Raw genomic sequence first — 72,089 nt, forward strand, 5'->3', positions numbered from 1 at the left:
CGACAGATGTGTTAAGTTTCACTTAACCGGCGAGCATTTAATGTGGTTGTTGGAAGAAAAGACATTATAAATCATTGATTTTCCCTCTTTTTCAATTCACCGAGCATTCAAACTTTCAGAGAGTGTGAAATACGAGTGAAGGCATCCAAGGTGAAGAAGTGAAGTGATTTATTTCAAGCACTCAACCATTATTAGGTAGCTTAAGGTATTTTTCAATGGCTTCCTCCTCTGCATTGTGAAACGCCTTAGGCCCATTTTTAAGATTATCCCTGAAATAGATAAGCAAGATGATTCAATAGGTGCTTTTTCAAAAATTCCTAAAGGTGTTGCTTATGCTGAAGACCCTAGAATTTATATTCACTTCAATGTTGAGGAATTAGGTTCTGAGGAAGTGTTGAAGATGTTTTAAACTACTATCAGTGATGAAAATGGAAATGTCAAACCCGAACACAAGGTAATTGAAACTTTAGGTTTTATGGAAATCTTGGACATCCCTGAATTTCCTGAGGTAGTGAGAATTGCCCTTAGCAGGGTTCATGGAGAATTTCTTTGGCTAGATTCAGTTTGCAAAATCATTAAGGAAGCAATTAGGGTAGTGAAAGGTTTACCCTCCACCGGTAGCAGGAAAGATAACACTAATAAGGTACCTAACAACACAGTCATGACCTTAACAAGAGCAACATATGATAGCAGATCCCTGAGAGTAAATGACATCAAGGATTTCAATGTTAGATTCATAAGTATGATCTTAGGCTACAAGACCACACATGCAAACTGACTTAATTCAGTTTCTAGTCTTTGCATTAAAAGTGCTTATGATATGGTGAATAATGATGCAAAAATAGATGTATGTGAGTGGCTAAAGGATGAATTAATAGACAACCTTAAAAAGATAAAAGGAGGTAAGAAAGGAACATTTCATTTTGGCAATCTTTTGGTATGTCTTATGTTATATTTCACAAAACAAGTTCTCGGTATTGGAAAGAAAGATTTTGGATATGATATACCGGTAGGCAAACAATTGCTAGAAATCTTCACCGACATGGGCACTGATAAAGAAAACAAAATAATTGAGTATTTTAAAACCATCCAAGCAAAAATGAAAAGAAAGGAGAGACTACCATAGAGTGTAGTAGACAAGTACAACAAAGAAATATGTTTTGTGATTAAAAAGGATGAAATATGGATGGAAGTAGTTTTTCCTAGAACTGTATGGGTAACTGAAATGGGGTATGAGGCAGATATAAACATTATTAAAACCTATGCTAAATCCATATTAGAAGCACCTAGAGAACCCACAAAAAAGGTTTTTGGTAATGTAGAAACAATTGAAAGTGGTGTATAGACATTGAAACAAAGAAAGAAAAGAGAAAAGTACATAAGGAGTGCAACAAAGCAAGTAAAGGAAATAAAAGAAAACATCATGAACATAACTGGAATAAAGGAAAGTGACCTAGAAGGATTACAACCAGAGGCACACATCTCATCAGTTGGTACATCATATGACAGTGAGATACCTATTGAGTTTAAGAGAGTTGATAGGAAGAGAAAACCCTCACCAGTACCCTCTCCTTCACCAAAGAAAACAAGGCAGAAGCAATAGGCAGTAAGACCACCAGCAAACAAGTTGACACCAAAGAAGAAACAAAAACAAGTTATACCACCTCTGGATAACTTATTGAGTGAAATTACTGATGACGACAATTTATCAAATGTGATCAAACTATATAATAGATTCACTGATGCAGAAAAGGAAAGTATTGAGAACAACATTATTCTAGATCTTGACATTTAAAAGAAAGTGTTAATAGAAGCTGTAGATGATTTGCCTAATGAATTGTATAGAAGGTTAGATGCTAAGAGGATTGCAGTTATGGAGCTAGATAAGAAACTCAAGATTGAAAAACTTCTAGCTACACATCCGGTTAACTCTGTAGAGGAGATTGATGAATAATTAATAAAGCTAACAAATCAATTTTTGCAAGTGGTCACCGGCATGTGAGCCTAATGGCTGGTAGAGTCAATGAAATTGCAGAGGAAACATCAGACAAGTGGGATATCTTTTTTGTAGAAAAGGAAAAACAGGAAGAGTTGAACAAACCTAAGAAAACTTTCAAGGTTTACCAAAAGGATAGAGACAAAGGAAAAGGTAAAGTTGGTGGATTACCAAACATAAAAGTAACTGACAATCTACCACCACCTTTGGTTACTCCACCGGTACAGATTGATGACTTACTAGCTACTGAAAATGTTGACTCAACACATGAGGACAGTAACCCTGAGTCAGAAATTTTATTCACCATGAACATTGATACTCAGGAAGTGAACATTATAGTGGACAAGGATAGCACTGAGGTGAAAAATAATATTGCTAACATTGAAAACATTGCAGAGCAACCGGTAGAAAATATTGAGGTTGGAATACAAGCAGAGCAAATAGTGCATATAGAGAAACCTTTGGATAGTGAAATAAATACTGGTAGTGTAGATGCTGGCATGGAGAAATCGACAGAGACAAAGATACTAGTAGTAGATAATACAAAGAAACTGGCAGATACACAGGTACACATTGAGATAGTACAAATGGTAATCACTGAGAAGCCCAAACCATTGTTAGTTGAAATGCAAACTCAGACTAATCCACTGGAGGTTGATTCAAGAAAATTGGCTGCTAGTACTGCAAGTACTGAGATAGTAAAGGTAGTTGGTCAGACATCTAGTACTTCACTGAGCGAATTCAGACCTACAAATATGATAGAGGTACTTCTGGACTAAATAAAGAAGATAACGGATTGTAATGCATTTGTCTATAAGGCAATTGATGACACTATTCCTATTCTTAAGATGATTGCACCAAAATGCACTTTAGATCAAGTAAAGGATTCTTTAAGTCAGTTAGACACATTGTCTAGATTCATTGTTGGAAATATTTTATGTCGTGTCCAAACTTTTGGGCAAAAACAGAATAATTTTTTTTTAAAACACACTAATAAACCTGATTAAGCTAAAATAAAAATGCAATAATTAAGTCTTGTCTTATCTATGTTGAATACCCTCCAACTAAAGTTAATCTAAACAACTAAATCAAGTATGCGAAATATAAATTTAAATTAAATGCAGAATATTGACTCTCCAAGAGATTTATTATTACTTCATCAATCTTAATAAATAAATTAATTTAAACAAAATCTCTAATTTAACTAACAAGAGTCATTATTAATCTCCAATAATCTTTTAATTGCTCTAGGAATTAAATAAATTAGTCCTAGCACTTAGATTATTAAAACCTATTATTCGATTTAACAATAATTATAATGTGTCTAAAATTTCAACTATAGCGCCAAATAAATCCTTAATGTAAATTGCCCTATAAAATTTAATCTCGAAAAGCCCAAATTTAGGTGGGCTAGAAATTATCCCCTATGGCCAAATAACTTACCAAAATTGTTATAAATTCCCAAAAGATAAAACTCCAAAAGAATTTAAAAATTTAGACAATCATATTCAAATATTTATATACCTATATGTTTATATAAAACATATATAAAATATAAATATATAAATAAAATAATTAATCTAAAACTAGATTTATGCATTCATATATATATATATATATAAATATATATATATATATATATAAATATATATATATATATATATATATATATATATATATATATATATATATAAAACATATATATATAAGTATATATATATATAAAGATTTAGGATAAAAAAAAAAAGTAACATTTAAAACCTAAGTAAAATAATGGGGAATACCCTATTCAAAACTTAAATGGTTTCCCCCCCTTTTAAATTTCCTAAACAATAAAATAGCAAATGAAACCCTAAACTAAAAGTTATAAAACTAAAAATAACATACTAACATTTTTTTTAACTTCTTATCTTGCCCTAACCCGAAATTCGGGTTAGGGCTCATGTGTTATGCAGGGGCCAAAAAAACATGGCGGAGGTGGATTATTGGTGCAATGGCGGTGAGCTAAACACAGGGGTCATGGGGGTTAAGTGGCAGTGGTGGAGGACCACGCAGGGGCCTCCCCACAGGGACAGCCATAGTCATGCCTGTGGGTCACGGCCCACAGAGGCGGCCTTGGCTGCCGCTGTGGTTCGCAGCCCGCAACATGGCTGCCACCGCCACTGTGGGGCGCCGCTCACAGAGGGAGGGCCGAAGTTGCCCTGACTATGGGTTGCGGCCCACAGTGCGACTGCGACCGCTGCTGGGGTTCGCCGCCCACAGCGCGGGCTGGCCACCTTGCGGGTTAGTTCGTAGGGGTCGAGGCTCATGGTTATTATATTATTTTTTGTTTCCTTTTTTTTGGTATATATTTAAAATGCGATATATATATATGTATGTATATATATATATGTATGTATATATATATACATATATAGATAGATATATGTATATATATGTATATATGTATATATATATATGTATGTATATATATATATACGTATATATACATATATAAATATATATGTATATATGTATATATGTATATATATATATACATTCTTGCAGTTATATGTTTTGAATAGATGCACAGGGTGATAATATTAGTGAAGAAAATTTTAGACTTATATATATATATTTATATATATATATATGTACATATAAACATGCACACACACACACACACACACACACACACACACACACAGATATATATCTATATATGAAATTTTTATATGTATAATTGTTCTATATATATATTTTTTATATATATATGTAGGGGTTAAATTGGCTGTCATAAATAGAAAAATAAACGAGCAACTCAAATAACTAATTTTTTTTTTTTTTAAATCTTTTAAATATTTATGCATACATATCTAGATTTAAAATACAAGGCATTTAAATCTAACCCTATTTTTTTTGTGAACATTAAAGCAGAATATTTAATCTAACAGATTTCAAATAAATGTATTTCTCCCTATAAGAATCATATAGTTAACTTTAGAGCTAGTTTAAATTTATCTAGATTTATTTTCTGTAATGTTTTTAAGGAATAAAATGGCAGATTTAAATAATTTACAGCAACATTTAAATAGACTAGGAATAACTTGGGAACATTTGGAATGCAACTATTTTCCTCCAAATTTCTATTAAACCATATCTACATTTGGACATAAATACATGGGACTAAGAGAATCATTTCTAGCTCACTAACTTTAATGCTTTTGTACTCCATTCATTTCTATTATTTTCAATAAGCATAAAATGATGAAATGCCTTTCTCTATTTTCAAAAATAAAAGCAATAGACTTTACTCATACGATAGAAACTTAACCCATAGATATATATTTTAATTTGCAATGACAACTTAACGAAAGAATACTTTTCTTTAAAGAACACTTAGAATACAATATTGTCAACATTACAAATGGGTGAGATACCCAACTAGTCTCTCATTCGTATTAAATGAGGACTTTAAATAAAGTGAATACATTTCTTTTTCAAAGTAAATACAACATGTAACTTTTCATTTACATTTCTGCAACTAAAATATAATATCTCATTCCCTAATCTTTTTTTGCAACTCAAGTAAAACTAGCAACCCCTAGCTTGTCTTTTCTTTTCTTTTCCAAGCAACCTGCATACAAATCATAAGGCTATGACCATGGAGAGCTCACCTCCCAGCCTAGGCTTACTAGAAGCCACCCCCGAGCTTGGAGAACCAAGCCCTAGATGGGTTACACTAAAAAAAACACAAACAAGCAAGGGAAACAACTCAACAAGCACTTTCCCAACCAAGGCTAAACTTCACCACAAAATGTGGTGCTTTCACAAGGGTGGAAGTGGACCAAATACCTTGAGGAGACTGCAAGAATGGTAGATCACAAACCATCTCATGGCAACCCAAAAATACAACATGATTCCATTAACCCCACATCCTTATGCCCCCCAAGGCATACATGCCATACTTTCTCCCCTTATGACCCCCAAATGCATAAACAAGGCTATGCAGCAAGGGTCTCATAAACAACCCTTGAGATCACTCTCATAATGAGAGCCTCTCACTCTAAGGCTGTCAAACTCCTTCCACCCCCAAGACCATTCTACTCTCCCAAGAGTAGAATGCCTTGCATACTCCCAACACAAGAAAAGAAAATGTATAAAAGGAATAAAAGGAAGATCACATAATCTTTCACAAAGGAAATACAAGAAAACAACATTTACATACAAGCAATCCTTTAAACATAAATATACAACATGAAAGGAAGAATATGAACCAACCTTCAATTTGCCCAAAGGTTTTCTAGAACTATTTTGAGGAAGAGCAGTCCAATTCCACAATTCTTCCTCCAACACTTAGCCAAAATTTCTATCCTAAAACTATTCTTTTCAAAATTGCAAGATCTCCAAAGATGGAAAGTGGGTGATTACTCACTAAGTCCCTAATCCTTGGCTAAGAAGGCTTCTCTCACTCTTCCCAACCCCTTGGATAGAGTGAGAGTTCCCATAGGTTGGTCTTCCCAACCTCTTACAGGTTGCTAAAATTGGAAAGAGAAAAGGTAAGAGAAGGTGGGGAAGAGAAACTGACACAAGAAAGGAAGGTTCTCTATCCCAAGAGGAACCTTCTAAGTTGAATTTTCGCTCATCTTGGGAAAACCACTTTTTGAGGTGACTAAACAGTCACATGGGAGTAGTCACATGTTTAAAAATACCCCTAACCCATAGGTATACCTTATGGACCTTTGAAAAAACCCTTAAAATAACCCTAGGAGTCCATTTGGCCTCTTAGAAACCCATTTGAAGTTAACCTACGGGTCAAACCTGAGTTGACCACTCCCAAGACTCTCTACCCAAGGCAAATTTGGGACCACACTCAAATGTTTGAAAAGGGCTTTGGTTGAAACAAACTCCCTCCAAGAAACAAGTCAAAATCAAGACACTAATCAACACATGTGTCAAGTGACACTATAAAATACATTACAAAATTACACATGGAAATTGTTTCTTGTTGGATTTAAACAAATTAATAAATACACTTTAACACACATGTAACATTTACTTTCATGAATAAAATACGATTCATACGGGGTGTTGTCTCTCCAAATAGACAACCCCTAGTTTTACGAATGTACATAGGTCTAGGTTTGGTTCTCCATAATATTTCCATGGTCACATGGATAATTTTTCTACGCATCTCAATTACACATTAGTAATTCCAAATAACCTCATATAATATTATACACATGAATAAGAATACACATCAAACACTCTGCATACAATTGACATTAACAAATCGATATCTCATATATCCCAATTAATCCACATAAGCAATTATCATAATCCTCATAATTTGATCCATTCATAAGATATGCATCCTATTTCTATCATCATAATAAAGTCCTGCAAATCCAATAATGACATTCATCATCTCAAAGTTATCCTATTCTAGAATCATATAAAGTTCTATATCCATAATGCATAGAAATGAAGCATCAATATACATCAATGTTATCCAAATCATGGAATCATATAAGTTCTAAATCCATAATGTATAAAAATAAAGCATCCATAATAGTCTGAACATGAAAATCACTGAAATGCTAGGATGAGTCGGGGTAGGGCCTCACATTTTAATAGTTGATCAAATAAATGAGGAAACATTCAAAGAGAAAATGGAAAAAGAAAAAGTAAAATTCTTTGAGGAAACAATAAAGAAGTGCATGGAAAACATTAACACACTTTTACTGGCACTGAATAAAACAACTTTGGAGTACAATGAACTATACAGGGACACATGCAAGCCACATCTGTTAACATAGGATATTGAAAAGAAAATAAGCACAATACAAAAAGAGATAGATGATATAGCTGATAATATCATTGGTTCATCTGAACCTATATCATTTATTGAGCAAGAGATAGCAGGATTTGAGGAAAAGATGGAGAAATTAGAGAAAGAGAAAGAAAGGATCAATGCAAATGCTAGAGAGCTTAAGCACAAACTCAGTCCTAAATTAGACAACCTTATCTCTCCGTCTTCTTAATTCATCATTAACCTAATAAAGTCTTCTAGAAACTCCCTAATTTCACTTACCTTATTCTTCTAATTTTTAATTCCCTCCACTCATTCTCTCTCCTAGTCAAATCCTCCTACAAATCCTAATCCCACCTAACATTTCCTATAATCCCCCTCCTAATGAGTTGCTAATGGCTAATCATCATGATTAGCCACGAAGTCAACTCCTTGTCCCTTCCATCCAACCACTAGTTTTTAATGCTTTTTTCCTAGGTGAATGTGAGATCTTAAAAATCTCACAATCCTCTAGGCATCTCCTCTCCCAAGAAATTTTTAATTCCTTCTTATTCCTCCAATCCCCACGATTATCCCTTTTTGGAGAATTTTAAATTCCTCCTCTCCATTCTTCAAGGAATGTCACATCCCGTGCTCCTCTCAAGGCACATTGAGAAGTCTTCCCAATGCACTTTTCTCTTCTCAAGGTACCTTGGGAAGTGTCCAATGTACCTTGAGGAGTGTGGAGACAAGAAATGCCTTTAAGGCATATCTCTTGGTCTCCACACCCTCTCTTGGGCCTTGTGTGAGCTCACAAGAAATCTTAGCCCTTCATCTTGAATCCATCCTAGCCATCCATTCTTCCTCTCCTCTTCCTATAAATTGAGGACTCCATCCCTCCATTCTTCATCTCCAAGTTCAGTAATCTTATGCTGCCCTTTTGAGCCTAGGGAAATCATTTTGGTATCCTTATCATGTTCAGATCATATCTCATCCACACTTGATCATCTCATCCTTATCATCTTCCAAATCCATTCCATTTGTGCACAACATTGGAGAGCCATCCACATCAAGCAAGCAAGAGGAGCACATCAAGTGGAGCATCATCCAATGGTGCCTTCACTTCATCAAGCTTCATTTGAAAGAGAAGGTAAAAAAATTGTGTGAGGTATATACATTTTCATTATTCATGTTTTCATGCATTTCAAATTATGTCTTTGATTTCATATGCTTCCATGTTTGATTTGCTTGCTTATTAACTAATCCACCTCACAGGTCTTTCCCCCCTCTTCACCAGGTAAGCTAAACTCCCTTGATTCTCACATAGGTAGAGATGGCTCTGCATGTCTATCAGGGGTGTGGATTGCCATTCTTTGTGGGTATCATGTGTATGCCAAAAATATGGTCTTCAACCTGCAAGAAGAAAAACACTTCAAACACACCAATGAAGCATTGCATTAGAGTTAGAAATCATAAACAAGTTAGTGGATTTAAAACTCCTAAAATTACCTCATTATCTTCTATCTCTAAAGATATTCAAGATTCAAGGTGACCCTCACTTGGAAGAGCACTTGATCTCTTAGATGACAACCTAGAGAATGATATTTTAGTGATGTACTAAGATCAAAATGGATGCAACTAAGATCTTAGCTAAGATGAGATGATGGATGAAGATAGTATGAAAGATACAGGACTAGCTGATTAAGATGTTAAATGTATTCCAAATTGAAGATTAGATGATGCTAGATGAGTTAATTAAACTAGATGAGTATAAAATACTATGAGATGATATGCAATTAACTAGATGCTATGCTAAAATGGTGCTAAAACGCTAATGCTAATACTAAATGGCTTGGATTCTTGAAGATGACTTGAATGCTTGAAGATGACAAGATGAGCTTCTTAACCTGTAAAATGACTACAATTTAGATGCACAAGATTGAGATATGAATTGAAGGAGAAATGGGCTCTATTTATAGAAGAATTGGATGGCCAAGATTGAATTGGCTTAAGTAGGGTCAAGATTGAAAGTTATCAATCCATGTGAGATTTTCAACCCAATCCCATATTGACAAGTGTCACCATGAGATTTCTTGAGAGGAGAGGGAGAAGGCATTAAATGATTTATAAGACTTAATCATTCATCCCATGTGGGCAAATTAATGGAATAAAACTTTTATTCAATGAATAAAGATATTGTCCAATGGACAAAATCTTGTGCAAATCTCAATGTGTTGAAAATGTGATGTTTTGTAAGAGCATTAAAATCTCTTTAGAGACCTTGGAGGTTATCTTGTTGGAAATTAGATAACCTTCAAGACTTTTGTGAGAGTCCTACAAATTTGGGGAACTCAACAAAGTTAGTTTGTTGAAAAGATAAAACTTTAAATGCATTTAGAAGACTTCTTTCCAAAATTAGAAGTGTCTTCCCCAAAATTTAGTGATGTGACCATGATAGAAGAATTAGACTAATTAAGTGGGTTTTGAAAGGTTCTAGAAGAATTCTTAGGAAGTTAATGGAAAATGTAGGAGAATGCAAGTGGGAGAAATAGGAATTTTAAATAAAAATAAAAATATTTATTTCAACTAAAATGAGTGCAACTTGCATTTGGATACATATTTAAATAAATATTAATTTATTTAAATGTGAATGTGAATTTTGGATTTTATTTAAATAAATCTTAATTTATTTAAATGAGAAAAAGGTGGATAAAGCATTAAATGCTTGACAACATTGAGGGAAACCATTACAGGCTTAAGAAGACTTTAAGGGAAACCATTAAAGGTTTGAGAAGACTCTAGAAGGAAGCCATTAAAGGTTTGAAAACTTTAAGGGGAGCCATTAAAGGTTTCTAGTGGGTGGGGATAAATAGAATTTCAAATAAATAATTAATTTATTTAAAATTGTGGTGCAACTTGCATTTGTAGGAAAATGCAAGTGGGTGGAGGAAAATAAGATTTTTTCGATAAAATAAAAGATTAATTTTAGCCAAAAGGAGATGCAACTTGCACGTGTTGTAAAATGCAAGTGGGCTAAGGGAAATAGGGTTTTTAAATTAAATATAAATTTAATTAAATGGGAAAGGAGATTTTGATTAAATGTTGAATTTGATTAAAATGACTAGAAGGGGATATTTAATTAAATGTTGATTTTAATTAATATGGCTAAAAGGGGATATTTAATTAAATGTTGAATTTAATTAAAAGGGATAAAAGGGGATATTTAATTAAATGTTGAATTTAATGAAAATGGCTAAAAGGGGATATTTAATTAAATGTTGAATTTAATTAAAATGGCTAGAAGGGGATATTTAATTAAATGCCGAATTTAATTAAAATGGATTGGATAGAAGAAAGGGGGAATTAATTAAATCTTTAATTTGATTAATGGTTGATTAGAAGAAAAGGGATATTGATTAAACCTTAGTTTATTCAATAGGTGGATGAGGAATATTAAACAAATATAAATTCATTTAATTAGTTGTGTAAGTTTTAGGTGTCTACATTTTGCCCCTCTTTGAAGTAACGTGTGACCACATGTTGATTCAAAGAAAAATGCTTGATTTGTCATCAAATTTTTTTTCGATATGACGTTGCTTGTCCAAAATATTGATATGATGCCCTAGATATGAAAAATTATGTTGATATGAAATTCGATGATAGAACCAATGTCGATATGAAACTGATATGATAATGCCCCCTCGAAAGGGGCACACTTAGGTTAAAGGGCCCAATTTATGATGTGGGGAGTCATGAAATATGACTCTAGATTTAATTAAATTAATTAATTAAATTCTTAAAGAGAAATAATAATGCAAGATGCAAACACACTAAGGCGGGTACTAACCTAAGTGTAAAATTGTTTCACCCTAACAAGGATGTACAATTTACGACACTACAGTTGTAAAATGCAATTGGGGTGAGGGAAATAGGAATTTTTAATTAAATGGGAAAGGGGATTTTAATTAAATGTTGAATTTCATTAAAATGGCTAGAAGGGGATATTTAATTAAATGTTGAATTTAATTAAAATGGCTAAAAGGGGATATTTAATTAAATGTTGAATTTAATTAAAATGGCTAGAAGGGGATATTTAATTAAATGTTGAATTTAATTAAAAGGGATTAGATAGAAGAAAGGGGGAATTAATTAAATCTTTAATTTGATTAATGGTTGATTAAAAGAAAAGGGATATTGATTAAACCTTAGTTTAGTCAATAGGTGGATTAGGGTAATTAAACAAATATAAATTCATTAATTAGTTGTGCAAGTTTTAGGTATCTACATTTTGCCCCTCTTTGAAGTAACGTGTGACCACATGTTGATTCAAAGAAAAATGCTTGATTTGTCATCAAATTTTTTCCGATATCATGTTGCTTGTCCAAAATGTCGATATGATGACCTAGAAATGAAAAATTGTGTCTATATGAAATTCGGTGACAGAACCAATGTCGATATAAAAACTGATATGATATAAATTAATGTATGCCAAAAATGTGGTCTTCAACCTGGAAGAAGAAAAATAGTTCAAACACACCAATGAAGCATTGCATTAGAGTTAGAAATCATAAAGAAGTTTGCAGATTTAAAACTCCTAAAATCGCCTCATTGTCCTCTATCTCTAAAGATCTTCAAGATTCAAGGTGGCCCTCACTTGGAAGAGCACTTGATCTCTTAGATGACAACCTAGAGAATGAGATTTTAGTGATGTGCTAAGATCAAAATGGATGCAACTAAGATCTTATCTAAGATGAGATGATGGATGAAGATAGTATTCAAGATGAAAGACTAGATGATTAAGATGTTAAATGTATTCCAAATGGAAGATTCGATGATGCTAGATGAGTTAATTAAAGTAGATGAGTATAAAATACTATGAGATGATATGTAATTAACTAGATGGTATGCTAAACTGAAGCTAAAACACTAATGCTAATGCTAAATGGATTAGATGCTTGAAGATGGCTTGAATGCTTGAAGATGACAAGATGAGCTCCTTAACCTAGAAAATGACTATAATTTAGATGCACAAGATTGAGATATGAATTGAAGGAGAAATAGGCTCTATTTATAGAAGAATTGGAGAATTGGATGGCCAAGATTGAATTGGCTTAAGGAGGGTCAAGATTGAAAGTTATCAATCCATGTGAGATTTTCAACCCAATCCCATGTTGACAAGTGTCATCATGAGATTTCTTGAGAGGAGAGGGAGGATGCATTAAACTATTTAGAATAATTAATGGTTAATCCCATGTGGGAAAATTCATGGAATATAACTTTTATCCAGTGAATAAAGATATCATCCAATGGATAAATTCTTGTGCAAAGATCAATGTGTTAAAAATGTGAAGTTTTGTAAGAGAATTAAAAGCTCTTTGGAGACCTTGGTGGTTATCTTGTTGGAAGTTAGATAACCTTCAAGACTTTTTTGAGAGTCCTACAAATTTAGAGAACTCAACAAAGTTAGCTTGTTGAAAAGATAAAACTTTAAATGCATTTAGAAGACTTTCTTCCAATTAGAAGTGACTTCCCCAAAATTTAGGGTTGTGACCATGATATAAGAATTAGACTAATTAAGTGGGTTTTGAGAGGTTCTAGAAGAATTCTTAGGAAGTTAATGGAAAATGTAGGAGAATGCAAGTGGGAGAAATAGGAATTTTAAATTAAAATAGAAAGATTTATTTCAACTAAAATGAAAGCAACTTGCATTTGGATAGATATTTAAATAAATATTAATTTATTTAAATGTGAATGTGAATTTTGGATTTTATTTAAATAAATCTTAATTTATTTAAATGATAAAAAGCGAGATAAAGCATTAACTGCTTGAAGACTTTGAGGGAAACCATTAAAGACTTAAGAAGACTTTAAGGGAAACCATTAAAGGTTTGAGAAGACTCTAGAAGGAAGTCATTAAAGGCTTGAAGACTTTAAGGGAAGCCATTGCAGGTTTGAAGTGGGTGGGGATAAATAGGATTCAAATAAATAATTTATTTATTTAAAATTGTGGTGTAACTTGCATATCTTATTGTGGGGGTGGGAAAAGCGAGTTTGGGTGACTGGGACCTAATCCCATTTTTGCCAACACATTGGGAAAATGAAAGAGCCTAGGGAGATAGCTCACTTTGGATACTTCTTGTGAGAAAGAGAGACCCAAGGATTGCCTATTATGGTTTCTATTCCTCTTTTTGCAAATGATGAGAAAAACTAGGGTTTGAATTATCAACTAGATTATGAGATAAAGAATGAAGCATAAATGAACTTCAAATTGCACAAACTTGCACATCTGAAACTGAGATACTAAAAGAATGAAAGGGGTAGTATTATGGATGTGTACCTGATTATCTAAATTGAACAAAAATGACTAGGACCAAGGTGCGACGCCACTGTCCCTGATGGACTGACAGAGAGCTATAACTGAGAAATTGCAAATCTGAGATCCTGAAGCTGCAACCTGTCAAATTTCATTGCAAAATGGAGGGACCAGGGTATCACGCCCCTTTCCTGGGCAAGAATAGGGCACCACACCTCTGTCCCAGGAAGATTAGGGCAGATTTGATGATTATGAGCGGTTCTGATGCCTTTTCCTGAGCTGAAAGTGCCTCCGGGTACCTGTTCCTGTACCTGCAACTGAAAAGGGAAGGTTTGGGTGGTTATATAGTATTTTTCCTTAGTAAAACCCTTGTTTTGGTGATTTCCACCTCCACAAATTGTTGAAAATATACTAAAAAATGTGTGTGCTAGAACCTTGTATGTATGCAAGATCCTAAAATGAAGGAAACTAGAGCTACCCTATGCATGAGAGTAAACCCTAAATGTAAACGTGAATGTAAATAATAATGCTTCAAACCAAATATGCTAAATGATCTAAAGCATGAATTTAAATATTCGAGTTGATGTAAATAAGCTCATACAAAGACATGAAAATAACATGAAATCATACCAATCCCTAAGGGAGAGATATTCCCACTAGATCTCCTATTACTCTTCAATGTCTTCAAGGCTCCTAATTGATGATGAATGCTTGATGAAATGTTGTTCAATATTGTTAAAGACTCCACATAGGCTTCTCTTTCACTACATAGAAGTCTCCTTATGCTTGCTTTGCTGAAAACCCCCTTCGATTAGAAAGACCTTAGTTCCCTTCAAATGAAGAAAGAGAGCTCTTATGTATGAAACCCTAGATCTTAATTTTTACTTAATTTAATCTTTAGGATGATCTAGGAATTGAATTTCCAACCAAAATTTTGGGCTTAAGAATTATAATATCATAGAATTGTGCTCCCAAAATTTCGGGGAAAAATCAAGGACCATGTGCATTCGTGCCACGGTTTGACCAAATTTTCAGGGCTGTTAGATATGATGATATTAAAGTGAATCCCTAAGTTATAGCTGATTTCGAGGTGTTTTTATATGCAAAATTGGGACTTAAAGGTCAAAATAGGACATAATTAGGGTTTCTGATTAAATGATTTATTGGAGGAATAAAATAAAAAAGGGGCACACTTAGAGTAAAGGGCCCAATTTTATGATGTGGGGAGTGATGAAATATGACTTTAAATTAATTAATTAAATGTTTAAAAGGAAATAATAATGCAAGATACAAACACACAAAGGCGAGTGCTAATCTAAGTGTGAAATTGCACCACACTAGCAAGGGTGTACAATTTACGACACTACATTTAGCCCCCACTTTAGCAGTCATATGACACTACATGCATATGCAAGATAAAGTAAAGAAAAGTAAACATTCATGAAAAAAGGATATATCCACAAGTTGTCAGATTAAGACCCCAGCAGTATCTGCAATACACAGTTAGGATCCGCACTATTGGTATTTTGGATATGTTGATATGGTTTTTTCATTGATGTCAACACCTGTCATCACTTGTCAACACTTGGAGATGTTTGGTTATGTTCACCGACAAGTCAGAGACTTATGCACAGTCACTGGCATTTGGTTCACCGACAGATTATATTGTTCACCGACACTTGGAATGACTTGGAGACTATTTGGTTATGTCGAAGACATTATCTAAGCACTTGGTTTTGGTGATTTGGTTATTGGTTTATTTAGGTTTGCATATTTTTTGTTACCGGCAAATAGGTCTAGGATATACACCGGCATGCATATCTATTCTAGATCAACATGACACATTATGGAGATGATTTATTATTATTGTAAATGCATTGAGCTGACATCATGCATCACATAATGATTTATTTGTAATTGACTTTATTGTAATATCTTTTAGTGAGCTGGCCTACTCAATTGGTCTTAGGTTATGGTATAAATGTAAGATCTCATTTGTGAGATTGATATGCGATTGAAAAAGAATTATAATAAGGTATATGCGAAAATAAGCAGAGCTATACACACAAACATCAATTGAAGGTTGAAGGAAGGTTTTTGTGAAGGCAATCAGAACTAAACTGGTATTGAATCCAACATATGAAGATGCTATTTTATGTAGTACATTATCATTGGATTTAACCATCCAATTGTAGTCAGTGTGACTCTCATTTTGTGATTGAGCAGTGAGTTCTAGGCAACTGGCCTTTCTGCATGTGCAGAATCCATATTGTACACACATACTATCTACAGTAGTATCATTTGATTGTGGGTAAGGCTTCCCGTTGTGGTTTTTCCCTTTATAGGGTTTCCACATACAAATATTTGTGTTATGTGTTGTGGATGTTATTGTCTTTCTGTTTCATGCATTAATCTTTACCAATACTGCAATTAACTGATAAAAATTTCTACCAACATAAAGTTTGGTTTACCCACATTAAGCATTAAGTTTTGGTTGAATTTATTGGATAACTAATTCACCCCCCTCTCAGTTGTCTCTGAGACCTAACAATTGGTATCAGAGCCTAGTCCTCTTTTTGCAGAAGTTTAACAGCTTGAAGAGATCCAATATCTTCTAACTATTTCAGGAAGGACAATCCAGAACTTGATGAAACTAACTATGGAATATGGAAGATTAGGATGGAGACACATTTGAATTGCATTGGAAAGGACGTATGGGATGTTACAAAGAATGGCTATACTGCTCCTACTCAAGGTCAACCTAATCCACCTAACTTAGCTAAAGATGATGAAAATGATTGCAAAGCAAGAGAATCACTTTTGAGTGCATTATCAGATTAGCAAGTCGTGGGATTGTCCGACAGATCTACTGCTAAAGCTATTTGGGACAAACTAGAAAAATTGAATGAAGGAGATTCCACAGTCAAAATTGTAAAACTTGAATGCTTTTGGGTCAGGTATGAAAGTCTAAAAATGGAAGAAGATGAAAGAATTTATGCTTTTATGGAAAGAGTAAATGAAATTGTTTTGGGTATACAATATTGTGGAGGAACCATAAGTGAAGATGAGATTGTTTCTAAAGTTTTAAGAGATTTTCCACCGACATACAAAATGAAAGTTACTTCTATAAATTAATTGAGAACAATGCCTAATGCATCAGTATCTAGAGACACCTTGGTTGGAAAACTTTCAGCTTTTGAACTTAAAGAATTTGGTCTTGTTACTACTATTAAGACAGATCTAGCTTTCAAGGCATCATCATCAACTACAACATCATCATAATCTGAGAAATCTGATTGGAAAGCTTTCTATGCAAGAGAACTTGAAGAAAGAAGGAGGGAAAATGAAGAACTTGAAGCACTATTTGCAAGGAAAATGCCTAAAGGTCCAATTGGAAGTAAGTATGAAGGTAATGCACCCTTTAAATGTTTTAACTATAATAATATTGGTCATTTGGCTTCTAGATGTCCTGATAGACATGCAATATTAAGAGAAGAAGCTAAAAGAACATATAAGCCTAACCCTGATTATCAAAAATACAAGTTTAAAAAGAATAGAGACAAATCTTGTTATTATGTGATGAAGATCTGACAGACAATGGATGGGCTTTTGTTGCTATAACAAAAGATCAACCGTCACCTACTATTCAATTTGTAGAGCATGCCCTGATAGCTAAAGTTGAAGATAAAGATGAATGGATTATTGATTTAGGATGTTCACATCACATGACTGGTGATAAGAGTAAATTCTTAACCTTATAGGAATACAATGGAGGTTTAGTAAGATTTGGAGACGATAAAGCTTGCTTGATAAAAGGAAAAGACACTATATCTTTTGATGATAAGTACAATACTAATAATGTTTACTATGTTGAAGGTTTGAAGCATAACCTTTTGAGTGTTGGTCAATTAGTTGAGAAAGGATTTCAGTTACAATTCAAGAATGGTAAATGCAAAATCTTAAACAAAACTGGTTTGGAAATTGCCACCGCTAATTAGACTAGAGGCAATATCTTTCATTTGAACAACAATGAGAAATCATGTTTGATTGCACATATTGATGAAAGTTGGTTATGGCATAAGAGAATTTGTCATGTAAATTTTGATTGCATTGTGAAAATTAGTACAACTAAGGCAGTAAGAGATTTACCTAAGATTGTTAAACCTCACAATCCAGTATGTAAGGAATGTCAATTTGGAAAGCAAGTCAGACCAACTTTCAAGAGTATTCTAGAGAAGTCTACCAATGTTCTTGATTTAATTCATACTAATTTATGTGGTCCAACAAGAACTAGAAGTATACAAGGAGATAGGTATTTTATGCTAATCATTGATGACTATTCTAGAATGTGTTGGGTTACTTTTCTTAGGGAAAAATCTAAAGCATTTGGGAAATTCAAACTATTCAAGGTGATGGTAGAAAATGAAATTGATAAGAAAATAAAATATTTGAGATCAGATCAAGGAGGTGAATTCACATCTAAGGAATTTAATACATTTTGTGAAGTGAATGGGATCAGAAGACAATTATCAGCACCCCAAACACCCCAACAGAATGGAGTTATGGAATGGAAAAACAAAACTATCTTGGATGCAACCAAAAGTATGATATCAAAAGAAAATATACCTCATATATACTTGAGAGAAGTGGTCAATACAACAGTTTATACATTCAACAGAGTTTACATCAGAGGTGAAACCGGTAAGACCCCTCATGAACTATGGTTTGGTAATACTCCTACTCTTAAATATTTCAGAATATTTGGAAGTAAATGCTATATTAGAAGAGATGAGTATATTGGAAAATTTGATCCTAGAAGTGATGAAGGAATATTTCTTGGTTATTCATCCAAGAGAAACACATATAGATGTTTTAACAAGAGATTGCAGAAAATTGTTGAGAGTGCAAATGTGAAGATTGATGAATAGTTTAGAGGAAATCCAAGGTATACAAACTCTGAACCAGCAATAGAGATAATCACAAATGAACCTACTGTGAATACACTGGTACAAAATGGTGATCCAATTACATTGGCATCATCTAGGATTCAACAGTCACTGAAGAACAACAATAAGTAAAAACACCCCGATATGTAAGATTGAATCATTCTGAAGATCAGATAATTGGAAACAAATTTCAAGGAGTTACGATTACAGGAAGATTGGAAAATGAAGAGGTATGTCTTATTTCTCAAATTGAACTTACATCAATTAATGAGGCATGTGAAGATAAATATTGGATTAAAGCTATGGAAGATGAATTGGAACAAATTGAAAGGAATAACACTTGGTCATTAGTTTCCCAACCTAAAGACAAAAATGTAATTGGAACTAAATGGGTTTTCAGAAATAAACTCAATGAAGATGGTAAGGTAATTAGAAACTAAGCAAGATTAGTGTCTAAGAGATATTCACAAAAAGAAGGAATTGATTACAATGAAACCTTTGCACCGGTAGCTAGAATTGAGGCAGTCAGACTTTCATTGGCTTTTGCAGCACACAAGAACTATAAAGTATATCAAATGGATGTTAAATGTGCATTTCTGAATGGAGATATTGAAGAAGAAGTTTATATTGAACAACCTAATGGATTTTCTTTGATAGATAACAAAGATATGGTTTGCAGGTTAAGGAAATCTTTATATGGTCTAAAACAAGCTTGGTATGCTAGATTGGACAAATATCTCTTAAAGCTTGGATACACTAAAGGTAATGCTTACAACAATGTATACTACAAAGTGATTAATTATGACATCTTGGTTATTGAAGTTTTTGTTGATGATATAATCTTTGGAGGAGAAGATGGATTGTGTGAAGACTTTTCTAACAAAATGCAGCAAGAATTTGAAATGTTTATGATTGGAGAGATAAAATTATTTTTAGGATTGCAGATTTCACAAACTAATAAAGGTATATTCCTAGGTCAATCTAAGTACTTGAAGGAATTACTAAATAAATCTGGCATGGAAAATTGTAAACCGGTAAGCACACCTACGACTACAACTGATAAATTATCTTTGAAGGGTGAATCAACACCTATTACTCCGACTAGATACAAGTCTATGATAGGAGGTTTACTGTATTTGACACAAACAAGACCTAATATTATGAGTGTAGCATGTATTGTTTCAAGATTTCAGAGTAATCCTAAAGAAAATCATGAATCAACAGTGAAAAGGATTTTCTGGTACCTACAAGGCACTACAAATCTTGGTTTATTGTATCCTAGAGATGAAAATTTTGACTTATGTGCATAAACAAATGCTAATTGGGTAGGAGATGTGGATGATAGAAAAAGCACCACTGGCGGAGCATTTTTTCTTGGTAGTAGACTAATTTCATGGTTGAGCAAGAAACAAAGTTGTACAAGTCTATCAACAACAGAATCAGAATATGTTGCAGCAACAACAAACTATACACGGGTATTATGGATCAAACAAATTTCGAAGGACATAAAGGTAAAATGCAAGGAACCTATAACTATTTACTGTGATAATATGGAAGCAATTGATATATCAAAGAACCTAATATTTCACTCTAAGATTAAACATGTTTCTATCAAATTCAATTTTCTAAAAGATAATGTTGAAGCAAAAGAAGTGAAATTGGTTTATGTGAATACTAAAGAGAAGATTGCAGATATTTTTACAAAACCTTTGCCTAAGGAGACTTTTGAATATATCAAAGAGCAACTTGGAGTCCTACCCCCACTGGTAGAGACTTAGACAATTGATGTTTGTCATCAACCGACAGAATTAATAGAGAAATCTTTTATTCTGACTTTGATGAGGAGAGATACTTCTCAGGGGGAGTAGTTGGTATAATAAGTTGGTAATTTGTATTTGAAACTGGTTTTTGTAATGCTTTTACATTTGATGTCAAAGGGAGAGAGATATATGGAAAAACATTTAAAAGACACTTTGGGAGAGATATCTTTTGGGAGAAATTATTCCCAAGGGAGATAAATTATGTGTATTTTTATTTCTGGCTAATGATCTCTTTGGGAGATTGTTGGTTTTTGGCTTTTGGCATTTCTGTTCTGACACCTTGATGGTTTTTCCATCTTGTGTTGACATCAATGCCAAAGGGGGAGATTGTTGGTATTTTGGATATGTTGATATGGTTTTTTCATTTATGTCAACACCTATCATCACTTGTCAACACTTGGAGATCTTTGGTTATGTTCACTAGCAAGTCAGAGACTTATGCACAATCATCAGTATTTGGTTCACCGGCAGATTATATTGTTCACCAACACTTGGAATTATTTGGAGACTACTTGGTTATGTCGAAGACATTATCTGATCACTTGGTTTTGGCGATTTGGCTATTGGTTTATTCGGGTTTGCATATTTTCTGTTACCAGAAAATAGGTCCAAGATATACACCGACAGGCATATCTATTCTAGATCAGCATGACACATTATGGAGATGATTTATTATTATTGTAAATTCATTGAGCCGACATCATGCATCACATAATGATTTATTTGTAATTGATTTTATTGTAATATCATTTAGTGAGCGGACCTACTCAATTGGTCTTAGGTTATGGTATAAATGTAAGATCTCATTTGTGAGATTGATATGCGATTGAAAAAGAATTGTAATAAGGTATATGAGAAAATAAGCAGAGCTATACACATAGGCATCATTTGAAGGTTGAAGGAAGGTTTTTGTGAAGGCAATCAGAACTAAACCGGTACTAAATCTAGAATATGAAGATGCTATTTTATGCAATGCATTATCATTGGATTTAACCATCCAATTGTAGTCAGTGTGCCTCTCATTTTGTGATTGAGCAGTGAGCTCTAGGCAGCTGACCTTTCTGCATGTGCAGAATCCATATTGTACACACAAACTATCTGCAGTAGTATCATTTGAGTGTGGGTAAGGCTTCCCACCATGGTTTTCCCCTTACAGGGTTTCCACATACAAATATTTGTGTTATGTGTTGTGGATGTTATTGTCTTTCTGTTTCATGCATTAATCTTTACCAATACTGCAATTAACTGATAAAACTGTCTACCAACATAAAGTTTGGTTTATCAATATTAAGCATTAAGTTTTGGTTAAGTTAATTTTGGTTGAATTTATTGGACAACTGATTCACCCCCCCCCTCTCAATTGTCTCTAGGACCTAACACACACCCTACAGAAACATATGTTAGATAAAATCACAAATTCACCTAAATGCTTAATAAGGAAGGTGATGAAAATTCAAGCGTAGCTATATGCCCCCCTGTTTTGGCTTGCTAATTTTAGTGAGTTAAAACAAGGTATCATGTTTACCACATCGAATTGTGAAAGAAGATTGATGACAAATGCTCACAAGAAGATTTGATAAAAGATCAAAAATTAATGGAGAATCATTTGGTAAGAAAGAGAACTAAGACTCAATCCCAACACAACAAAGAGTGTGAGGTTTTTAGAGATCTCTAACACAAGATGAAAGATTTAAATGGAAAAAATGCAAAGAGAAGGAAGAAGAGATATAAAAGCATGAATACACACTTTGGTGATCCATGAGAAGAGAAAATAAACCATGGACACCTTGCCCCTAAAATTAGGTGATCCATGGAGAGAAGGACATGGAAAACTAGCTCCCAGAGTCTGTTTGGGTGATCCATGTAAGGGAGGAGAGTGAGAACACCATTAGTTCCATTCAACCTCGTGTAAGTAGAACAAGAATACCTACCTTTGACACCAAGAAGATATCCATCATGCAACTGTAATGCCCATACCGTAGTTAGATTTGTAAAACCCATTTGACCATGATTGACTTCCTATGTGGCATTCTTGAAAGGTAGGTTAACCATGGTGAAATGTGTAGTTTAGATAATATAAATAACTGTGCATACTTATTATTGTGCTTTTGCATTGATTCTCGTGTAAATGTAATTGTTCCTAACCCTTGTGATAAATCTTGAGCTAACGCCTTCATTGAATATGTATATGTATATGCATGCTTGTATGAATTCATGGGTGTAGGAGATTGCAGGTACAACACCGCTTAGGGCAAGGTTCACCTCCTTTGGGATTTGCAAGGTTGAGTATGCCTCTTTCATCTTTAGAATTCGGATTTGGTGGTCATATAACTCTCGTCTTGCCTTAGCCATGGTTAGGTGAGCATCGGGTGTGGATTCGTGGGGCTTGCTTTTCATTGGGATGCATGTCAAGAGATTTGGAGGACTTCCTCGATTTGCGTGCCTTGCGCGAGGTAAGTGGAGCTTGTTGTTCTAAGTATTAAATTCAAACTTATGAGTAGACGTGCACATTAGTGATATAGAAATTTAAATAGGTAGTTCTTCCATACGATTAATCGTTAATTTAAAGAGATTGCTTTAATTATTATTGTAGCAAGCTTAAGGTATTTAACTTGGGTTAGTGTGCTCATTTACGCATTTGTAACATTTACGCATTTGTAGTTGAGAAATTAGAATAAATAAGACTCTTGCATTAGATTAGTCATTTACTTAAAAAATATCGCTTTATTATGTTATAGTGAGTTAATTTAATAGCTAATTTTAAAATAACGAATTTATTGAGTTATGCGTTTTAGAAAGGAAAATTTTTAAAGTCATTTGGGAGATAGAAATAAATTACTCATTTCCGCATTTTGGAAGAAAAAGGGGTAAATTATTATTATTTAAATGAAATTATTTCCTTTTACTTGTAAAGTCGATATAGTATAAAAGTTTGATTTTTAGAAAATTAAATTAATCAAATGCCTTACCCTGGTCAATAGTTTCGAAATAAGAAGTAGGCCTAAAATTTATATTGAGAAATTAAAATTTAAAAACGCAATAAGAAATAGAAGCATTTTACTTTTAATAAGGAAAGCAAATAAGATGTAATAGATAATGGTAATGAATGACTTCCATTTGGATTTTCATTTGTTTTATTTAAAAAAAAAATAAATGCCTAATTTCGAAATTGAAAATTAGGGCAAAAATAGGGTTTCTCATTTTAAAACTAGTTGGGAAATGTTTTTGGGGCTTTTGGGCTTTGGGTCATTTTTTTGGAAAAACATGGTTTTTGGAAGAGAGATTGGGGACCGTGGACAAAGGATGGAGTTTTAGAGCAGCAGATTTGGGGGCTCATCATCAAAACTCTTCCCGGAATGCATTTGGAGGTAGGATTCTACTCTTCCCTTTGATCTTTGCTAAATAAAATAAGAAAATATAGATGTAAAAAAAAGGGATTTGGTTCTTCATGATATGCTGTTTTCTTTTTGCTGTTATATCCATGATTACTCTCAGATGCAATTTGAGTTTTTGAGAATCTTGTCATTTTGGGGCAAGATTGTAAAAAAAAGAAGTAGATAAGGAGATTAAAACCATTTGGGTATTTGAGTTTTATGTTCTAGTTGTGAATATTGTCCATTCCTTTGCTTTGAACATTCTGGAAACAAAATATATAGATCTCTATATGTTGCTTTCTTTTATCATTTCTCATTTTAAGAATCATGGATTTGATTCTAAAGAAGAAACAAAAAAAAATAGAGAGAGAATAAATATTTGGGATTTTAGAGTGAATGGTTTCTTATCTGTTTTAATCCAAAAAAAAAAATTAATGTTGGTTTTTTTGGGGGGGGATTGTATTCTTTTTTATTTGTTATAACCCAGGAAGTGTTCCAGCCCAGAAAAATCTGTTTGTTGCCTGTTTTTTTTTTGTTATTAAAAAAAAAAAATTAAAAAAAAAAAAAATATTTTGTGACCCCCCCCATCGTTGGGAGGAATCATGGCTGCCACGGTAGCTACTGCTACCAGCTGGTAGCAGCGCTACCACTGGTAGAACTGCTACCAAATGGTAGCAGCGCTACCAAGGGTAGCAGCGCTACCAATGGTAGCGTGGCTACCAAGGGGGCCCACGTGGTGTTCCACGTGGGTAACCCCAATTTCACTGTGTTTTTTTTTTAAATTTTATTTATTTATTAGTTTTTATTTTTTATTTATTTTTATTGTTTTAAAAGAAAGAAAACAATAAAACAATAAATTAAGGATATGATAATAAATAATAATAAAAAAAAAAAAAAAGGGGAAGAAATTATAATGATTTTATATGGAGGTTTTTTTTAATTATTTAAATTTAGACTTTTCTTCCTTATTTATTTAATATTATTTAAGTTGAGTAATAAATAATATATGGAATTTAGAATATTGAAAATTCGATAACTCATATAGAGATATATGTTTTTGCCACACTCTGATTTATATAACTGGCATTAATAATTACTAATCATAAACTATGGTTAAATGTGGATATTTAATAAAGGATATTTTAGGAATTTCTTATATCAACATATAATATTAATTATATGTGGCTTCTTGGTCCCTTCGTAACGAATACAGTCCGTGAATTAACCCTTAGTGTTCAGATGATAATTTTAATCGGTTAGATATAAATTGAGATTCACATATACTTGTTTTATATATATGCAAGGGATTTATAAATCGTTGGGGGGGGGTACTAGTGTATAGTTCTAGACCAACATGTCAGTGATGTTTATCTAAGGATTAAGTAAAATACCCGAACGAGAAATGCTTACATTTATGTGAACTTAGTTGGAAAACTTGTAGAGATGTATTTACTGACCGAAGTGGTCATTTGTACTATGGTTGTGATCGCCTAAAAGGCAGGATTGTAAAAGACATGTAAATTTGTACTCTTAACTATATTAAATGCCAGAGGGGTCTTGCAGTTGAGCAGACCCAGAGATGTAGCCCCTTAGGGGTGAACTCCGAGATCATATTTGTGTTATGCAATGTTTTTAGCTTACTTTGTTTTATGCTTTAAATTATCATGGTTGGTTGTTATCTTGTATAAGTGTATGATGGAAAAGAAACAAATTTTAAATCAAATGCACAAAATCAGACATCTTGAGGAATGTAGTAACTCAGATTTATAATACATTGTAAATTATGATTATGGCAAAGTATTTAAAATACTGTAATTAAAGTTATGGAAAAAGTATTTTGAGAATATGAATTAAAAGTTGTAATAGTGGAAAAGAATCTTGCTAGATTACATCATTGGATTAACTTGTTATTAAGCATGTAAATTGAACAAATGAGTAGGGGAAACAACGATAGAATTAATGTTATAATTTCTAAGCTGGAATCTAAAAGAATAAACCATATATAAGTATTTACTTTATCTTCTTAAAAGAAAATCGCCATGTTAATTGTATTCCTCTATGTTGGACGAATATATTTAGTTATTTACGTTGTAATTATAACCAATAACCCTCACCAGATTAATTTGATAATTGTGTGGACTCAACTAGATATCCATGTTATAACCCTTATAAAAAAAATATATAAAAGGAATCCCTTATGATTGCTAAAATTGAACAAACATGGGAAATAATTGATTTGTTGTTTATACATTTAATCTTCGTAAAAGTATCTCTCATATTAACTTCATTTAACAAAAAAAAAGAGTGAGTGTTATGCAATAAGATAATTGTATTTTAATCCTAATAGAAGAATGTCACTATGATCTTATTATTCAAACCTTGAAACGATGAATAACATCTAGCTAACGATATCTTAAGTTAAAGGATGCTCTCGTGTGTCCTAATGCATATCCACCCTAATAGAATTAGTCCATTTATTTGCATTATCAAACCTTCAATAAATTCTATGGCTACTCACATCTTACCTTTCATTAAAGAACTACAACTCACTAGTTGGCTATGCATGAAATCAAATGAAGGGATCTCACTCTATTAATTGTAGTTAATCCTTAATGAATGAATCTTGTCTGATTAACCATGCTTTTAATATTAAAGGATGACATCGATTGTGAACGGATTCCCTCATCCCAATGAATGAACCTCATGATATTAAACGCTTGGAACCTATTTGGAGGCCTCTAAATGAAATTATGAATTTAAGAGCATTGAATAAATAACCTCTCAATGGCCTCCTAACCACCCAAAGTAAATGAACGCTTCCTAAGATTATAAGATGTCAAACCATTGAACACATATTTAATCAAGATCTATGCATTATCTCGTAATTTAAATATCCAGTAAATGGATCTAATGACACAAGTTGAGTTAGGTGTGAGGTTATGTAATCGCGTTGGGAAACTCCTTAGGATCATTTTAGCCTTCCGCTGTGATATCTAAGTTGTTAGATAACTCCAATGTATCTAATGTTGTGTCTAATTATGAACTGAGATAACTTCAAACTATCTTAATGTTGTAATTTTACATTAACGCTCTAAATTATTTTTAAAAAAAAATATTTACACTCTATTTGAGTGTTTTTAACTTAAACCCTTAGGGGTTTCCTAGCGGGGCATTACAGCAACAATGTCATAAATCCAAGCAAGAGATGGAATGCTATTCAAGCAAGGATAAGATAGTTGGAAAGAGATATCTTGCTATATAAGTGTACAAGAGATGAGGAGAAGAGATCTTTGTTCAAAAGACATCTACCTTCAAGAGGAGTTGTCTTAGACAAATATAACATCTTTTAGAATTAATGAATGCAAGATTTTTGAAAAGAGTAGAGAATTGAGATGACATTAAAGAGAGATTTTTTATAACAACACTCTTCTAAAAGAAGGCAAGAGATACTCATCAAGGATATGCACGTGCAAAAAATAGAAGGGTTTATTATAAAAGATACTATTCAATGAAGAAAATAAATTGATGAATGATCAAAGACTTCCAACATCAAAAAGGAGGTCCCAATTAAGGATATGTACTTAAGATCCCCATTAGGGATGCTTGTTCCAATATGAGAGGAGGAATTCAAATATGAATACGCCTCTAGAATCAATAATAAATCCTCATAGAAGACACTTCTGCCCCCTATATATATAGGGAGAAAAGATGTGATAGAAATAGGATATTATGTTGCTTCAAAAAAGTATGATTTCATGTGAAATTGTACCATCATGAATGACAATGAGCCCCTAGTAAGTGAGCTACCAATGTCACATAATGATGAGAAACATAATAGCCATTAATGTTATTTAAAGACATGATAGGTTGAATGAGGTATTTGAATATGACATATTAAATGCTCTACTATAAGTGAGATTAAAAACATGTATAGGATGATGAATGTTAAAAAGTCTTTAGAAAGAGAAAAGTTTATAGGAGAAGAATATGCCACTAAGTCATACTTTTCTTGCACACAAAAAATCTTAGGAGAGGGATAAGGAATAAAATAACTAAAGGAAATACATGTATTTGAAGAAGTAGAAGGATTCGAAGAAGAATGGGAAGTAGTTGAACAAGAAGATCCAGATTTTAATGGTTCTTGAGGTTTGGTAACAAACAAGGTGTATGTCATATTGTTATAAATAAATTTGACTTGCCTATGCAAAGTTGAGGGGACAACTTGCATGCTATGAATCCAAGGCCTCCCTAATAGAAGGTTATATGTAAAATTACCAGGCATAACATGAATAGGTGTAGGTAACACAACATGACCTACCCTAATAGGCAAGGTTATGACACCTAGACATTATTTAGCAACATTATAAAAGCCTCAAATAGTAAGAGAAGAAGGTTCGATGAGTGAATGATCCATATTAATCTTATCTAATAAGTGTTTGCAATTGACACTCAATTGGTTGGTTTCAATATATTGTCATTGATGGAAAAATGGCAACATGGCAACATGTTCTAACTTCATATTTTGGTTTAGTTGTGTACTGATAGACACTTCATCAACACCGACAGGTTGGAAGGAATTCTTTGGGTACCAGGAATGCAGACCAAGATGGTTTATATTCAGGTTATCAATATTGGAGGCCAAAATTATTTGGGAGATCCGACATTGGCAATTGACTTTGATATTCATGTGTTTATGTTATTGAGCTGACATGTATATTCATATTATAATTATCTTTGTAAGTCGACATAAGGCATGAATTGTAAAGGGGTACATAGGTCAGTTGATTAGATCATTTTTTAATATGGATGTATAGGAAAGGATATGGATGTGTAAGGTTATGGAATGCAATATAATGTGAAATATATGAGAGATCATGTATGTGAGGATATTTATGTAAGAGGGCATTCTGGTAAGGGTTTAGGGTTTTAGACTAGAACAAACACAGCTTAACTGGAACTGTATTCATGCATAGAAGATGCTATCATTGTAGTTCAATCATTTCTTCAGATTGTAGTCTAGATTTGTATGTAGTTAGTGAGGCTCCTTTTTTGATTGAGTAGTGTGCTCTAGGTTGTAAGCCTTCCTGCAAATGCAGGCCCCTATATTATGTAATATCTCTTCATATGGCCAGTGGATTGATATTGTGGGTACCAAATCCCACCGTGGTTTTTCCTCTTTGAGGTTTTCCACATATAAATATTTGTGTTATGGTATTCATTTATCTGATTGGTTTATTGGTTGCTTTACTTCTTTCAATTTTATATGTACTAGTATACCAGATGATGAATGCATGTTTTAATAAGGTTAAAATTGATCATTTCGGTAGAACACTGATTCACCCCCCCTCTTAGTGTTCTTGGATTCCAACAATTGGTATCAAAGCTTTGTGCCTCAAAGGAAGTTTAATAGTTTGAGGAAGATCCTAAATTCAGAATCCATGGATATGAGTTTGGAGAAGCAACTTGAGTTAGCAATTGAAGATTATGATACTAAAAGGATGAATAACTTGAAGTTATAAGATGAATTGAATTTTTCTCAAGAATTCATTCTTATCCTATAGGAGAGATTGTCATCTGTTCAAGCCAGAAGGAAGGAAATTTTGTAGAATAAAGATAATGAAGAGAAAGATGCACTTAATGAGAGATGTTTGAAGCTGAGTCAGGAGAACATGGCTATGAGGAATGAAATGCAAGCTATAACTATGAGGATGTCTAAAGAGATTGAGGACTGGAAGAAAAAGGAAGAAAATCATTCTATATATCTAAAGAACAAATTTAAATAATTTGGAAGGTTGGTTCATGAAAATGATATGTTGAGAACTGATTTAGTACAATCCCAGAGTAATGAACAAGAGCTTGAGAGACAAATAATAATTTTGAGAGATGAAATGACTATTGCAAGTGAGTATAAAGGAAAATTCAAGGTTAGTTCAGCACAACTTGACGAGTTATTGAAGAGACAAAGGAAGAATGGAGATTCCAGTGAACTTGGATTCGAACAAGGATAGAGTTATGGTACTAAAAATGAAGATCAATACCATAAGGCACCGATAAGGCAGTTTAATGCTTATAAATTTAATGGTAGATGCTTTATTTGTAATAAATTTGGTCACACAGCTAGGCAATGTAGAAATAGATCAAATTAGAACCCTGATTCTACTCCCAGTCAATGTTATAAATGCAATAAGTATGGTCATAAGATAGAATATTGTAGAATGAATGTTAAATGTTATGCATGTGGACAATTTGGACATATGGCTAATCAGTGGAGGTCAAATAATTATACCTATTTTAGCAAAGCAATTCAAAAGAACAATGTTACATATTATGCATGCAATGAGGTTGGACATATTGCTAAGTTTTGTAGAAGTATAAATACATCAGTTGGTAATGATGGATGAAATGAGAAAGGGAAAGAGAAGGTTAATGAAATCCAACAAGATCATACCCAGAGATGGGTCCGGAAGATAGAAGAAAATTCAGTAGATGGAAATGCTCCGGTTACTCAACCGACAAAGGAGGTTTCTCTTGCATCGACCTGAATCTCATCCGGTAACTAAGGAAGATGCCTTAGGGGTAATAAAAATTCATGATGATAATGCATATGCCCTAGGAAGAGGTTCTGGAAGATGTTCCAGACATTGAAGATGCTTATCTGACATGGAGATGTTTGATCGAGATCTAGTATCTTCCACTGGAAGTCATTCATATCAATGATGGTTGAGGGTTTATTGGAGGTTAAAATGATGAATTCACTTCATTTTTTATCACTTTGCATTCAAAGTGATTCAGAGAAATTCATAGGAAGTCTAAGGCGAATCAGTGCGATCGATATCATCTTGAGTGATCCCACTAGCAGTTAGAAGAGTTCTTTAGGGTTTTTCACCGACAGCTATTCACAGGTATTTATCTTTCATCATGGAAGTAGGATCATTATCTATACCTATTTTTATGGAAAATCCTACTATAGTTGAGGTCAAGAACCATCCTAGGCCTATTTTCAAGCGATATCCGCATATTGCTACCTTAGACGATTCAGTTGGCATATTTTCCCATGCCCCGAAAGGAGTCATGTATGTTGAAGATGTCAGAGCATACATTCACTATCATATCAAGGATTTAGGAATGAGTGATATTAAGAGAATGTATGCATGAGAGACTTAATGGGAGATTCTTGAAATATTAAGCCCGAGTACTAGCATATTGAGGGTCTCGGGTTTATCTTCATTCTGGATATTCCTAAATTTGAATATGAGATTTTTAGATATGTTTTGAGTAGAGTGCATGGATAATTTATCAGGTTAGATAGACCATATAAGATTTCAAAGGAAGCCATCAAGGCCATCACTGATTTATCACAAGTTGGATAGCATCCCGAGAAGAAGGTTTCTAATGATCAGGTCAACAAGATCACCGACACAACATCAAACAAGCGATCAATGAGGATTAGTACTATCACCTACAAAGACATCAGATTTTAAAGCATGGTCATTGGTTACAAGGTAACTCAATCAAACTGACTAAATTCTATTTCTAGCTCTTGCATTTATGCAGCTCATAAAATATCAAGGGAGAATGAGAAGTTGGATCTATGTGGTTGGATGTTAGACAAATTGTTGATTAACCTACGGAAGATCAAAGGAGAGAAGAAAGGAATATTCTGTTATAGAAACCTAATTGTCTATTTAATGTTGTTTTTCATCAATGAGACTCCCCATTTTGAGAAGAGACAATAGGCATTCGATATCTCGGTAGGGAGGAAACTCAAACAATCAATTGCTACATTGGGTAGTCAGAGAGATGAAAAAGTGTGGGGTTACTTTAAATCATTTAAGAAGGCTATGAATTCTAGGGAGAGGGTTCCAAAGAACATTGTTGATAAGTACTGAACTAAGATATACTTCATGGTCAAGAAAGATGAAACTTTGATGGAAGCTGTAAAGCCCCAGAAGATTCGGCTTGACAAAATGGGTTATGAAGTTGATGCATAGATCCTAGATGCTTATGCACATATGATAATTGATGCACCTATAGATGAAAATGTAAAAAAATTTGGTACAAATAGGTAGAAGAAGCAAGAGGTTGAAACTGAGTTCAATCGAAAGAATAGGGAGAAGCAGGAGGGCAAGGAAAGAAAGTTTGTGGAATAGGTTTCATAAGACATCAAGGCATTAATAGATGTTGTTTCATAGAAAGGGAGAAAAAGGAAAGAGCCAAAAGTATTCATTGAGCCAATTGCAACATAATCTAGATCTGATGATGACACACCCTTAGCATTTAAGAGGGTATTAAGGAAGAAAACTGAAGAGACTAAGGTAGAAGCAAAGAAGAAATCGGTTAGGAAAGTTACTATCATGCTACTGGCACATAAAAGAGAACCAAACAAAACACTTTCATCCCCATGCGAGACTAGAAGAAGAAAGAAGAAGGATGACATTGATCTTGCACTTGAATCTGGTAATGTAACTATGATTCCATCCAAAACTTGTGCAGAATTAGTTGATGAAATAACTAAAGATGATATGTTAAAGAATGTACAATTTTATTATGAGCATTTGGATGATGTTGAAAAGAGAGAAGTAGAGGAATCAATTTTGTTGTATTTGGATATTTATAAGAAAGCCTTGTTATAAATTGAAAACCAAATATCGAAACAGTTATATGACATATTAGATGCTAGAAGACTATTAGCAATGGAAGATGACAAACATATAAAGATTCAGGAATTGTTATCTATTTGTGTTTCTATTACTCTAGAGGAGATGGACAAGACACTTGAGGTTGCAAATAGAAAGATCTTTCACAACAAGCATAGAGTAATCAATCTTATGTTAGGTAGGGTCAATGAGATAGTTAAGGAGACCCACAAGGCATGGGTTAAATTATTTTCAACAAACTGTGGTTTTTATACTTCACCAGAACCCAAGACAGATACTACAAATATCCTAATTGAAGGGAAATGTAAAGGTATTGTGGGTAATTCACCCTCAATTTTGAAAAATATTAAGATATTGGATATAGAGCACCCAGTAGAGACTAATGTATAGGAAAATGTTGAGATATTGGTAGAATTAGAGAGTGTAAAGGTTGCAAGTGTATAGGTTACTAATGTTGAGGACAACAGTCCTCCGGATCTGAATGTACATGATGAGGACACAGATCCTAAGGAGGAACCGATAGTTACTAAGACTGTAGCAAGTGGTGAAGCCATCAGTGCAAGTGAGGAAGCTATTAAAGTTAAACCATCAGCGGAGAAGAAAGGGGAATCTGATAGGGAACCAAAAGTGAGTCCATCATTGTTGTCAATTGACACCTCATAGGTTGAAAAGAAAAGCATAATGGAGATGACTTCTACTGAACTCATGATAATGGCTGTACAGAAAATGATGAAGGAGGGATCTTTAGATAAAGGCATTATTGATCAGTATATCACCATTTTGCATAGACTTGTTCCGTAGTGCAAGTTTGACAAAGAAGCGAGCCCATCTGGCAAGATTAAAACAATCACATAACACATTTCAAAGGGCTTTTAGTCTTTACAACAAATATCAAACCGATAGGCACCAGAGATGTTTACATAGGCAAAGAAAGCTACATTTGATCAAATGATTGAGTCAGAGAGAAAGGAGATTAATGATAAGTTGAATTTGATAGATAACTCTTTAAGGAAGTGTACTAATATTTATAGAGTATGTTGTAAAATAGGTTTACTCACAGCTGAGATAGATAAAAGGATTAAGGATATTCAAGAGGATATTGTAGGCATAGTTAATTCTTTTGATGGATCAAACTCTTTAACTACATCTATAGATGGTCAGATTTTGGTTTTGGAAGCCCAAGTTTTATCTCTTGAGAGGGAAAAAGATAAAATCATAAGGAGAGCTAGAGGTCTTAGAGGATTGGTGAGTCCCCAGTTGGGTTCATTAAGTGTACATAAGAAGGAGTGCATGGATATGGTTGGTAAGCCCACATTGGTAGAGCTTAATGAGAAATAGTCATATGCCCATATACTAAATGGACTTGTATCTATTTCTAGCACTTTCAAATTTGGTTGGGATACTTATCTAGAGCTTTTGGAGAAGGCCTATCCAGAAATTTTCAAATATATTTAGCTCCGGTAAGGTATTTTGGGATATTCATTGTACAGTCTTTCATTCTTCATCCTGATTTTTGGTATTTTTGGCATTGATGTCAAAGGGGGAGTATAGGTGAAAAATATTTAGGAGGTATGGAGTATTTTGTTTAGATGGATATTCATCTTAAGGGGGAGTATAGGTGAAAAATATTTAGGAGGTATGGAGTATTTTGTTTAGATGGATATTCATCTCAAGGGGGAGTAGTCTTTGCATGAAACCGCTAGATGGAAACCATGATCATTTTTCACATGAGTGTTGTCATCAATGCCAAAGGAGGAGATTGTTGGAAATTGACACTCAATTGGTTGGTTTCAATATGTTGTCATTGATGGAAACATGGCTAGATGTTTTGGCTTCATATTTTGGTTTCGTTGTGTACCAACAGACACTTCATCGGTATTGACACCAGCACTGACAGATTGGGAGGAATTCTTTGGGTACCGACAATGTAGGCCAACATGGTTTATATTCAGGTTATCGATATTTAAGGCCGACATCATTTGGGAGATCCAACATCAAAAATTGATTTTGATATTCATGTGTTTATGGTATTGATCTGACATGTATATTCATATTGTAATTATCTTTGTAAGCAGACATAAGGCATGATGGATTGTAAAGGGATATATAGGCCAATTGATTAGATCATTTTGTAATAGGGATGCATAGGAAATGATATGGATATGTAAGTTCATGTAATGTAATGCAAAATATATGAGAGAGATCATGTATGTGAGGACATTTATGTAAGAGGGTATTTCGGTAAGGGTTTAGGGTTTTAGACCAGAACAAATAGAGCTTAACCAGAATTTAAGCATAGAAGATGCTATCATTGCAGTTTAATCATTTCTCTGGATTGTAGTCTGGATTTGTATGTAGTCAGTAAGGCTCCTTTTGTGATTGAGTAGCGTGCTCTAGGTTGTAAGCCTTCCTACAAGTGAAGGCTCCTATATTATGTAATATCTCTTCTTATGATCAATGGATTGATATTGTGGGTCACAAATCCCATCGTGGTTTTTCCTCTTTGAGGTTTTCCACGTATAAATATTTGTGTTATGGTATTCATTTATGTGACTAGCTTATTGGTTTCTTTACTTCTTTTAATTTTGTATGTACCGATACACCGGTTGATGAATGCATGTTTTAGTAAGGTTAAAATTGATCATTCCAGTAGAACATTGATTCACCCCCCCCTCTCAGTGTTCTGGATTCCAACAATAAGTCCACACCACAAACATTAAGGCCAAATCCATTATCCACAAGGGTTCGTCTTATAGCACTATTGTTGATAATAACCACAATCATAAGAGGATCATATTAATGTTGAATTTAGTGAGAAGGTAACTCATCTTGTGTGAATACAATTTGAGCTTTGGATTTGTTTGTAGGATCAATAAAAGTGGACATTTTATTAGGTGTCACTACAGGTGGGATATCTAAGTTTTTCATAGAATCTTGTAACATCCCATGATAAACAGAGTTTGAACTAGATCCCAAATAGAAATCTTAGTAGGAGTGGCTTTAATTTGTTCAATGAGATCATACTCCTTACTAAGGGTTGATATACGAGGTTCTTGTGGAAGAATAGGTTGAGAGAGAGGAGGTGAAGTTGGGATAACCGGATGAGGACTAGGTTGCCTATTGTTTATTGTGTTGTAAGTATGAGCAATCATATTATAACTCTCTCTACTAATTTTCTTAGCATACTCACAAGGGCTCTTAGTAGGATAACCTCCTTGCACAGTAATAATAGGTTTTGTAGGAGTGCAAAAATAATCATTAGCATTACCACCTTGAACCACGAAGATAGGCTTACTTGGGGAATTTTGATAAGGACAAGAACCTTGAACCATGAAGAGGAGTTTATTAGGTGTTTCATTCACATGTATCAAATTAATTGAGGATGGTTTAGGAATATCAGAGGTGTCCTTAGAAGAAGAATGAACAAGATTGTTGGAAGAATTGCTGATAGTCTCTTCTTGCACTAAAATGTTATCATGGATAAGACCAATTATAGGAGGGAGACTAGGGATGGGCATTGATGTTTTATGAGGAAAAGTATTAGTATGGAAGGTCATATCATCCTCTATCACCAAAGGATCTACATGGGGAATATACTCTCTAGGAGAGGGAGATCTTTGGAAAAGATGTTAACCATCTTATCTTTAACTAGGGTATCCTTATGAGTAGAACCTAGTTGAGGAGAGGGAGATGCTTTATTTTTAGAGAGAGAATGATTTAGATTCATGGAAGGTGAGATGCTATTAACATAGTTATCAATCATGATTTTATCCCCTTTGGCTAGGATTCTCTCATGGGGTAGAGAATAATCAACACCTTATTCTAATGGTTCATCCCATATAGTGAGGTCATTAGGAAAAGTATTTGAAATATCTTGCACAAAGATGTCCTTATTGCTATTTCCAATTTTGGGAGAAGGGATAACATTGTTCATTAATTCTTTATCCATAGGAAGGAGAGAATCACTAAATGTATTTAAATCATCCTCTCTCCTCATGTCTTCAATAGGATCTTTAGGGAAGAGATCATTAAGGAAAATTTCATCTTGTTTTTCTAAGGCATTTTTAGGGGTAAGACAAACTTTAGGAGAATGGAAAGCATTTCTCATTAATGCATCATCTCTACTGGGAATTCAGTTGGAATAAAAAGAGGAATGCCTCCACTAGGAAAATTAGGGACAACTCCATCTTCTTGCACAAAATTAACCTCATGAGGGGAGTATTATTTAGGAGTGACATGGACATCTTTCTCCAAAGATTCATGCTTAGGAAGGAAATATTTGAAAGAAGTGCTCATAACCTCTTGTTGCACTAACATGCCGCCATTGGTAAGACCAAATTTAGGAGAAGATAAGTCAATTTCTATCAATAAATTTTCATTTAGAGAAGCATAATTTAGGGAAGGTAAAGTAACATTAAGAAAGTTGTTTATGATATCATCCTCTTCCTCTAAGATAACTAGATGGGAAGGGCACATTTTAGGAGAATTGTCAAGATCACTCTTCAAGTCTTCATCCTTAGAGCATGAGAGAGTTTTGAAGGGGTTGGTAACAACTCTTTTAGGCACTAAAATGTTGTTCATAAATAAGAGGTGGTTCTCTAAGAGATGGAAAAATTTGGACAAGGGAAGCTAACCCATTATCACATTTACGAAATGAATGCATCATGACAAAAAAAATTCCTCATTCAAATGATAACATATGCAAAATAGAAGGAAATGTTCAATTTAACCAATGAAAGCACTCTAAATGTTGATTTTGAAAATGAAATTTATTAGTGAAATGCGTTCCTAAATTAGATGTGAAATTAATGATCCAAATTAAGCTATCCACAAGTTCAATTTTGAATTGAAAAATTAGGGTTTTAACAAAATTAACCTCTAATTTTGAAATTTGCAAGGAATTGAAACTTGTAAATGTAAATTTAAATTTGAAATAAAAAAAACACTTAGATCTGAGAACATAAATCAGAATTAAAGAAGGTTGGATTCATGTCGAGTTCACCAAAATGTGGGGGTGGGAAAGGCAAGATCGGGTGACTAGGACCTAATCCCACTTTTGCCAAAACATTGGGAATACGAAAGAGCATAGGGAGATAGCTCACTTTGGCTACTTCCTGTGAGAAATAGAGAGCCAAGGATTACATCTTAGGTTTTCTATTCCTCTTGCTGCAAATGATGTGAAAAATTAGGGTTTGAATGATCAACTAGATTAAGAGATAAAGAATGAAGCATAAATGAACTTGAAAGTGCACAAACTTGCAGATTTGAAACTAAGATATGGAAAGAATGAAAGGGGTAGGATTCTATATGTGTACCCAATGCTACAAATTGAACAAAACTGACCAGGACCATGGTGTCATGCCATTGTCCCTGATGGACTGATAGAGAGTTGTAACTAAGAAACTGCAAATCTGAGATCTTGAAGGTACAACCTACCTATCAAATTTCACTGCAAAGTGGAGGGACTAGGGTGCCAATCCCCCGTCTTAGATAGGCCATTGTACCACACCTCTAGCCTAGGAATATTATGGTAGATTTGATGATTTTGAGTGGTTCTAATGCCTTTACTTGAGCTAAAAGTGCTTCCGGGCACCTGTTCCTGCACCTACAACTAAAAAGGGAAGGTTTGGGTGGCTATATAGGTTTTTTCCTTAGTCAAACCCCTATGTTGGTGATTTCTACCTCCACAAATAGTCGATAATGTACTAAAAAATATGTGTGCTAGAGCCTTGTGTGTATGAAAGATCCTAAAATGAAAGAAACTAGAGCTACCCTACGCATGGGAGTAAACCCTAAATGTAAATGTGAATGGAAATAACAATGATTAAAACAAAATATGCTAAACGATCTAAATCATGAATTTAAATGTGCCAATTGATGTAAAGAAGCTCATACAAAAACATGAAAATAACATGAAATCATACCAATCCCTAAGGGAGAGATATTGCCACTTGATCTCCTATTACTCTTCAATGTCTTCAAGGCTCCTAATTGATGATGAATACTTGATGAAATGTTGTTGAATGTTGTTGAAGACTCATAGGCTTCTCTTTCACTACATAGAAGGCTCCTTATGCTTGCTTTGCTGAAAACTCCCTTACATTAGATAGATCTTAGTTCCCTTCAAATGAAGAAAGAGAGCTCTTATGTATGAAACCCTAGATCTTAATTTTGACTTAATTCTATCTTTAGGCCAACCTAAGAATTGAAATTCCTACCAATCTTTTGGGGTTAAGCATTATAATATCATAGAACTATGCTCCCAAAATTCTGGGAAAAAAGGTCGAGGACCATGTGCATTCCCACCACGGTCCGACCAACTTTTCACCAAATTTGTAGGGCCATTAGATATGATAATATTAGAGTGAATCTCAAAGTTACAGCTAATGTAGAGGTGTTTTGATATGTGAAATCAGGCCTTAAATGTCGAAATATGACATAATTAGGGTTTATGATTAAATGATTTATTGGAGGAATAAAATAAAAAGGGGCACACTTAGGTTAAAGGGCCCAATTTATGATGTGGGGAGTGATGAAATATGACTTTAGATTTAATTAAATTAATTAATTAAATTCTTAAAGAGAAATAATAATGCAAGATGCAAACACACTAAGGCGGGTACTAACCTAAGTGTAAAATTGTTTCACCCTAACAAGGGTGTACAATTTACGACACTACAATTGTAAAATGCAATTGGGGTGAGGGAAATAGGAATTTTTATTTAAATGGGAAAGGGGATTTTAATTAAATGTTGAATTTCATTAAAAAGGCTAGAAGGGGATATTTAATTAAATGTTGAATTTAATTAAAATGGCTAAAAGGGGATATTTAATTAAATGTTGAATTTAATTAAAATGGATAAAAGGGGACATTTAATTAAATGTTGAATTTAATGAAAATGGCTAAAAGGGGATATTTAATTAAATGTTGAATTTAATTAAAATGGCTAGAAGGGGATATTTAATTAAATGCCGAATTTAATTAAAATGGATTGGATAGAAGAAAGGGGGAATTAATTAAATCTTTAATTTGATTAATGGTTGATTAGAAGAAAAGGGATATTGATTAAACCTTAGTTTATTCAATAGGTGGATGAGGATAATTAAACAAATATAAATTCATTTAATTAGTTGTGTAAGTTTTAGGTGTCTACATTTTACCCCTCTTTGAAGTAACGTGTGACCACATGTTGATTCAAAGAAAAATGCTTGATTTGTCATCATTTTTTTTTGATATGATGTTGCTTGTCCAAAATATTGATATGATGCCCTAGATATGAAAAATTATGTCGATATGAAATTCAATGATAGAACCAATGTTGATATGAAATTGATATGATAATGCCCCCTCGAGAGATCATTTGTGACTTAAGGGCATGAAGTATCTCTTGAAAGAAGAAGAATGTTATAGGAAAGATAGAATAATGAATTGATTGATGACATGCATGGGTTTGATTGGATTGATAAGATTGATCATATTGATTGGATTAATAGAATTGATAAGATTGAGATCAAGTCCGGTTTAAGGAATGACACCTCCTGTATAAGACAAAGATAATCAAAACATCTGGTATTAGAAATGATATATCCTGGATAAGACGTGATCAAGACATCTAGTTTCAGGAAAGATACATCCTGTATAAGACATGATAAATGACAATTGGATAAATGATGAAGATATGAAGCTAAAGAAGGATTCCATGATGATGCGATAGATATGCATTTGATGGATGTAATGATGAAATATGATGATGCAACTAAATGCAATGATTAAAATGATATGCTACTAAATACAATCTAATATGCACATTAATATGATAATGCTGCTAATGCTTGATATGATATATAATGATAATGCAGCTAATGCAAGATTAAAATGCATTCTCATTCCCAAATGTTGCCATCTGTTTGGATCAAATTGTTAGCAATTCCTTTGTTATCATCATTGGGCCTTGATATGTTGAAAGTTGATACAAGCATCGTGGTATAATTAAACCATAATGACCCGAGTATAACTTACATGAATTTTGAAATTGCAAGATAGCACAAGTGTCAAGGTATAATTGAACCAAGATTACGTGAGTGTTGCTTGCTTAAACAAACAAGATTGAACAAGAGTTAACCTTAGGCCAATGCAAATCCGAAACTTCCTTAGTGATATGCCACTTGATTGCTTCGTAGGATGAATTTGTATGGTAAAAGGATTCACTCACATATAACAACAAAGAAAATATCACATTTGTTCCTTGCTTGTGTAGTTGTGAGACATCCTGGAGGTGCTTAGGAGATATGATAAGGAAAAGATCAAAACCATAAGTAAACATGCATGCTATTTGAAATGTATTTTTGTCACATAAAACATCTTGCAAGTATGATCTTTGTTTAGTTGTAATTAGTTCAAAGAGCCTTGATGTTTTCCCTCTCGTGTTTTCTCTCTTATGTTGATATGTTCCTCGTTGATTTCCATGATCCTTGTTTCTTTCTTAATGTATGTTTGATCTAATGCTAAAATTCAAAGGCAAGATGCCCCTAGCAAGGTCAGGATTTTTCCCCCACTCTAGAGATATGGATATGGACAATTGATCACCAATCCATGGTAGGATATGATGCAGATAATTGTTTAGATAAGTAAGGACAATGACTACACCAAGTATGTCTGGGATAGGTGTTGCATGACAAAGTGTTCTTTGATGGCCATTGGCCTAGACCAAATGATGCCAAGATATGTACAAACACTTATAGATGGAGGAGCTTCTTATCACAAGTAGCGCCTGTTGCCAGGTTTTCACCACTTATTTTTACTGCACTTTTTTATTTTGATTTTCAATTTTTTTTCTATTTTTCTTGCTTTTAATTTTATTTTTTTTGTCACAAGGCGCCTGTTTGCCAGGTTTTCACCATAGTGATGATTTTGATACTTTTTGATTTTTCTTTTTTTTTCTTTTTTGCTTGATCCATGCATTGGATGACTTAGGTGTAGAACTTCTTTAGATGGTTGTTGTTGGTTGGTTCATCGAGCACATCCCCTTCTAAAGTTGACAATTGATATGCTCCTGATCCATAGGATGATATGATGACAAATGGTCCCAACCAGTTGGGTTCAAATTTTCCCTTATTTTCTTGATCTTGCTGATTTATGGGATTTTCCTTTACGACAAGATCACCAATTTTGAAAGCCCTTGGGACGAATTTGTGATTATAGCTTCTGCACATTCGTTGCTGATATGCCTTGTGATGGTCATCGACACATTGTCATTTTCATCAAGATACTTGGAGAGATGGTATTTCTACCTCAAGAGGTAGAATTGCCTCTAAACCATATACCAATGAATATGGCATAGCTCCTGTAGGTGTGCAGATACTCATTCTGTAGGCCCAAAGTGTCGAATTCAATTGTACATGTCAATCTTTGGCAACATCATTTACTAATTTCTTGAGGATTTTCAAGATATTGTTTTGTTTGATGCTTTTGCTTGGCCATTTCCTTGTGGATAGTATAGTGTGGAAAAGCGATGTTGAATTTTGAATCATTCACATAGATCTTGCACATCTTTATTTTTGAAAGGTCGTCTATTATCTATGATGATGGAACTAGGAATGCCATATCTACAAATGAGATAGTTGAGGATGAATGATGAGATCTTTTTTCCAATCACTGTGATCATTGGGACTGCTTCGATCCACTTAGTGAAGTACTCCATGGTGGTGATAATGAACTTATGCCCATTTGAAGAGGAAGGATGAATCTTGCGTACTAGATCGAGTCCCCATTGACATAAAGGCCAATATTTGGTGAATGGCTGCAACTCCTATGTTGGCACATGTATGAGGCTACCATGAATTTAGCACTTAGGACATTTCCTAGAAAATTGATAGGACTCTCTTTCCATTCTCAGCCAATAATATCTCATTCTCAAAATTTTCTTGGTGAGAGTAGGTCCACTTGAATGCATACCACAAAAACCTTCATGAAGCTCATGTAAGGCAAAGTCAAATTCGTTACAATCAAGGCATAGAAGAAGAGTACCATCTAGACCTCGGCGGTAAAGTGTGTCAACGGTTAAGGTATAGCGAATGGCTTATCAGATAAAGATACATTTTTTGTTGTGAGATAAGTCAGGTGGGAGGGTATTTTTTTGAGATAGTCATAGATCTTCCTATATAGAGGCAAATCAGAATTGGTTAGGGCATAGATGACTTGGGATGTTGAGTTGTCATAGGCTAGGGATAAAAATTGCTCCACTAGGAATTCATAACGATTGTCTAGCCTTGGAATCTTCTCAAAGGTGATGTGCACAAAGTAATTTTTGAAATAATCCACCATGCATTTGTAGGGCATTAGATTATCATCCTTTGTCTGATAGTCATCATTGATTTGATTGTTGACTAATTAAGAGTCTCCATAGACTTTCAATTTTGTGATTCTCTGTTCCATGGCTGCTTTGATTCTTGTTACTAAAGCTTTGTACTCAGCAATGTTGTTGGTGCATGGGAACATTAGTTTGTAGGATCTTGGAATTGTATGTCCTTTTGGAGTGACAAACATGATGTCGGCACCCAATCCATGTTGTATATAGAATCTATCAAAGTATAGGGTCCATTGCTTAGGTGTGATAGTGAGCACATCCATATCCAGAAATTCCACCTATAGTGGGTGGTGGTCTAGGAGTGGTGTTGCTGCTAGTTGATCTGCAATTGCTTATCCTCTGATGGCTCATCATTCTATATATTGAATGTCGAACTCACTGAGGATCATGACCCACTTACCTAATCTTCCTATGAGAGCGACTTCACTAAGTAGATACTTGAGTGGATCAATTTTTGCTACCAGCTTGATTGTGTGGGCTAGCATATAGTGGCAAAACTTTTGAGAAGAAAACATCACTACTAAGAAAAACTTTTCAATAAATGTATAATTGAGTTCATATCCGTTCAAAGTCCTGCTGATGTAATAGATAGCCCTTTCTTTGCTTGCTGGATCTTCTTGTGCTAGCAATGCCCCCAATGATACTTTTGTTGCTGATAGATAGAGGATAAGTGGCTTGTCTTCTATTGGTGACACCAAAATTGATGGATTCATTAGGTATTGTTTGAGCTGGTGGAATGATTCTGCACATTTGTCTTCCCATCTGAAAAGAACATTTTTATGTAGTAGATGTGTGAATGGGAGACATTTGTTAGCTAATTGAGAAATGAATCGTCTAATGGATTGCATCCAACCTTGTAGAGATCTGATTTGGATAATGTTCTTAGGAGGTGGCATCTCCATGATAGCCTATACCTTTATTGGATCCACCTTGATGCCTTTTTCTTATACTATGTAACCCAAGATTTTTCCAAATGTGACCCTGAAAAACACACTTCTTAGGGTTTAATCTATTAGACAGTTCAAATAACTAGAAGACAACTGAGAGGGGAGGATGAATTAGTTGTCACAGATTATAGGAACATTCAGTAATTAAAACTTTAATATCGGAACCTAAAATAATAATACTGGAATAACAGTTAATCAATTAAGAATAAATAGTAATCACAGAATAAAAGCCATCCACATAACACCAAGATTTGTACATGGAAAACTTGATAAAGGGAAAAACCATGGTGGGAAGCCTACCCATAATCAGATAATACTTTTGTAGTAAGTATGTGAAATACAATGAAGGGGCCTCCACTTGCAGGAAGGCAAACACCCTACAACTCACTACTGATCACAAAAGGAGCCTCACTAAATACATATAAATCCAAACTACAATCCAGAGAAGTGTTGAACTGCAAAAGATAACATCTCCTATGCCTGAGTACAGTTCCAGTTAAGCTCAATACTGGAGGACTAAATCCTCTTACATAAACGTAATTCGATCTCCAATGATTGACCAAATCCTCTGCCTGAATGATATTACATTTATTCGCACATTACATTCCTTGACCATGACCTCTTACATTAACCATGATGATCTACAATGAGATCTTGCATCTATTTATACAAACCCTCAACCATAAACAATCAGGTCAGCCACTAGACAATAAACTGATTACATATTTACAAACCATGTCAACCTTAGACCAAACAAGCAATATCAACACATAAAACATCCCAAAAATACATCAATAGGTCATATCCACACATTACATTAAAGTCAGTTCATAACTTAGATCAACCGGGACCAAGTATAGGTCCACATGCTTCAGTAATGATCTCCAAATGCCAAGTCTCAAACATGATCACCAACAACATCTTGAAACTCCATCAGAAGCTGCACCAAAACCACTTATGCAATTCATCAAAGATATCCATCAAAAGCTCTGTCGGTGAAACCCTCGCTGGAACTAGAAACCAATCTTCTAAGTAAGCAGGATAGCATCCAATCACCAGACCAAAACCAACCAGCCAAATATGAGTATAGGTATCATGAACAAGACAATTCCATTATCAGACTATACCAAAGCCTACCGGATCATATTGGATCCAAGTTAGCCAGAAGCCACTTAACCTACCGGGACTAGAAGGGTACTGGTAAAGCATTCAAACAACTAGTGTTGACATCAATAATAAAACATAAATGCAGCACATAATCAATTCCACCAAATGGCCAGCAATCTCCCCCTTTGACACTAATGGCAACAGTGGATGTGAAAAACATCTAAGTACTAAGAAATGCCAAACAAGTCTCCTCGTGTGGAAGACAACCAACAATCACCTACATCTAGCTCTGAATATCAATATCTCCCCCTATGAATAATATCTCTGTAAATCTATGAATTTTTTTTTCTTATCAATATCTATCTCCCTTTCTTTTTCTTTTTTACTTTCTTTATTTTTCACATCAATGCCAAAAATCTGATAGAAATATCAAAGCAAAAACATAAGCCTCAGTATCTCAAAGTTGATTACTCCCCCTAAGTAGTAGCATCCCACATCAGTGCCAGAATGAATAGTATCTTAGATAGTGCATGTCGGACTGATGCCAAACTGCATCAATCAAGTCTCTACCAAACTCCCAACCTATCTCTCAAGTACTCAAATGATTCCTTGGATAAAGGTTTAGTGAAAACATCTACAATCTTCTCTTTATTTTTAACATAAACCAATCTAACTTCATTTGCTTCCACCTTCTCTTTCAAAAAGTTATACTTGATAGAAATGTGCTTTGTTTTAGAATAAAAGACCAGATTCTTTGATATATAAATAGTAGCAAAGTTATCATAGTGAGTAACTACTGGTGCATCACAATCCACCTTTATATCCTTCAACATTTGCTTCATCCATAAAACTTGTGTACATTTAGTAGCAACAACAACATACTTATCTTCAGTAGTAGATAAATAAGTACTTGACTATTTCTTGCTGATCCATGAAACCAACTTCTTTCCAAGAAAGAAAGCTCCACTGAAAGTACTTTTCTGGTCATCAATGTCTCCAGCCCAATCAACATTTGTATATGCACATAAAGTAAAGTTATCATCCTTAGGGTACCATAGGCCATATTCTGATGTACCTTTCAATTATCTAAACTTCCTTTTTACCACCATCTCATGATTTTCTCTAGGGTCACTCTGAAATCTTGAAACAATATAAACAACATTCATAATTTTAGGCCTAGTTTGAGTCAAATAAAGCAGACCTCCAATCATAGATTTGTATCTTATAGGATTTACCAGTGCAGAAACATCTTTTCTTGTCAATTTCACACTTATAACCATAGGAGTACTTACCAATTTAGAATCTCCCATACCAAATTTCTTCAATAATTCCTTAGCATATTTAGTTTGACAGATGAAAAAGCCTTTGTCAATCTGAGTAATTTGCAAACCGAAGAAAAATTTCATCTCACCAATCATAGACATCTCAAATTCTTTCTCCATATTTTTAGAAAATTCTATGTATAATTTATCTTCACCTCCAAAAATAATGTCATCAACAAATACTTCAACAATCAATATATCATCATTAGTGATTTTATAATACAAATTACTCTCAACAATTCCTTTAGTAAAACCAATCTTCAAAAGATATTTATGCAACCTTCCATACCAAGCTCTAGGTGCTTTTTTCAATCCATATAAATCTTTCCTTAACCTGCAAACCATATTTGTATCATCTGATAGTGAAAAACCATCAGGTTGCTCAATATAAACTTCCTCATCAAGATATCCATTTAACAATGCACATTTAACATCCATCTGATAAACCTTATAGTTTTTATAAGTAGCATAGGCAAAAAATAATCTTACTGCTTCAATCCTAGCTACAGGTGCAAAAGTCTCTCCATAATCAATTCCTTCTTTCCGAGAATATCCTTTACAAACTAATCTAGCCTTATTCCTTATGACTTGACCATCCTCATTAAATTTATTCCTAAATACCCATTTAGTACCAATAACATTTTTATTTTAGGCCAGGGAACCAAAGTCCATGTGTTATTTTTCTCAATTTGATCTAATTCTTCTTCCATAGCTTTTAACCAATGTTCATCTTTACATGGTTCAATTACTAATACCAGTTCAACATGTGAAATTAAACATACCTCATTAGTTTCTAGTGTTCTTCTTGTCATCACTCCATTGCTCTTATCCTCAATGATTTGATCTTCAGAATGATTCAATCTCACATACCTAGGAGACTTCTAACTTTCTATTCCTCTTCCCTGTTCTTCAATTACTATAGAATTATCTGATGTTTCCAGAGTAACTAGTTGAACTCTCTATTCCGGTAAAGGTGCTACCAGTTCAGATATAATCATTTCCATTGCTGGTTCCTTCTCATAAACTCTGATTTGACTTCTGTTCATCTCATCTACTTTGATATTAGCACTCTCCACAATTCTCTGCAATCTCTTGTTATATCATTTGAATTCTTTTATTTCATTAGAATAACCAATAAATATGTCTTCATCAAATCTAGGATCAAATTTACCAATAGTATCATCTCTCTTGATATAACTTTTACTACCAAAAATTCTGAAATACTTAACTATAGGTGTATTGCCAAACCATAATTCATAAGGTGTCTTACCGGTTTCGCCTTTGATATGTACTCTATTGAATGTATAAACCATTGTACTCACTACTTCTCTCCAGTAGATATGAGGTAGATTAGCTTCCATCATCATTATTCTAGCAACATCTAAGATAGTTATGTTCTTCCTCTCCACAACTCCATTCTCCCGAGGTGTCCAGGGAGCAGAAAATTGTCTTCTTATACCATGCTTGTCACAAAAGTTGTTAAACTCATCGGATGTGAATTCTCCACCATGATCTGATCTCAAACATTTAATCTTCAATCTTGTCTCTGTTTCCACTTTATCTTTAAATATTTTAAACTTTTGAAATGCTTCATATTTTTCTCTCAAAAAAGTAACCCACATCATTCTAGAATAGTCAACAATGATTAGCATGAAATATCTATCACCATGAAAACTTTTAACTCTAGTAGGGCCACACAAATCATTATGAATAATATCAAGAACATAATTTGATTTATCTTATATACTCCTAAAAGAGGTTCTGACCTGTTTACCCATTTGAAATTCTTTACATACCAGATTATAGGGCTTCATAATCTTAGGTATATCGCTAACAACCTTAGTTGAACTGATCTTCACAATGCAATCAAAATTCACATGACATAGCTTGTTATGCCATAGCCAACTCTCATCAATTTGTGTAATCAAACATATATTTTCATCGGAGTTTAAGTAAAATATATTACCTTTTTTCTGTTTACCGGTTGCAATCTCCAAGCTAGATCTGTTAATGATTTTGCATTTTTCATCCTTGAACTATAATTGAAATCCTTTGTCTACCAATTGTTCTATGCTCAAAACATTATGCTTCAAACCTTCAACATAAAAAACATTGTCAATATTGTTCTTACCATCCAATGATATAGTTCCTTTTCCTTTGATCATACATGCCTTGTCATCTCCAAATCTAACTAGTCCACCGTCAAATTCTTGCAAAGACAAAAACTTCCCTTTATCTTGAGTCATATGATGTGAACAACCACTATCAATTACCCATTCATCCTTGTCTTTAATTTTAGCAACAAGTGCCTTCTCTTCAGGTACATTCTCTTCCAGTACCAGATCATCTTCCTTGATAGCTAAGAATACCCATTCCTTCCCATTTCTAGATCCACTAGCAGAGTCTTCTATCAGTTCATCATTTGAATCAGTAATGCCTTCCTCATCCGCTATGTAGCATGATTTGTCTCTTTTTTTCTTTTACTTATATTTTTTCTGATATCCAGGGTTGGGCTTAAATGATCTTTTAACTCTTTCTTCAAATCTTGAATTCCTTTTAGGACATCTAGATGCATAATGACAAATCTTATTACATGCAAAACATTTAAAAGGTGTTTTTCCTTCATACTTACTTCCTAGTGGTCCTTTAGGTACTCTTCTAGAAAATAGTGCTTCAAGTTGCTCAAACTCATAATCTTCTCTCTTCATATCTTCTTATGCCTTTGCATATAAATATTTTCATTCTTTCTTATTGGTTGTAGATGTAGATGCATGAAAAGAAGGTTCAGTCTTTATAGCTCCAAAATGTCCAAATTCCTCAAGCTCAAAAGAAGATAGTTTCCCAACCAAAGTATCTTTGTTGATAGATGTATTAGCTATTTTTCTCAATTCATTAATAGTAGTAGCCTTCATTTTTTAATCTGGTGGTAGGGCTCTCAGGACTTTAGAAACAATTTCATCTTCGGTCAGAGTTCCACCACAACATTGAATTCCCATAACAATCTCATTTACCCTTTCCATGAATGCAGTAATGCTTTTATCTTCTTCCATCTTCAGGTTTTCATATCTCACCCAATAACCATCAAGTTTAGCAATCTTCACTATAAGGTCACCTCCATTAAGAATCTCCAATTTATCCCATAAAGCCTTTCCAGATGATTTGTCGGTTAATCTCATTATTTTCTGATCAAAAAGTGCACACAAGAGGGTTTCTCTTGCTCGACAATCATTCTCAAGATCCTTGTCCAAGTTTTTTGGAGGAGGGTTTCCAGATCTTGGATTATAGGGTGTGACATCATTCTATGTGATCTCCCAAATCTCCTTTCCAAGACATCTAAGATGAGTATCCATCCAAATCTTCCATACTATGTAATTTGCTCCATCAAGTCTCAAAATATCCCTTTGAAAGATAGCTCTAGAAGAACTGGATGAACTTGAACTATTAGTCACCATAGGATCTTCCTCAAGTGGTTAAGATTTCTGTAGAGGGGACCAAAGCTCTGATACCATTTGTTAGATAGTTTAGATAATCAGAAGACAACTGGGAGGGAGGGGGGTGAATTAGTTGTCACAAATTATAGGAACATTCAACAATTAAAACTTTAATATCAAAACCCAAAACAATAATACTAGAATAACAGTTAATCAAATAAGCATAAATAGTAATCACAAAATAAAATCCATCCACATAACACCAAGATTCGTACTTGGAAAAATCGATAAAGGGAAAAAATATGGTGGGAAGCCTTCCTATAGTTAGAGAATACTTGTGCAGTAAGTATGTGAATTACAATGAAGGGGCTTGCACTTGCAGGAAGGCCAATGACCTAGAGCACACTTCACATCACAAAAGGAGCCTCACTGACTACATATAAATCCAGACTACAATTCAGAGAAGTGTTGAATTGCAAAAGATACCCGAGTATAGTTTTGGTTAAGCTCAATATCAGAGGACTAAATACTCTTTCATAAACCCAATTCTATCTCCAATTATCAACCAAATCCTCTACCTGAATGATATTATATTTATTCACACATTACATTCCTTGACCATGACCTCCTATATTAACCATGATAATCTACAATGAGATCTTGCATCTATTTATACAAACCCTCAATCAGAAACAATCAAGTCGACCACAAGATAATAAATTGATTACATAATTACAAACCATGTCATCCTTAGACCAAACAAGTAATATCAACACATAAGACATCCCAGAAATACATCAATAGGTCCTATCCACATGTTACATTAAAGTTGGTCCATAACCTAGATCAACCGGGACCAAGTATAGGTCAACAAACCTCAAAAATGATCTCCATATGCCAAGTCTCGAACATGATCACCAATAGCATCTTGAAACTTCATTAGAATTTACACCAACACCACTTATGCAATTCATCAAATATCTCCATCAAAAGCTCTATCGATGAAACCCTCACCAGAACCAAAAACAAATCTTCTAAGCAAGAAGGATAGCATCCAATCACCAGACCAAAACCAACTGATCAAATATGAGTATAATTATCATGAACAAGCCAATTCCATCACCAAACTATACCCAAGCCTACCAGATTATATCAGATCCAAGTTCACGAGAAACCACTTAACCTACTAGGACCAAAAGGGTGTCGGTAAAGCATTCAAATAGCTAGTGTTGATATCAATGAAAAAACATCAATGCAACACATAATCAATTCCACCAAATGGCCAACAATCTCCCCCTTTAGCATTGATGGCAACACTAGATGTGAAAAACATTTAAGTACCAAGAAATCCCAAACAAGTGTCCCACTATGGAAGACAATCAACAATCACCCACATATAGCTCTGATTATGAATATCTCCCCTTGTGAATAATATCTTTGTAAATCTCTAAATTTGTTTCTGTTATCAATATCTCTCCCCCTTTATTTTTCTTTTTCTTTTTCATATCAATATCACTCCCCCTTTGAAATCAATACCAGAAATTAGATAGAAATATAAAACAAGAAACATAAGCCTCAAAATCTAAAAGCTGACTACTCCCCTTGAGTAGTAGCATCCCACATCAGTGCCATAATGAATATTATCTCAGATAGTGCATGCCAGACTGATGCCAAACTGCATCAATCAAGTCTATACTTGAGAGGAAAAAACTCCCAATCTGTCTCTCAGGTACTCAAATGATTCCTTGGATAAAGGTTTAGTGAAAATATCCTCAATCTTCTCTTTAGTGTTCACATAAACTAGTCTAACTTCATTTACTTCCACCTTCTCCTTTAAAAAGTTATACTTGATAGATATGCGCTTTGTTTTAGAATGAAATACCATATTCTTTGATATATCAATAGCAATAGAGTTATCACATTGAATAACTATCAGTGTATCACAATCCACATTTATATCCTTTAATATTTGCTTCATCCATAAAATTTGTGTACAGTTAGTAGTAGCAACAACATACTCGGCTTCAATAGTAGATAGAGAAGTACATGACTATTTCTTGCTGATCCATGAAACCAACTTCTTTCCAAGAAAGAAAGCATGTTTTTAGGTTAACTGAGCAGAGGTATTGAACAATGGTCTCATCATTTGGGAATATAGGTATATCATGGTGTAGACACCTAAAAATGGTCAACGCTTGCGGGATCATACTTTAACATTTGCGCATTGCCTCATTTTAGGTTTTTGCATCGCATTAACATTTCTCCTATGATTTGCACTTGGTTTTTATCATTTGCGAGAATCGAGTCATTCTTCTACATTCTTCATTCGTCTCGCTTTTGAATTTGGTCTTGTCGACAACACTATCCAGTCATGATTTTGATCAATTTTATCTTATTGCATCAATGTGCATGCTCATTTGTCATTATTTTGGACATCATCAATCCTAATTTAGGGTTTTGTCCTCCTATCAATCTTGTGATCGATTTGTCATCGATCGTTGTCCTCTTATCAATCTTGTTGATTTATCATCAATCCTTCAATCTTGTCGTTTTAACGATCGATTTGTCATCGATCGTTGTCATGTTCGATTTTGTCATTTTGCGATCGATTTGTCATCAATCATGGTCATTTTCAATATTGTCATTTTTCAATCTATTTTTGTCATCGATTCTTGTCAGCTTGTCAATCTTGTCATTTTGTGATCGATTTGTCATCGATCATTGTTTGTCTCAATTATGTCAATTTGGATCAATTTGTCATTGTTCCTTGTCAATTGGCGCATTTTCTCAATCAAATCATTTATCACATTGGTCATTTATCAATCCAAAATCAAATCATGATCGAGTCAATTATCTTTCATCAAGACTTAATTCATCTTCTAGGGTTTCGTGATTTAATTATTTAACCTTGTGTGTGTCATTTCTTCCTTTAGGATTAATAAATTGTTTATTTATCCTAAGTCTTCTCATTACAATTAAATGTTCATTTAATTGGCTAATTATTCCTCTTTGTGAATTAATTAATAAATGACAAATTATTAATTAATTTACCTAATTTCTAATTTCATTATTTCCTAATTCCTATTTTCATTATTTCCTAATTCCTAATTTCCACCTATTTTCTAAATTCCTAATTTTAATTCCACCTAATTAACTTGTCTTTAGTGCTCCCTATTTTTGTGCTTCATGCGTCATACTCTTGGAATAGCCAGATGTCATAAGGTTCTAGTCCTCTAAGCTTTGCATTGGCAATATGTCATAATTCATGACATAGAAGGTGTCATAACCTTCTTCTTTTCACTCAATTGTGCCATTTTTGAAATTAATTGCTTCTAATATCCATTTCATGCTAAATTTGATCCTATCTCCAATTTATCTATAAATTGGATGATCTTCATCAATCAAGGCTAATTGGTAATTACTTTGTTGAAATAATCGCTTTGTCAAAACAATCACATTTCGAGTACTCTTGCGCCATAATCTTGTCTATTTGCTTTCATCTCATGTATATGCACTTGAAGGTGAGATCCACAAACAAAGGCCATTTGGAGAGGAAAGAAGAAAAATGGAGCCGCATGAAGGAAGCATTTAGATCTACATCTGGTTTGCATAATCTTTTTGAATGTTTCATTTTCATGTCTCTATTGAGTGTGTTAGGATAGATCATTACAATTTGCTTTCGTGATTGGGCTATGATTAGTATTTTGAATTGCTTTGATGATTTCCAAATTCCTAGCTACATTAATTGGTGAACCCGACGTGAACACTAACCTTCTAACCTCTTTATGGTGTTTTTGAGTGCTTTCAAGTTGATTTGCAGGCCAAAAACCTAAAAATAGGGTCGTGCAGGGTTTTCTGGAGACTTATGCGCCTATGTGAAGCAACCTGTGCCTGTGTTGAGCATTCTGTGCCTGTGTTGAAGACATTCTATGCCTATGTCCTGCATTCTACGCTTGTGTCCTAAGTTCTACGCCTGTGTAATGTCCAAAATAGAGGTAAAAATGCAGTATTTTACTTGAAATTTGTTTAATTTTTGCATTTTGTTTTCTGTGTTTTGGTTTTTGGTACTAATTATCTGTGTAGAATCTTGGCATATGCATGGAAAAGACAATAAATCAAACTACTAACATGTGTTATGCAGAATCGATAGTCAAAGATAACAAATCAAACTTCTAACTTGGGTTTTGCAGGTTGCCTTGGAGAAACAACTAAACTTGGTGTTTGTTATTAATGTTTTAGGCACCTAGTGATTTCTAATAGGTTGGAATGAACATGTTTTTGCTTTGATTGTTGAGTGTGACATTGGAGTAGGAGAGTATGCTCTCATCCTTTTAGGGTGATCAGAAATCCAGATCTTCGATACCATGCTTTTTGTCTTTGATTGTGTGTCTCCTTTAGAGGGCCTGCCTTCCCGACCACTTTGCTTTTGCAAGCAAGTGATAATCATGAGAAGGGAATGACCCAAAGTGAGTACAGCTAGAATTCCTTGGCATTCTAACTCACTATAAAAAAATACCCGATGAGCGAAAGCTTTGAAGGAAGTGTTATGTGGGAATTGCAGTTACTTGGGAAGTGATGACCCTTGAACTCTTTCTCATATCAACATCTAAGTAGGGCCTCTTGGTCTAAATCGTGCTTGCATGACTACATTTGTTTGGTATCTTGATGGGCTTAATGTCTCAATCACGCTTGCGTGACATCAAGGAGTAATGCTTAACAGAAATCCTTACTAAGCACCTTGTTTTTAGAGGCCAAAAACCCTTCTAGTTGCTTGAGAAGGACAAGTTCGGCTACTTGGAAGAGATACTAAGTTTGCCATGGGGAGATTTCCATGGGGACTGATGCTTGGCTGCCCTAAGAAGTGAGTGCCGTGGAGGGGAGCCTGTGGGGTCAAGCATCTATGTATTCTCCTTGAATCTCATAATGAGTCTACCTCTCAAGTACCTAATGTCTTTGCCTACCATAAGAAATGTGGAAATGAGCATGATTGTCTTGAGTCTAAGTTGCAATATCTTGTATTCTTTACTTGTCAAAAGTTGAATTGCATCTCATTTCAAAAACAAGACAAATTGATTCAAAACAAGGTTAAACACAAGAACATTTCATACAACAAAGTTCAAATTCAAAACATCTTCAAACATGGTTGTCAAACATTGTTCAAAATCTTGTCTTAACATTCATGTCACTTACATTTAGGTTCATCCTAGGTTGCATTTTGCAAAGTTCATTGTCAAGTACCAAGGTTAGGTTTCACCTAAGTCATACTCCTTTGCATATCAATAAGAGTCATCCATTTGCATGTGTCTTCTTGCATTAAAGTCATACCATTGTCATACATTGCATACCCTAGGTCTCTTCATTAAGCTTGGGTCATTAGCATATCATATTAAGGTCACTTGCATATTAATTGTCCCTTTGCATATAGTCTCAAAAACTAGTTTTTGTCATACTTGAGTAATCCAAATCTTTGATAAACCCTAAGTCATTGTTAGGAAGTCTAGACCTTATCAAACCTTTTCTTTTTATGTCATTATTGTCATTTGGTCAAACCTAGCTTAGTATCCAAGTATATAGGGGAGATGTTGTCATTTTTCCTTTGAGGTCTAGACATCATTTCAATTTCTTAAGGGTCTCTTTTAGATTTGTATTCCAAAAGTTTGTCAAAATCTTCAAAGCAACCAAAAACATAGATTGCATTCTTGCCATAGATTGCATTTTCATTTATTTAGTTTGCATTTAGTTGCATATCATCTATTGTCCTTGAAAAATTCCAAAAAATATATTGCATTTGCATAGTGACATGTCTATTGAAACAAGGTTCCAAGCACCAATGATGCAACAAAGTTTGACGTATCAACCGACAATGCAATCACAATTCTATCCAACACAACAACAAAGCAACATTGATCAAACTTTTTATGATGAAACAAGTCTCCAAATACAAAAACTAGAGGAGAAACTAGCTCAAGAAGAGGAGATATTGGAACAAAGAGTGAAAAACATTGAGAAGAATAGATCACAAATGTCCAAAATGTTTCAAAAATTTCCAGGTCGAAATCTAAAGATTCAGCCAATTGATGTAAGATCTCTTATTGAACGATCATACATACTAGCTCTCCTCTCCCAAATAGAGATGATGAAACAATTTCAAGAAAGGAGACAACATCAATTTCAACATTATGTGCCTCCACAACAAGAACAAGAAGGTGTTTACTATCAATCAGATTTTCAACCAATACAACCAATGGTTCAACCAATTGTTCAACATATACAACCAACACAACCAATGGTCCAATTTCAACAATATGTCCAACCAACTATACAATGTCAACAAATAGTTCAACCAATGGTGGAATATCAACAAGTTCAATCAACATATCAATGTCAACAACCACAACCTAACATTCAAAAACAAAGGTTGCAGCCCACACCAAGCCAAGTTTCAAACATGTCGGAACAATTGAACCAAGTCCAATATCAAAACATGACATCAAACCAAAAACAAGTTCATATTCCAGATCCAATCATGTCAAAACCTCGAAAGAAAGGTGGCTTTATTGCAATGCTCTTCAGGAAATTACCAAGTGAGTTCTTTGAGGAAGATCAAGATAATACACTTATGTCTAGCATTGCCTCATTTCCCCGCAAACAAATTGACTCTCCAGTGGCATCTATCCCTACACCTTTAGAGGTTTAACAAGAACCTTCTATATTGTCCTCATCAAACAATACACCCAAGGATGCAATTATCCAAGGGCTATCCATAATTGATTGCCAAGATAATCCAATTCATGATACACATCCTTGTCTTGTTTCAGAAATACAAGACCCAATGCCACCATGCACTTTATTGTCGTTACCTGTTTTAGAGGACCCCATTCGAATTCCCTCTTCCTCATGTTCAAGCATTGATTCCTTTCTAGAATCCATCACAAATGTTCAAAGTGCATTTCCTTCATGCCAAAGCATTGATACCTCGCCAAAATCCCCCATGCATATCCAAAGTCCAACCCCATGTCAAGAGGATAATTTAGAGCATGAAGAAATGAGTCCTAAAGAAAATCAAGATCAAGATCCTGAAACCTTATCATCCCATCCAATTGTTGACCAAGACCCCATGTTCCCAGACACTCACAATGATTCCCTTACTCTTGTCCATCCTATCCAAAGTCCTATTGACACTCCATTCCCTGAGCAAGCTCAAGATATCCCATTCCATCCAGTCCCAAACGATCCCCTTCCATTTCATGAACAAAATGTCCTTTCAAATCCCATTGACATTCCACTTCCTAAGAAAGATCAAGATATCCCTTCCATCCTTCCCAATGATCCCATTAAAAGTCCAGAGAAAAGCAACTTTAAAGAGGATTCCAATGATCTTCCTCCTTGTCAAGATCAAATTATTCCTTTAAATCCTCCACAAGATCCTTTTGTTCCTCCATCTCCTTGTCTTAATGCTCCATATACACTCCAAAATTGCATTTCTTTTGATGATCGCATTATTTTTCCCATTCCATCTCTTGAAGAGCCTATCATTGAACTATGTCCACTACACAATCCTAGCCCCCCTCATGATCCTAATCCCCCTCATGATTCTAACGTGTTAGTGCAAGATGTTCATGAACCCTCGACATCCATAATGGGTTCTTCCACTTTGGTGCAATCCAATCCACTTAAAGATCTCATTATTTCTCTCATATCATATCCACCTCATAATGGACTCGTGTCTTCTTCCCAAAGAAAAGAGTATCCTACAAGTCAAGATATTCATAAAGGCAAAGGAGTAGACCTTCATGAGAAAGAACCCTTCCATATCAAAGAAGATCTTAAGGGTCATGTCTACACAACTCACTCTCAAGACGTTGGTATCCCTCCATCACAATCCAAACATATCCCTTCCCCATCATCCCTTCCATCCATTCTAGGTCCCTATATCCCTCCATCTCCTATGCAACATCAGCAAAGGCACACATCTTGGAGAACCTTCCATCCATCCCACATGCCTTCATATCATTCCCATCCACACTGACATTCATTCCCTCTTCCAAGCAATTTGGATGCCAAGTATAAAAGTCATAAGTCTAAAAATCCACATGTATTCAAGGATCAACATGTCCAATATAATCGACATGTCAAAACAAAGAACAATATGATCTATAAAGAAAAAGAAATATCCAAAAGGCCACAAAGGCCCATTGCTCAAAAACAAAAGTCAAAATATATATGGGTTCCTAAATCCCTTGTGCAAGTAATGCACTCTAAGGAACCACAAAAACATGAAAAATCAAAAACCATGTGGATCCCTAAGCAACTCCTTGAAGCACAAAAGCCTAAAGAAAAATCCAACTTGGCATCCAAAGTTTCTATTCCTCCATCCAAACCTCTTAAATCTATTCCTCCATCACCTTCTTCATCCATTTTGGGCCCTTATGTCCCAAAATCCCAAGCTATTCCTCCATCCAAATCTCACAATCTGAGATCCATTTTTCCTCCATCAGTCCATCACCCCTCAAGGTGTGTGCCAATGTTGATCTTGCCTTCATTTCCATCCACTAAAGCCCAATTCTTCCAATACCCTACCTATTATCTAACGCATATTTTCCATCCTTCCATCTCTTTGATCCAATCCTTTACATAAATCCTTGCCTTAGTTTCATCTCATTTTCCATGTCCTTATCTTACCAACGTCTTTGAGCATACTTTTAAAGGTCATGGTCCATTTATTTCAAGGCTACTATCCAAAAAAAAAAAAATATGCTTGAGTCCTTCTTCCATCCCCTCTCATGTGTCCATCTTCTATTGAAAAAAAAAAAAAAATCAAAAAAAAAAAAAGTGCAAAAAAAGAAAAAAAGAAAAAAAGTAAAGCAAAAATAATTCGTCCACTGGTGAAAACCTGACAAACAGGCACCTTGGGAAAGTACCATGATGAAAACCTGGCAAACAGGCGTCATGCATAATTTATGAACTTCTTGCACACCACACTTGGGGGCAGGTTTCCTCCTTCATATCCTATTGCCCTTCATTATCCTATCAAACCCCTGTCATTAGTATCCTATTGTCCCTCATGTCCATTTTCCCTTTCCACCTTTGATCTTGACAAGGCTGAGGATCTTCATGAGCATCATGCATCTTGTTTGCAGCTTTTAGTCCATCATAGCTTTTGGTCTTCATCCATATTCCCTGGCTTATTGCAACTTTCTGCCACTATCCCGTATCCTATCCCGACCTTCAGTCCATGTCCCTTATCCATTCTTGGTCTTGCTTATCCTATCCATATCTTATCACTATCCATACACTCTTTCTGTCTCTTGATCTTGATCTGACATAAGGACACAAAATTTAAACATGATTTCAAAAACCTCTTGACATGTCCCTCATGCCATGTTCCTGCTTTACATTGTCATATCCAGTCTCTTGTCCCATCATGCAATAGCCCTTGAAAATTGCATCCGTATTGTCTCCATAATAAAAGGCCTTTGTCTTCCCTCTATCCACCATCATTTCAGAAAGCCTATTTATTCACCTATCATATTCCTTTCCTTGCTAGACACTGGGGGAAAAATCATAAAAAAATTGAAAAATGTCTTGAAATAATCCCCAAAAAATTGAAAAATGTCTTGAAAAAATCATAAAAAATCAAATAATTTCCTGAAAAAATCCCTAAACATCAAATAATGTCCTGAAAAAATCTCTAAAAAGCGAATAATGTCTTGAAAAAATCCTTTAAAAAAAAAAAAAAAGTCATAAAAAGTCCTGAAAAAATGAACACAATTTTTTTTTTTCAAAACATCAAAATTCAAAAACAGCAATTTTTTTGGCATCACGCATTTTGCAATAAAAATATCCTCTTGGTGCATAAGACACATCACTGAGCATCCCTCCAATGACACGCAATCACACACTGTGCTTTAATGAAATCACGCTTAAACAGATGAACTGTTTCAATCAACTCAGACATTCCAACTGATCAGAATTGTCATATCAATCAACCTCAAAATCATTCATCCTTGGCACACTATCATGAGTCTTATACAGGGTGTGGTATACTCGAAACCAAACCGTGTCCTATCTTAGACAGGGTACCACATGTCCTGAAACTAGACAGCATGATCGTCCTATCAGGACTTTCAACTTTTGACAATGAAGATCAAGATGTTTGTTTGATTTGTTGGAATTTGTGCATCTTATCTTTTTATTGATTTATCTTTGGCTTCGATCATGTTCCTATGTTGCTCGATGATGTCACTGAGTGATTTAGAGTGACCAAGATGGTTCATGGTCCTTTTCTTTTTTGTTGTGATTGTTGTTTGTCTCTGATGTGTCTGTCTTTTGCAAAAAGGATTGCATTATCACTCTGGCCTTCAATGCCATGATGCTACGCATCCATTTTTCTACATTAAATAAAGGTTCTCACCTACAAAGTGCATTAGTGAAAGCAAGTTTTTCTTCATCTCTAACTGTTTTCTGTCTCATTTCTTCTTACTAACATTTCTTCCGTCAGTCTTGGCAGTCTGTTTGATCCTATCATGTTCTATCATTCTTATCGATCAATTGGCCTCTTTTCTGGATGTTTCCGGCCAATTCCTTGAGGGGGCATGCATATGTCATTATTATTGTTTGGGGCATTTTCATTATTGTTCTTTGAAACAACGCTTAAAATCGCATTGTCTCAAAGAGGGGCAAAATGTAGACACCTAAAAATGGTCAATGCTTGCGGGATCATACTTTAACATTTGCGCATTGCCTCATTTTAGGTTTTTGCGTCGCATTAACATTTCTCCTATGATTCGCACTTGGTTTTTATCATTTGCGAGCATCGAGTCATTCTTCTACATTCTTCATTCATCTCGCTTTCGAATTTGGTCTTGTCGACAACACTATCCAATCATGATTTTGATCGATTTTATCTTATTGCATCAATGTGCATGCTCATTTGTCATTATTTTGGACATCGTCAATCCTAATTTAGGGTTTTGTCCTCCTGTCAATCTTGCGATCGATTTGTCATCGATCGTTGTCCTCTTATCAATCTTGTTGATTTATCATCAATCCTTCAATCTTGTCGTTTTAACGATTGATTTGTCATCGATCGTTGTCATATTCGATTTTGTCATTTTGCGATCGATTTGTCATCAATCATGGTCATTTTCAATATTGTCATTTTACAATCTATTTTTGTCATCGATTCTTGTCAACTTGTCAATCTTGTCATTTTGCGATCGATTTGTCATCGATCGTTGTTTGTCTCAATTATGTGAATTTGGATCAATTTGTCATTGTTTCTCATCAATTGGCGCATTTTCTCAATCAAATCACTTATCACATTGGTCATTTATCAATCCAAAATCAAATCATGATCGAGTCAATTATCTTTCATCAAGACTTAATTCATCTTCTAGGGTTTCGTGATTTAATCATTTAACCTTATGTGTGTCATTTCTTCCTTTAGGATTAATAAATTGTTTATTTATCCTAAGTCTTCTCATTACAATTAAATGTTCATTTAATTGGCTAATTATTCCTCTTTGTGAATTAATTAATAAATGACAAATTATTAATTAATTTACCTAATTTCTAATTTCATTATTTCCTAATTCCTATTTTCATTATTTTCTAATTCCTAATTTCCACCTATTTTCTAAATTCCTAATTTTAATTTCCACCTAATTAACTTGTCTTTAGTGCTCCCTATTTTTGTGCTTCATGCGTCATACTCTTGGCATAGCAAGATGTCATAAGGTTCTAGTCCTCTAAGCTTTGCATTGGCAATATGTCATAATTCATGACATAGAAGGTGTCATAACCTTCTTCTTTTCACTCAATTGTGCCATTTTTGAAATTAATTGCTTCTAATATCCATTTCATGCTAAATTTGATCCTATCTCCAATTTATCTATAAATTGGATGATCTTCATCAATCAAGGCTAATTGGTAATTACTTTGTTGAAATAATCGCTTTGTCAAAACAATCACATTTCGAGTACTCTTGCGCCATAATCTTGTCTATTTGCTTTCATCTCATGTATATGCACTTGAAGGTGAGATCCACAAACAAAGGCTATTTGGAGAGGAAAGAAGAACAATGGAGCCGCATGAAGGAAGCATTTAGATCTACATCTGGTTTGCATAATCTTTTTGAATGTTTCATTTTCATGTCTCTATTGAGTGTGTTAGGATAGATCATTGCAATTTGCTTTCGTGATTGAGCTAATGATTAATGTTTTGATATTTGCTTGTGATGATTTCCTATTTCCTAATGCACATTAATTGATGATTTCCAAATTCCTAGCTACACATGGTGCTCTGGTTCTTCCCAGTCTATGAGATCAGGATATATGAGTGGTAAAGAGTCCTTTGGCAGGTTGAGATCAGCTATTGTAAGTTTCATGATGGAGACATCATCATAGTCGTTTGGGATATCGATAAGGTCTATGATATTCTTGAGGTCTTCAATGGTATTCTCTTCGACATTGCCTTGTTCATATTGTCCTTGCTTGTTCTCACTAGCTTCATAGATATGTTAAGTTCTGAATTCAAATGACCAAGATCTTGATCCTTGTCACTCTTGAAAAATGGGTGTGTATTTGTGGATTGTATCCACCTCAATATCTTTAGTAACATAAAAACAACTATCCCACTCATATTCATTGGAATAGGTTTCAGAATCACTGTCCTAGGTTACCTCACTGAATCTGATAGGTATATTGTATGGTGAGAAAATATTACTGATAATTGACACAAGTTTAGTAGCTTGTTGTGATTCAGGATCGGTGCTTTCTTATGTTGGTATTATGGATGACTTTGTCATGTGTTTCATTGTTTTTGTCATTGATGTCAACACTTGTCTTCTTGGAAGTTTACATTATGTTCACCGTTATGGTTAGTGGCTTATGCGCTGTCACCAGTATGTGTTCACCAGCAGGTTATATTGTTCACCGGCAACGATGATGACTTGTTATCATCTAGAGATCATTTGGTTATGTCAAAGACATGGACTTGAAGTTTGGATTTGGTGTTTTTCTTATTGGTCTAATCAGGTTGACAAATTTTCCTTTATCGGTAGATAGGTCTAGGTTATGGACCGGTACTCCAGATTAGTACGACACGTTATGGAGATTGTTTATTGATTGGTTATTGTGATAAATGTATTGAGGCCACATGTTGTATCACATCAAGACTTATTTGTAATTGATTTAATTATAATATCTTTAGTGATCTGACCTATACATTTGGTCTTAGGGTTTGTATAAATGATTGTAAGATCTTATTGAAGATCGGGGATATGGTTATGGTATGAGTGTATTCGAATATTAAAGAGTGAAAATGCAGATCCTTGTGTGAATCACATAGACATTATTTGAAGGTTGAAGGAATGTTATGAAAGTGTTTTGACACTCATGTTCAGAGCTTAACCGATACCGAATCCAACATTGGAGATGCTATGTTGAGCAGTACATTACATTGGATTTAACCATCCAATTGTGTAGTCAATGTGACTCCTATTTTGTGATTGAGTAGTGAGCTCTAGGTATTTGAACTTTCTACATGTGTAGACCCCATTTGTATACAAATACTATCTGCATTAGTATCATGTGATTGTGGGTAAGGTTTCCCACCATGGTTTTTCCCTTACTAGGTTTCCACGTCAAAATCTGTGTTATGTGTTGTGGATATTGTTTCTGTTTTTGTTTCATGCCTTAAGTTACACCGATACTACTATATCTATTAATTTGTTTTACTAGCACTTAAGTTTGGTTTACTGGTATTAAGTTTAAGTTTAAGTTGGAATAATTTGCATTTGGATTACAATTTATTGCCAACTAGTTCACAACTGATTCATCCCCCTCTCAGTTGTCCTTCCCGGGACCTAACAACTTGTACTCTTTGAATTTGTTCATGCACCATTTCCTTTCTTTGAGTATAAATTTACTTAGGTTGTGGCTCAACCTTGGTTTGATCGAGTTCTTGTACATGATGTACTCTCTTATAAGAAGCTTCCTCCCTTTGAATAGTGAGTTCTTCTTGTCCTTCCTCATCTTCTTCATGCTTTTGCTGCTTACTTGTCTTTTTTGCTACTTGGTTCAGTGCTTCTTGCCATGAGTCTTCATTATGTTTTTTCTTTTCTTTCCATTGAGGTTTTTGATGATGAGCTTTAATTGGTATTGGCAGAACATGTTGGCCATACCCAGGTCTTGTTTTGTCTTTTGAAAATTGTGGATGAGGCTGTATGGGTTCTATGATGCCTTCTTGGCACTTGCCAATAGGTCCTTTTCCTTTGTGTCCTATTCATTTCTTGATTCAGAACCCATTTCCATACTATTCTTTTGGTATGACTACTTCTAGGGTAGCGGCTCTGATTTCTTCCTCATCCTTGTATAGGCAACTAAGGATGTATTTATCTTCTGATTTTTTAGCCAGTGTGCCTATTTGGATAAATTTACCATCAAACTTTGTGATGGGTTGTACTACCTGATTTCTTGATGTGGAAGTTTGTCCATAAGGATTTGGTGAAGTTGGAAACTTAGATAGGAACAAGGGTTCAAAAGAGTACTCCCCCATGCCTTGGCCCTTTATTTTCATCTTTTGCTTGTGAAATTTCGTGTCCATTGTAGGGGAACTTGATACATTGATGATATGTAGAAGGTATTGCTTGCATTTCATAGATCAAAGGACAACCCAAGAGTATGATGTATGCCAAGTCTATGTCCAAGACTTGGCATAGGACCTACCCAAATGGGTAGTATCGTAGTTCCTTCAGATGAACTTTCTTCACCATCATAGGCTTTGATAGTGATTTTCTTTTTAGGATCAATAACTTGCTCATAGAATCCCAATGCATGGATAATATTTAAAGTACATATATTGAGACCGGCTCCTCCATCTATTAATACTCTTTTTACCTAAAGTTTATAGATATGGAGCGAGGTGTTATGTGGATGACTCAAGGAGATGTCATCATTTTAAGAAAAATATATGTTATGTGGCATTGTCATATGTGTCACCATAGCTTGGAACTGATTGATATCCAGATTGTTTGGAACCATTGTTTCTATAAGAGCTTGCTCCAATATATCTTTGTGTCTTGGTGAATGTTCGAGCAACTCAAGTATAGATATCTGAACGGGTGTTCCCTATAGTTGGTCAACCAAGTTATATTGAGTCTTAGGGAGAGTTGTTGATGTTGATGTGTTCCCCTTTAAGACATATTTTTATGCTCTTGTTGTCACATTTATCAATGCATGTTCTTGTTTTTCTTTGATTCTTATGACATTCACTTGATTGTCATATGTCGATATGTGATTGATGATGTTTTTGTATATGTGATTGATACGAGCTCCTTTGGGTTTTTTTGACGTTGATGCTCCTCCCTTGTCGTAATTAGGAAGAGGATTTTTGAAAGCTTCATGGTCACCATTGGTTTTATGACCATCGACTGTTATGTCTCCCTTGTCGATCATTTCTTGAACTATGTTCTTCAACCTCATGCAATTATTTTTCCTATGCTCCTTGTTTCGATGATATCACAATAATGTGAGTCATTCCATCATGGTGGTTTGACTTGGGGTTCAAAGTTGCTTGTGGCTAGAAATGTAATGATCTTATTTGCTAATAGTTCTCAAAATTATGATTCCAAGGTTTGTCCTAATGGTTTATATGTTCTTTGATGTGAGGGAGGTGGAGTGTTAGTGTTGCCCCCTTGGTTATTGTTGTTATTCCCTTGGTAGTAGTTGTTGTTGTTGTTGCCTTAGTGATTGTTGTTGTTGTTTGATGTTGAAGCTCCTTGGTTGGTATTGTGTTGATAAGTGTTACTTCCTTGATTGGCACTTATTTGATCATTATTGGATGGTGGGTTACCTGATAAAGTCAACATTGGTTGTTTAGACTTTACATTGCTGGCATCAACCACCCCATCATTAACAACGTTTTTGTTTCTAGTCCAAAATTTGGACTTGTCTGAGTTGTTGTTATTGTTTTGATTGTTAAAGGTGTTATGGTTTGATGAACTAACACCTTCCTTGAAGAACTTCAAGGTTCCTTTCTTGATGGAAGCTTCCTCTACTTGGATACCATTCTCTATAATTTTTCAAAAGATGGTATACATTGTAGTTTGAGTTGATAACTCATCTCACTATTTAAATTGTCTATGAAGATCTCCATATTTTCCTTTTTAGGTACATATTGTGGGTACCTTGAGACCATGTGCTTCCATAATTGTAGAAACACCATGAATATTTCATTGTTCTGCTACTTTGTATTGCACATGTCAAGCATGGTGATCCCGTGTTGGATATTATAGGAGTATTGTGTTATAAATTTATTCACCAACTCATCAAATGATCTAATGGGAGGTGTGAGTTTTGACAATGACTCCATTGTTTTCCCTCCCAAACTTCTTGGGAGTCGTCTCATCAGGTATTGTAAAGCGGAAAATCGCAATCGAACCCTAGTTACACTCCCCTCTTCCAACTCCAAGGAGAGAGAAGGGAGGTTCACTAGGGTTGATGGTTTTCACTAAGGGGAGAGACTTTACATTCAAAAGAGGGGTTGAAACCCACAAGATCCAATCCCATGCAATGCAAGATTGGATGCTAAATGTGTTTCAAGGGTTATGATAGCAAGGCTACCCTCTTTTGTAAAGAATGTGCATAGAAGAATTAAGCTAGGAATGCATAGAAAGTGAGAAAGATTCGCTTATAAACTGAGATAGGAATACAGTATGAAGCTGCGGACTTGGAATTAGCAGTAAAATGTCGATACGGTGCTGTCTTGCAAATTTGAGCGAAAGTTGTCAGGACGATGGCGCCCGACGCCACGGTCCTCCGAAAAATCCACGAAATGAAGGGGGATCTGTTCGTCTCTGCACAAGGATTCTAGATCTTCAATTTCAGCCGCGTACCTGCAACCTACACACAGAAAAGCGAAGACGATTGGGGGGTTAGGGATTAGGGGTTTGCCTTTAGGTCAAACCCCGGTTTTGGAATTAACCAAGAAATGAGAAATGCTGTAAATGTAAATGTCTGTAATGTAAAACAAGTACTAATACCTTGTTCTAAGGATGTTTGTATCCTTATGTGTGAAGGTTTAGATGTTGTTGTTTGTTGTATGTTGTAGTAGTATGTAGTAAGTGATCTCCTCTTCAATGGTTGAATCCTTGTCTTGAATGCAACACTTAGCCTTGAATGGAGACTTAGAAGGAATGCTTGATGGAATGCTTGAATGCTTGAATGCTTGAGTATAGTTTCCACGCTTGTACACATATCCTCTTCATATCCCAAATGAGAGAGAAAAATGTAGTTTATATACTTGCCAATTAGGGTTAAAAGACTGATTTTCCCGACCTTAGGCCGACCAGGGAATGTAATTTCCAATTTGCAAACAAAAAGACCCAAGACCCCTTAGGAGACCGGGCCCAAAATAGGCCCAGGGACCAGGGCGCTGGGAGCCATGGTCCTGGGGGACCAGGGCGCTGGACGCCCTGATCCTGAAGGACTAGGGCACTGGGCACTCTGGTCCCACCTCCCGAGACAGCAGGGTGCAAAGGAGGTTCAGGCCAGGGTGCAAGAAAATGCAGTTTTCAGTGTCATAATCAAGTTTTGGGGTCTCCATTCAGGTTGCGTGTTGCGTCGCCATCGTGAAGACCGAAATGCAGTCAAAATTGCAAGTGTCACAATTTTAGGATGCTACATTTAGCCCCCACTTTAGCGGGAGTATAGGCGTATGCTGATACTTCCGGTAAAGTACAAGGAAACAACATTGAAAGACTTTCACCACGTCAAGGAGGCAAGATACACCAAGCCCCCAGTGGACTAAGGATCTTACGACTTCGATTGACAAAGTAAAAGGAAAGATCATGAGGGAGAACCATGACTGTCAGTAGTAAGGTTCCCTCACTATGAGTCATGCAAGAAAGATATCAAAAATTTTCAAGGCAAAGCTAAATTTGTCAAGAAATTTTCAAGTATCTTGAAAAGATATGAATGGGATGTATGCCCCCCTACGTTAAAGTGATCGTACACGCCTCACCGGGGGTGATTGCTTTAAGGTAGTGATACATATAAGAATGAGAAAGGAAAGGAGCACGTTATCACAAGGATTTAGCCCCTAAGTGTGAGATAAGCCCAAGGATAATAGACACAAAACACAAAGCACAAGGTGACTTCGCTTTCCTCGGGGTCAGTATGCTATATGATAATTCATGTATATCATATGTATGTATGCATAATTGTTCTTCATTCCCCAATCAAGGAAGGTCACCTAGAAGAAGGGAACACATGTGTCTTTTGAGTCAACATGAGAGAGATCGAGAGATCTCAATGCTTTGCATCATCCTCAAGTAGACAACACTAAGGACAACAAATAGAAGAATGAGAGTAACATATAGAGGAAGTAACGATAGAGGAGGAGAGAATCTGCTATGCTAATGTAACTATTCTAGCACGTCATCTACCCCCTGATCTTGCTGATCAATGTTTCGGGAAGGCAGGGAACACGCTAGAGGAGGAACATCCAACACAGCAGATGGAGCTATCACAAGATCCAAACAAGGGTTATGTTCATATCCCAAGCCACGGTGTTTTTGTCTAGGAGCTAGGATAAGTGCTTTAGAAAATTCATTAGATAAATGGTTATCAATATCAACAAGTTCATATTCACTATCAGAAGCAAGAGGAGTAACATTTTCATCATGAATAACATTTTCATCTATATCATCATCAAGATTTATAAAAATAGGATCTTTAACTCGTACAGGATCAAGACCATCATGCATCTTATGTTTAGGAGATTTCGGCTCAATCGTCGGCTGAGGAGAAAATGGAATAATGCTTGTTGAAGGTGTTTTTGGAGATTGCAAAGTTTGAGAAGCAACTGCTTGAGCTCTAAGATGACGCTTTCGTCGATGTTCGCGTGCAGAACAATTTCGTCTAGTCTTAGTAGGAAGTGGAGAAGATTGAGGAGGAGGAATGTTCTCATCCTTATCACTTGGGTGTTTGGGTTGTGGTCTCTTAGGCTGGATAATAGGAGAAGAAGAAGGTCTCTTCTCTCTATAAAAAGAAGGAGGAGGAACTGCTCCATATAAAGGAGGAATTTTTGGCTTAGGAAGAAGACCAAGTCCATCATGACGAGGAGGTATAGGTCTACTTTTAGAAGGTTTATTAGGCATAGACATAGTCACATCCATAGGGATGGGTTGGGAATCTTCTTGAGGAAAGACATTAGTTTTATCTTTCAAAGGAAGAACTTCCTTCTCAAGAATGATAGGAATATCAAGTTTAGGTGTTCTAGGTTCACTTAGAGATAGGATCATATATGTTTTCCACTTTTGATAAGATTTGAAAAGATGATCACTTCGCGGAGGAAGAGATTGGAATTGTTTAGGCCAAAAGTAATCAAGAGGAACGCTAGAAGTTCTTTCAGCTGGTTTAAAGAGACTATGATTGACAGTAACAACTTCACCATTATGGGGAAATTTCAAACACTTATGAATAGGAGAAGCAATAGCTTTCATGGAAGATAGCCAAGGATAGCCAAGCTTCACACGAAATTGTTCAGATGAAGGAATAATAGCAAAGTTCACATCAAGGGATTTGTTATGGACCTCAATAGGCAATGTAATAGAACCAATTGCAGGAGAACAAAATGCATCAAACAGTTTCACAATCACATTTGTTTTGTCATAAATCACTTGATTCAATTGCAAAGTAAAAAGAAATTCTTCAGTAATAACATTAATCATGCACGAAGGATCAATAAGCACTCCACGGCAAGGTGTATTCTTGACTTTTGCAACTATGTATAAAGGACCATCAGGTGCCCTAATGGTTTCACTGGAATCAAATGTGATGGAAGGTTCTTTAGGGTTTTCTTGCTGCTCTACAAAGTTAATCACATTCGGAGTCATAGACACAAGACCATCAGATGAAAAAGAGGAATCATTAGTCTCAATCGCATTAGAGGTATGAGAAGGTAATGGATCAGTGAAAATCTGAAGATTTTGGTTAGGAGGAGCTACAGATGTATTGCCTTTATCATTCACTCCAGAAATAGAAATAGTATTATTATCAATCAAATCTTGAATTTTACCCTTTAAAGAAAAACATTTTTCAGTATCATGCCCAGGCTGATGATGAAATTGACAAAAAGCTTTGTTATCAAAATAAGGTGAAGTAATCTTTGCAGGATCAATTTGCCTTATAGGAGGAAGAGTAAGCACATTTTGTTCCAATAACTTATTCATAATACTATGCAATGATTCATTCAAAGGAGTATACTTTCTTTCTTTCTTGAAAAACTTAGAAATAGGAGGCACACCTGATGCTGCATTCACATTGTTGTTGATGATGTTTTCATTGAATTTGATGGAATCTCTGCTCGGTTTAAACTTTCCAAATGGTTGTTGACTGCTATCACCCTTATCACTCGGAGCCATAGGATGTGATTGTTCCATTTGACTCACAGTTAGTTGATAATTGTGAAGAGTTGCACACAACTGTTGGAAAGAAGTAAACTCAGAAAATAGAAGTTTGTCTTGAATATCTTTTTGTAAATTAGAAATAAAGATTCTTTGAATATCATTGTCAGGCACTGGAAAAGAAATTTGAGCATACAAATGCTTATATCTACCAATGAAATCAGTCACTTTTTCTTTAACACCTTGTTTACAATGCATTAAATCAATCAAAGTAACTTTAGGACTTATATTGTTTTGAAATTGTTGAATGAAAGCATTTGCAAGTTGTTCGAAAGAAGTAATAGAATAGGAAGGCAATGAGCAATACCATTGTAGGGCTTTGTCTCTTAATGTTCTAGTGAACAGTTTTGCAAGCAACCTTTGGTCATAAGCAAAATCAGTACATATTGTTTGAAAGGTCTTAACATGTGTTAGAGGATCACCCTTACCATTATAAAGCTCCAAATGCGGAATTTCAACATGTTTAGGGGGAATAGCTCGAACAATGTCAAGAGAAAGTGGGCTCGCAACATCAAATGTGGGCACACTAAACTTAGATTGATTCATAGAGGCAATTTGTTGCTGTAAAGAAGAGACAATTTGTGCAAGATTGTTAATGGTCGCTTCAGTCGAAGAATTCATATTAGGTGTGTTAGATTGTGATGGAGGTGTTATGTTATTGAAAGAAGGTAGAGAGTAAGGTGGTGGGACACTATGATAATTAGTCATAGGAGATGATTGGACAGGAGGAACACTACAAGGAGGAATGGAAGGGTTAAATGAATTGCCCCCTTGCGTCATGTTTATTTGTGGAGATGTAATAGGAACACTCATTGAAGGAATGAATGAAGAAGTTGGATTGAATGAAGGGATAGGGTTAATTGAAGAAGAGGGAGGGTTGCCCCCAAGACTCGTGATCATAGGAGGAATGTCTTGTATAGAAGTAGCCATTATATTTGATGTAAAGGTAGGTATGCTAGCAATAGAAGTTGTCAAAGGAATAGAATGATTAACTTGTGTAGGAGGTTGTGTATAACCTAAAGTTTCGGCACAACTCTTCATAGGCATCACATTCGAATCCACAAAGTGTGAAATACCACACAAAATATCAATTCCATTCTTATCACTTTGAAGCATATGTTTTAGACCCTCAATTAAAGGAAGAGCTTGACTATCGGGGTATTCTTGAGACATCCATTGTCGAAAATCATCAAATTGGTTATCCAATTTTGAAAGTTGTTCTTCAGAAACCTCATGGAGAGCTTCTTCATCATTAGGAGGATTAGAGGAATTACCCATGTCCTTGTTAAAAAGGCTATTCAAATTAGGTTCCATCTCCTCAGTAATTACACCTCGGAAAGACTTAATTCTACGGCTTCGTCTAATGGGAATAGTGTAAGTAGGGCTTATTGTTGTAAAACTCATGCACTAGAAAGAGAGAGAAGATTTTGAATTTAGAGGTAGCAATTTTCAGTAAAATCAGCCAATCTTCTGGATTTAAGCTGTTAAATGCAATCACGATAGTCTCCCGAAATTTTGGAAAAAATGTCTAGGACCGTGGCGCTCGGAGTGCAACACGGTCATTGCAAC

The sequence above is a fragment of the Cryptomeria japonica genome, chromosome 10 (genome assembly GCF_030272615.1).
Source record: "Cryptomeria japonica chromosome 10, Sugi_1.0, whole genome shotgun sequence".
In the NCBI taxonomy this organism is placed as follows: domain Eukaryota; kingdom Viridiplantae; phylum Streptophyta; class Pinopsida; order Cupressales; family Cupressaceae; genus Cryptomeria; species Cryptomeria japonica.